Genomic DNA, 72,089 nt, shown 5'->3' with positions numbered 1-72,089 from the left:
ATGTCCTTGCGTGACTGCTCGGCTTTAAAAGCTTTGGCAACGACAGTAGTATAGTCAGTAGGATTGCTGAGCATCATATCACGACGGATAGTCAGCTTCAAACCATCTAAGAAGTGTCGTAATTTTTCAGCAGCATCATTGGAAATTAAGGGCACAAACTGATAGCCCCTATCAAACTTCTGCACAAATTCAGCAACATACAAATCCCCCTGACGGAGACTCATAAACTCCATTTTAAGCCTAGAACGAACATCAGATGTGAAAGACTTGTCATAGAACACCCTCTTAAACTCCTCCCAATTCAAAGTTGCTTTATTCACTCCTCGCTCCGCTCCCTCCCACTATAAGGAAAAGTTGCCCTTCAATAGATAGATAGTACAACGAACTCGATCAGCGTCCGCCATCTCCATGTAGCGAAAGATCACCTCTAAAGATTTAATTCATCCCTCGACAACGAATGGATCAGTAGTGCCATGGAAATCCTCGAGGTGCATCCTCCTAAATCGCTCATAAGTTGCCTCTGGTCTAACCCTTGCAACATCTCCTACGTGCTGCTAAAAAAATCACGAGCCATATCGGCTAATACACGGGCACTAGCATCCTGAACGGGTGGAGGCTGTGGAATACTCTCCTCCTGCCTAACCTCATTAGTCCTACGCAAAATCCTTCTAAGAGACATTTATGTACACGTCGTCCAACCACGTAACCAACATGCATTTAATCATTTTTCATGCAACATTCAATCTAACATTTATATCATGTATCATATAAGCGTTTAAAAGAAATTTTAAACATATAAAATATAAAACAGTAAAAACTCACATATTTGAGGCGTGACTTCTTGAGATTCTCGAAGTGACAGTACACAACCCTTTGGGGAAAACCTGGCTCTGATACCAACTGAAACGACCACGATTTTTTTTTTCTACTAATCATAAATCATAAACTCGAAAATACTAACTGAATAAAATAACTTAACATTTCTAACAACCATAAAAAATTAAAAATTGAAATCTCAAGTGCATAAAATAAATCCTAAATCATCAAGTAACCAAAATCCTAAATCGACCTTTAAAAGATCAACTAACAATAAATTAAAGCATAAAATATCTCTAATAAAACTCCTTAACATAAATCTTTAAATCATTTATCTATCTAGCTAGTGTGGAAAGATAAAGGCCCTCGGGTGTATACTGCTGCACTCGATCCACTCAATCGTCAGCACCTCCCATAAATCATCGAATCCTGCATCACACAAATCTAGTGAGTCTAAAGACTAAGCACGTTCTAAAGATGGATATCAAATAATACATATATAATCACATGAATTAAAATCATACTTTTATTTAAAATATCTTTTGAACATAAATGAACCATTTAAAAATCATTTAAGCATAATTAAATCATAAATAGTAAAATCATTTTAAAATAACCTTAAGCATAAATAAATCATTTAAAAAAATCATTTAAAACGAAGCTTTGAGCATAAATAAATCATTTTAAAAATAGATTTAATTATCATCATGAATCATATATTATAAAATCATTTTAATCATAAGATTTCAATCATATATCATTTTGGGTGAAGTTTGATCCTTAAAAATGACTAGCATTTATCCTTTGGTCGACTGATCAGTCTTCAGCTCCACATAGCCCATGGGGGTATGCACTAGGCTCCATCATGGAAATATTGTAATGCCCATGGGATGTTCCCGATCCAACTGGCGGGAGTCGGTTATCCCATGNCTCCTCCAGCCCAGGGACTGGAGTTTGTACCTCCCCAGACTCGAACCTAAGATCTCCTGGACATATAAATACTTAGCACAAGTCTGGTACCACTAGCTCAATTGGTACCAGACTTGTGTTAAGAAGTATCTATATGTCCAGGAGATCTTAGGTTCGAGTCTGGGGAGGTACAAACTCCAGTGCCTGGGCTGGAGGAGTCATTGAGTAATGCTGTCATGGGATAACCGACTCCCGCTAGTTGGATCGAGAACAGCCCATGGGCTTTACAAATACGATCGTCGGGGCTCCCTCGGTGGTCTCCTCCCATAGACGGGCTCCCTCTAGGGCCTTTTTCCCTCCCGACATCCCCACAAAATTGTAAGTTCACCGTTCCTTCTTAAAACGGATCCTCTACATATCATATATCATTTGTCACAGTCAATTCATATCCCTCAAAATATTTTTCCTTTTTCTTTAAAGATCATAAAATAACATAGCTTTTCAAAAATAGAATTTTAAACAATAAGAATTGCACATCTTTTCCGAAAATCATAAAATGACATATTATCATCAAAATAATCATTTTAAATCATATAATATCTTTATACAAGCAATATGATCCTTCGTGATGATGCCAAGCATTTACGTAGTTTCCTAAGTGTAAAATTACTTTTTTGCCCCTGTAATTAAAAATTCTTGAATTTATCTTTTTCTCACTTTTAATTACATGATATTACCTTAAATAATTATTTAAGCTTAAATATAATTTTTTATGATTTTATAAATCTTAAACTGTAGCGCTTATCGTTTTCTCGTACATGAATTTCAAATACATGATATTCACAAGAATATGGTAACGGAATCATTAAATTCTTCGTTCTTTGAACATGTGTTTCCATGTAAATCTAAGGTAGAACCAAGTTTATCCAAAAAAATCACATGAGACAATTGGAAAATAACAAGAGGTTAACAATGAGGTTTAATCTAGACAGAGTAAGAAAGCTAGGACAGAGAAATCCTTTGGTCCGGATTTCATCTCTTTCATGTTGGAGAGTGAACCTCAAAGATTCAAGAAAGCAACAATTTCATCTGAGGGCCTCAATGAAAATATGCTATCAATTCCGAAATATAATCCATTTTATAAAATCTTACATGAGAATTAGTGGATCTTCCTCCGGGAAGCAAACCACTAGGCTGTAAATGGATTTTCAAACGAAAAATGAAATCAGATGGAATCATAGATAAGTATGAAGGCAAATTGGTAATCAAGGGTTGCCATCAATTGAAGGTCTTAATTAATTTGACACGTATTCTCATGTAACGAGAATAACATCTATTCGTGTGATACTTGCAATTGCCGCCTTGCGGAATATTGAAATACACTAAATGGATATAAATATGGCTTTTCTAAATGGAGATTTAGAAAGAAAATTTACATGGAATAACCTGAGGGATTTTCTGCGAGTGGGAAATAAAATAAGGTCTGTAAATTTGTGAAGTCTCTATATGACTTTAAAAAAAGCGTCAAAGCAATGTCATGAAAATTTTGAGAAAGCCATGATGCAAAGTATATTACATTCAGTGAATGCGACAAATGTGTATACGTAAAGAACAAAAAAAATTATTATGTCATTTTATTATTTACGTAGATGACATAATTGTCATTGATAGCAATGATAAGATGATTCAATCCACCAAAAAGTTGTTAAACTCAAAATTCGACATAAAATATTTGGACTTAGCCGATGTGATCCTTGGAATTAAAATCCATAGAACATCAGAAGGGCTAGTTCTAAGTCAGTCACATTATATAGACAAAATACATGAGAAATTCAATAAGGATGACTATGCATCTATCAAAGAATCGAGGGGAGAGCATCTATCAATTAGAATACTCTCGAGTCATTGGAAGTCTAATGTACTTAATGAGTTGTACAAGACCAGACTTAGCTTATGTAGTAAACAAATTGAGTAGATTCACGAGTAATCCAGGAGTTGACCACTAGAAAGTAATTATCAGATTGTTTAGATACTTAAGGTACACTCGTGACCATGGATTGCACTATACCAGATATCCCACTGTTATTGAAGGATATAGTGATGTAAACTGGATATCTGATATGAAATACTCAAAATCTACAAGTGGATTTGTATTCACTTTAGGAGGTGCATCAATTGCGTGAAAATCTTCTAAACAAACTGTAATAGACAGATCCACGATGTAATCTGAGTTTATAACTCTTGACAAATGTACTCAAGAGGCTGAATGACAATGTCAATTCTTAGGATATGTTCCAAGATGAGAAAAACATGTGCTGACTATATGTATACATTGTGATAGCCAATTTGCAATTGGAAGAGCACAAAATAATATTTATAATGGTAAGTCTAGACATATATGTCGTAGTCACAATACCATTAGACAGCTACTCTCAACTGGAATTATATCTGTTGACTATATAAACTCAAAGGATAATATAGCGGATCCACTAATAAAATGATTGAACAGAGAGTTAGTTGCGAAATCGTCTAAGAGAATTTGGATTAAGCCTATAGAATAAATTGGTGCAAAGGAAAACTCAGCCTATGCTGACTGGAGATCCCCAGGAATTAGGTTCAATGGTACAACGTAATCGCTAAGATTTGGTATATCACTGTAGGGGTTATCCATATCCCATTCCTATGATGAAACAGTGAATGGAGAGGATAAACATACAGCTTTTAATTATTTTGATGATAAGCAATAAGGAATCACCTATGTGAGAGAGAAGTGGGGCCGCTTCAAAGGAATTGTTAGGCTCAATTCTAGACCCTCTCGCAGAACAAGGTGTGTGTTCATGGCCAAAACGAACACGATCATGAGAATTGAATAATATCAGGGAGAGTCTTGTGTGAAATATATCTTAATTTACATAAATAAAAAACAGTTCAAGGATATCGTGTCTACTGGTCAGCAAGTAAAGCAAATATATTTCATAAGGGAAGGTTCAAATGGTAACACCTACCTATCTTATGCAGGATTCAACTTTGGAACTTTATTACCAAGATTTGTATCAATTTTCATTCATACGGGGGATTGTTGGAAATTTGAATCAAACTATAAGTTTTAATAAAAATTTATCTCATGAATGTGGGAGTGTCTTTTGGCTCTCCATATTCTTGAGTTAGTTGTGGGTCATGATTGTATAAGTGTCTTTTGACTTTCCACATTCTTGAGTTAATTGAAAACTTTTGGCTCTTCATATTCTTGAGTTAATAGAAAGATTAATTAAGTTAATTAATCTTTGATAACTTTTGTTGTGCATTTTGAAGCTTATAAATATTGTGTTAACTTCCTCATTCCATATACATAAAATAATTTTTAAAAAACTCAAGATCTCTCTCAACCATTCTCTTGCATTTCATTTTGTTTAACTTTTCATTTGACCTCCGTTAAATTTCGGTGATAAAATGAATGGTATGTTTTCAGTTCTCCAGTGTAGTTACTTCGTGTTAAGTTGATGCAAGATTTTGCCGTTGTACCCTAGGAAACAGTTGTCCGTCCAGATTCTCAAAGCACCGTCGGAGGGGACAAATATGTTTTAAGGAAACTGTACTACGTAAAAGCCTCAGTTTGATTTACATTTTTCTTGTTGTTCTTTTATACACGATATTCATACTTTTAATAGTATGCTCATTTTCGTTTAGTTTTTTGTCTTTACGAGATTGCTTTCGTTCCCTGCTTATATATTTTGTTTATTAGCAATTTGGCTATCACTTTCCAGTGATGGGATATTCTATGAGTGACGGTGTATGGACATGAACTACGGTCCATGCTAGACCAACCTACGGCCCATGACCAGTGGTGGTGCATGAGCATGAGCTGAGTCTCAAGTTGGGCCAGCCTATGACCCATGGTCATTACACTTTTAGTGTTCAAATCATATAGTTTATATTATTTATTTGCATAAGGATAACCTTGGAAAACACGACATGGTCTAAAGTAAAATTTGGTTTTCGTTGCATTGGTATTGGTTGCAAAGCATAAACAACCTAATACTCTCAAGTTATTTTAAGAAGGAATGTATCCAAAAAGTAATTTATAAGGTGTTTTTTCTTGAAAGAAGAGGATTAAGCATTTTGTTTATTAAATATGTGGCAGTCAAGACACACTCTCTCCAAAACAAAATTGGAAAATTGGCTTGAAAACGCAAGAATCTAGCAACATTTAACAAATGACCATGTTTTCTCTCCACAACCCTATTATGTTGAGGAGTGTTGATGCAACTAGTCTCATGAATAATCTCCTTAAGTTCATAAATTCTTTCATGTCAAATTCATACCCATTATCTCAAGGAATGATTTTGATTTTTCTGTCAAATTGAGTTTCAACATAAGCATGAAATGATTGTAAAGGATGTGTGTTTCACCTTTATTTTTCATAAGAAAAGCCCAAGTGCTCCTCGTGTAATCATCCACAATGGTTAAAAAATAAAGAACCCCACTAGAAGATGGTGTATGGAATTTGCCCCAAATGTCACAATGAATCAAATCAAACAGAGCATTAGATTTTCTAGTACTTAGGGAAAAGAGAACTAGCTTGTTAAGCAAGATAACAAAATTCACACAATCTCATTTCAAAAGAACTCAAACTAGAAATGTATTTTGAAACTAATTTGATGGGACCGAAGTTAGGGTGTCCTAAGTTGATGCGACTAAAGCTAGGGTGTCAAAGACAACTATACAATCCGCAACTTGGATTATTTTTACAAATGAAATTAAGTTGTCATTGAAACTTGGCACACACAATACATTTGGTAGAATGACGTTGGAATTTATATGGACAACTCCAACATGAGTTATGGATTGTTTTGAACCATTTGGTAATAGAACACTTCTAGAGCAGTATGAAGTGATATGAGAAAAAATGAAAGGAAAGACACTATACGAGCAGTGGCCCATGAATCAAAAATCCAAGAAATTTTATTTGGAGAGGATATGACATTTAAGGCCATACTTGATAGATTACTCTCTGTAATAACGTTTCCTACAATATTTGAGCTTGGATGGGAACCAATTAAAGTCAAAATCTATTGATACTGCTCTGGAGTGAAAGGTGAAATCTGAGAGGTTGACAAGGCATCAGAAACTTGGTTGGTTGATACGTGGTTTGGAAATGACTGTTTTGATGATTTGGTCCCTTGTAAAGTTTATGTCCGGGAGGGTATACATGTAACTTGTAACATTTCTTTTGAACATGTCCTCGGCATACACAAAAACCACATATTGATTTGATCCACTCGATTCAATTTGTTTTTTGGGCTTTAATGTTGGGAATTGGTTTTCTCATGTGCAAAACACAACGAAAGTTTAAAAATTTTTAATTTGACGTTCAAATAACGTGTTGGGACATTCGTATGGTTTAAACCAAATTAAGCATTCATAATGTGTTTATGAATATACCTTTAGTGAATAAATCACTTGGCAGCAACTATCTCGGGATTGGCGGAGATAGCTCTTGTAATATTCTCTACAAACGATTGAAATATTTTTTCTTTAATCTCCAATCAAATCCATGACTAGAATGTTTACTCTTCTTCTAAATTGCACTAGAAAAATTAGAAAAGATTTAAAGTTGAGATAAAAAATTAAACGATGGCTCAAACCCAAAACTTTTTTGAGATGGCCGAAATTTTGGAGAGAGATTGGAGGAGACTTTTCGAAAATTGCAACCAATGGAGGCTAGGGTTTTGTGTCTCTTTTTTAAATCATGAGTCATTAACCTAGTTTTCTTAATTATAAATTTAGGGTTCCTTAATTAAACATTAATAGGCTTAGTTAATTAATGTGACTAGTCCAAATAGTTTAATTAATTAATATATCAAAGTCCATTAAGGACTTTAATTATTTAGCATGTTGAACTTGTACTTCTAAACGCCCATTATACACACTTCTCATTACATTTTATTTAACCTTTTATAAATTCAACATTTAAGTTTAATATTTTAAACTCTCAATTTTTCATGAATTCAATTCCTTGAATTTATTCTCTCCAAATTTTAATTATCATAAATTCAACTTCTTGAATTTACTATCTCATAATTTTATATAAATTTAACTCCTTGAATGTATTGTCTCCACAGGAACAAAATATTCAGTACTTGTGTGACCCTCAATGGTTCAGAGATATAGCTAGCCGTGAGTTCACAACTCTTTGTGATTCAGGACATCACTCTTTATTCGGACTTACCCCTTTTTGTCACATTGTATGTACCAACATTTGATCATGAAAATGTCATAAATCATTTTCCGATTAAACCCATCGAATCATGGTAAGAGCGTATAGTAATATCGCCCCATTATTCTCTAGGTATCACTGATAGTGCATACAAAAACCAATCGGTTATGATTAACATACAGTACGGTCCATTCATCTCATATATCTCAATCGAATCTGCAACTATTGGTTCATCGAGTGTTGCATAATAGATTCGATAGCTATGTCTATATTCATGAAATATTCATAGTGTCATCGCATGCACAACTAGAGGACCCTTGCCCCTAATGTACATCTTGCACTCTGGTCAGATATTTCATGCGCTACTATTTCGTTAGCTCACATAGGATATCCACATCTGTAGATGAGCGGCGAATTCTCGACTAGAATACACTGACTCCTACACATGTCGTAATTGCACCCAACCGCGCCACCTCGTGACCTTCACGGAGTCAGTAAACGAGTCAAAGCACAATCCTAGTATGTAGAGCATCGGTTATGTCCCGGGTCGTAAAGACTAATGATGTATAATCATAACCACTGACTTTTCATCTCGATGAATAATAACCCCTTAGAAAGTGCGAGGGAAGGTTGTTCGATACAATCATCATATGATTATCATCTGCATGATTGGAATCTCTATGTCCTTACAATGAAACACGGTACACAACATCACAAATGCTAGTCTCAAGCTCAAGTTGTCTTTATCCTTGTTTTCAGACAGCTGAATCGACTAGAAACGAAATTAAAATATACAGTGTTTACAAATGAATTTCAACATCAAAGTATGATTCATTTGTGTTAAAGTATAATCGAGATATTATCTATGATGATTGCATGAGTATACAGATAAAGTAAAACAAAACCATGAAATATAAATTATATTAAAATAAAGACTATTTATTATAACTGAGTCAATAAATTTCTTAGCCAATCGTTGGCTTACAGGACATCTACTCTAACACAATGATCTTATGGATTTATATTCGAGATGAGTCGATCGTTCCATATCTATAATAAAAAATAATATTTTTGACATTAACAATATTCAAATCAACATATGTGATACAATATACTTTGGTATAAAAAAAATATAATTTTTAATTCTAATCAACATATATTACACAATATTTCGTTAAAATATAATTAACAAAAAATAATATATTTAATTTACAGTAAAAAATAATATTTTAAACATAAAAAATAGTAATATTTTTCATTAATAAGTTGAAGATCCTATCAAAAAGTTAAATTGTTTATTTGTTAGAAAGCTTATTAATAATATAATACAAAATAGTTTGGATCGATCTCTCAACATTAATGAGAATTATTTGTGTTTAATGTTTACTAGTGTAGCAATCATGGAATACGAGGTGACAATGGAGTCCAAGAATGAGACACGTTAAGTAAATCCAGCCCGGAAACAGCTCCCATTCATTGCTCACGCTCTCACGTTTTTCCATTAATCAAATCCATTACACAGTCGGTAAATTCTTCCTTCTTTCTTCCCACTTGCTTGCTTTCCTTTCCACATTTGAGAGAGGAAGCCACGATTTTTCTAGGTTTTTGTGTGATTTTCTTGGCTGATGGGTTCTGAAAGCCCGTTTGCAGCTCAGAAACGGACTTCTAGCGCGCTCCCGACGACAGTCGCTGCCTCCAACGGCGGAGCTCGTGGCCGTGCTGCCGCTCTCCTCCCACGTGGTCGGCAGATCAATAAAACCTTCAACAACATCAAGATCACGATACTATGTGGATTCGTTACTATTCTCGTACTCCGCGGCACGATTGGTATCGGCAACCTTGTGTCCTATGAAGCGGAAGCTGAAAATCAGAATCTCCAGGAAGAAATCAATCGGATCCTCTCCGAGATTCGTTCGGATAAGGACCCGGATGACCAAGCCGAGGAGTTTTTCAACCCGAACATGACTTTCACTTTAGGGCCCAAAATCGATAGCTGGGATGGAGACAGAAAGGCATGGCTTGAAAAGAATCCGCTCTTTCCCAAGTATGTTAATGGAAAACCTCGGATTTTGCTTGTCACAGGATCCCCACCAAACCCTTGTGATAATGCGATCGGAGATCATTATTTATTGAAAGCTGCAAAGAACAAGATTGATTATTGCAGAATACATGGGATTGAGATTGTGTATAATATGGCTCATTTAGATAAGGAATTGGCAGGGTATTGGGCTAAGTTGCCGTTGATTCGAGGGTTGATGTTGGCTCATCCTGAGGTGGAGTGGGTTTGGTGGATGGATAGTGATGCTTTGTTTACTGATATGGCATTTGAGATACCGGTATTTAAGTACAAGGATTATAATATGGTTATCCATGGTTACCCTGATCTGTTGTTTGATCAGAAGTCGTGGATCGCGTTGAACACTGGTAGTTTCTTGTTCCGAAATTGTCAGTGGTCATTGGACTTGTTGGACGTTTGGGCTCCAATGGGTCCCAAGGGTCCTGTTCGTGTGGAGGCTGGCAAGATCTTGACAGCAAATTTGAAGGGTCGGCCAGCATTCGAGGCAGATGATCAATCTGCATTGATATACGTGCTGCTTTCACAAAAGGATAAGTGGATGAATAAGGTATTTGTTGAGAACTCATATTATTTGCATGGATATTGGGAGGGTCTGGTGGACCGATACGAGGAAATGATTGAGAAATACCACCCGGGACTGGGTGATGACAGGTGGCCATTTGTGACACATTTCGTTGGTTGCAAACCTTGCGGGAGTTACGGGGATTATCCGGTTGAGAGGTGTTTGAAGAGCATGGAGAGGGCTTTCAACTTTGCGGATAATCAAGTTTTGAACTTGTATGGCTTTAGGCATAGGGGATTGGTGAGCCCCAATATTAAGAGGATTAGGAATGAGACTGTTACTCCTTTGGTGTATGTAGATCAATTTGATTTTCGACATTCAGTTCATCAAAAGGGTGAAAATGGGAGTTAGATTCTGCACCGCCTCATTCAGCAAAGATGTTAGGTAATTTTACTTTTTCAGTTACAAGCTGCAATTAAGTTGTCTGTATTTCAGTCAGTTGTTGAACTTGTTAACCAACAAATTACTTGAACTTGCTTGTATTTAACATGTATTTACTATTTTCTTCCGCAACTGCGGCATTTCATTATTCAACTAATTTTTTCAGTTACAAGCTGCAATTAAGTTGTTTGTATTTCAGTCCGTTGTTGAACTTGTTAACCAATAAAGTACTTGAACTTGCTTGTATTTCACATGTATTTACTATTTTCCGCAACTGCGGCATTTCATTATTCAACTAATTCTAAGAAAGTGCATTCGCTAGATTCATACCTTGGTTACCCTTTCAAAACATGCTATTTCAGTATAAGCTTGTTATGTTCAGCTTTAATATGATTTCTCAATGGTTGGTAGAAAGTTGTTTTACCTGGTATGCCTTGTAACAAGTAACGTTCTTTTGCAACTAGCCAAATAATTAGTGTAGAATGTAGTTATACTATGTAGCGGATTGTTGCAAAATCATTGAAGGATAATTTGACCTTTTACTAAAGTCGAATAGGCTCTATCATTGATATTAGGTATGTTTTCTAATTCAAACTTGTGCAGTCAGAAGTTTTAGAGCTAAAGATCTAGTTATAGATGATATAATCAGCCACTAGTCTTCACCATTGTGTTTGTTTTCAACAACCAGATTGAGGGATTAGAGTTTAGACACATTATGTTTGCTAGCTACTTTATTTTTAATGAGACTTCAATATTGCAGCTCTAGATCAACATCTGATAACTATTTAATGAAGCATGTTCACCAAGTAATTCTCTTGAACTGTGAATGACAGTGACGATGCTTGGCTAGGCTGTTTAAATGATTGGTATAAGAAGATACATTTACCTCATTCCGCATCCGAATTCTGATAGGGGGTATACTTTCTTATTCAATAGTCAATACATATATTATGTATTCAAACATTTAGAAACAAAGTGAGTTATATGCATTATAAGCCTCACTGGAATCAGGAATTAAGGGCTGAGAGTTTGCACACAGTATTATGCATTGTTGTCAAAACTTCATTAGTTCATAATGGAAAATTATTAATTTCATAACTTGTTGACAAAATAATTGAAAGAATGTCGCTATTGACTGAATTTTAAGGAGTTTTGGTAGTAATTTCTTTTTCTCTGATGTTTGTAAAAAGCCTTCTTCTGAGGCATGCTTGATACTTGAATGCAAAACCATTAATATTTTAACACTGAGGTTAATATCTGATGAAAAAATTATCCACATTTGTGAAATTATACTTCCTTTATGTAAATGATGTTCCAAAGGTATATTCAGCACCCTAGTCACGCCATGCGAACAAACTTTTTTACCGTACTCTGAAGATTTCCTGGGAAAACTGTTGAGACCTTAATAACTTATACAGTAACCAAAGGGCATTTGTTTGAGGTTCTCGATCCATAAAGGCCAATTGCACTGACAGTTCTCCACACACCAATACTCCCTGAAAAGCAAGACCTTCGCATTTAAAACCATAGAAGAAAAATTACTCGCTTTTCTTGATAGGTAGCCAACTTTTGTGTTTATTTTTTTATTATAAGTTGCCTAAATTTAGGAATTCCAACAGAAACAAATGGCTGCCTATATCTACTTTATTGGAGAATCTAGGATGTCAAGCATCTTTTTTCCCAGACAATTCGACTCTGATGGGAAAAGATTCCTAAGAGTGCTAGGACAATCACATGAGATCTCGACCTGCAATGGGACAGCCTGGGCTTGGAGTCTACTTCCTTTAGTGCCAAACCTTGTCCTATAAAGTAATGGAACATAGGGCCACGAGCGTGAGTTGTATTCTAGGAATTTTCATTTCTCAAGACTTATGGAAGTTTTTTATTTTTTAAAATTTTTTTGAAGATTAAAGGATATGACCTGAGTAAAACCTTGTAATTCCCATAATTTGCTTGAGGATTTCCCTTCCTTTATATAGAGATCTCATTGACGGGGTGTGACAGACACTAACTGGTTGGAAGATAAAAACTATTGATCTATCTGGGAGAGCTACATTTATTCAAACTGTACCGCTGCCAATCCTATTCATGCCAGCAATCCTTTGCGAGGTTCATGTCTGCAATCCTTAGGCTCCCTTCAGGTGTTCACAACCATCTGGGTAGACTCAATAGAACTTACTTTCAGCCAATACCATACAAGAAAATTCACCTTGTCACAGAACAATACAAAAAATGAAGAGTGTGGGGATTGGATATCAGGGAGTCTAGAAACATAATTATCTATTTGCTAATTTTGCTTGCCAAAATTGGTTGGAAAATGATTAAGGGAGATGAGTATGTCCTATTGAGGAAAAAAATATCAAAAAACCTTTTATTTGCTAGACTACATCCCTAGGAACGGGAACTCTTACATCTAGAAAGAGTTGGTTAGAAGCACAATAGCCTTTGGCTCTCTCTCATTTAATGAAGAGTAGGTAATGGGGATAAAATTTCTCTTTGGTTTAGATGGTTATGTGAGGTAATGTCTGCGATATTCTGGGCAATGCATAGTTATTTGGGGCGCAAGGCGTACTAAAGCGCTAGGGTACCTTGGAGCCGAGGCGTGAGGCGAAGCGCACGCTTTATCGAAGTAAAGCGCGTTTGACACATTTTAAAATTCAACATATATAAAGTATTTTATACTATTTAAATTAAATACTTTTCACAAAAATAACAAATAATATAAATAAAAATCAATTAACATATAATGTAGCATTAATCATAACAAAAAACAAACTCCCTAAAATTCATAAAATAGGTCGCTAGGGAGAAAAACGCACACATGCAGGGCTTTTTTAAACATAAAATAGGGATTTTGTTTGTTATTGGGCTTTAAAACTTATTGTGCTTTAATTATATGTATAGAATCGTACCATAAATGACTTTATTGGTACAGCCTTTCAGCAGAGGCGCGCGCTTTATTAATGTCTTGCGCCTGGCTGCGCCTGTCGCCTAGGCGCAGCTAGGCGCTCGCCTTTTATAACCATGGGGCAATGATAACCTTGAGGAGGATACATCTGCAACATTTCCAGATCTTGAATTTTAAAGTTCACTGGAATTTAGATTCCATCCAAACCACCATTTCCACGGGAATCCTTGTACTTGTTACACCCAACTGAAATAGAGAGGATAAAGAATTTTGACTATTTCCATTGATTGATCGGTATGATAATAGTCATGTTACTATGACCTTGCTTGGTGAAACATATTTTTTTTATCAAGTTTGCTCTTTTATGCAGCTTCACCGCATACGAATTTCATCTCATTGCACTGTTTTGAGTGCCGGAGAACACGAAAGAAAGTTGTCCTTTTAATGTTTCATATTTATTCCGAATACCAAAGTTCTTTCATTGGGAATGTTGTAAAACTCTCACTATCCTTGTCCAGAAGGATATTGTGCTTTTGGGAGAATGCAGAATGATAAGTTCTTCATACGTTTATTACTCTTTATGACTTGTATTTGGCACAGAAGTAGATTTTGTTAGTGAACTTTACAATTATAATTTTCATAATATTATTGTAACAGTTCGGGCAAGCACAGTGTATATGTGCACTAAGTTTTTAATACGCGACGATTCTCGAGATATATTATAATTTTGTGTATAATATAGTTTTAAAAAAATTAAGGCCCTTCAATTATTGAAGTGGGCAAATATTTCATGGATTTGATTCTATTTGCCTTTGTGAACATCTTTTGCAAATGACAAATTTCAAACATTTAAACAAGAGTATGTATGTGAATGATAAAATGATGCTCGATATATATCGCAGGACATTGCCATAATTTGCATTATTGCTCTCATGAAAAAGTTTATACTATGATAGAGCACAAAAATGGCATGCTTGTAGTGCAACTTTATTGTTCCTCACAATGCTTGTACTTAACATTTCTACATCACTGGTTTGATTATGTTTGGCTTTTTGAACTAAATTCCGAAACAATCACTGGTTAAATTATACTTGGCTTTTTTAATTAAATTCCGAAACACCTGAACCAAGTTTAATTCAATCATTATGTAGATGACAATACATATGATATATCAAAGTAGTTTGCTCGATGGTACTTACCGTATATTTCAGCATAAACAGTATATATTTTACTATAAATCTTAGTAAGCACAGCCGTCGCAAAACTCGTAAGACGAAATGATAAAAGATGAGATAATATATTGAGAAATGATAAAAGATGAGATAATATATTGAGAAATAATGACGTTGTAAAGTAAAATTTTATGGTAAAAAGTAAAAATCTCAAACTCATAAAATATATCAAGCTACACATTTTATAAAATTTTCTCTCTGCTCAATTGTAATTTTCTTCACAAATTGAAAGACCTATTTATAGAATTTTTTTGAAAATAATCCAAAAATAAATACATCATTACATACATCATCACAAACTAATTTTCAATATTTACAACTCTTATTTTCAACATTCAAATATTTCAACTCTTATTTTTCGACATTCAATAAATCTTTATTTTCAACATTCTCCCTTGTGATGATGATCATGATACAATGATTGTCTTCATTACATGTTTTATAATGCCTCGTTAAAAACCTTACTAGGAAAAACTCTTTGGGATAAAAATCGTAGTAAAAAAAAAAGAGTGCAGTCACGTAAACTCCCCCTCATGTTAACACGAACGATTCTTCACAAATTTCGTAGATTGCGCATCCCAATGTTATATATATGATTTCTGAATATTGTCGTAGGAAATGACTTTGTGAAGAGATCTGATGAGTTTTTACTTGATTGAATGTAACGAATATCAACATCTTTATTCTTCTCAAGCTCTTGGTTGAATGCGAAAAACTTAGGGGGAATATGTTTAGTTCTGTCGTTTTTTATTTATCCCTCTTTCATTTGAGCAACACATGCAGCATTATCTTCGTATAGTATCATAGGCTTCTTGTCAAATGATCATCCACATGAGATTTGGATATGTTCGGTCATTGATTTTAGTCACACACATTCACGACTTCCTTCATGTAGTGCAATAATCTCGGCGTGATTTGATGAAATTGTTACAAGTGTTTGTTTATGTGATCGCCAAGAAATTGCAGTGCCTCCACGAGTAAATACATATCCGGTTTGGGAACGTGCCTTATGTGGATCAGATAATACCCAGCATCAGCATAACCAATTATGCTTTGATTGGTATCCTTTGAATACAAAAGTCCCAAATCTGTCGTTCTTCGTAGATAACGGAATATATGTTTAATTCCGCTCCAGTGTCTCTTTGTTTGATATGAGCTAAATCTTGCCAATAAATTTACAGCAAAAGATATATCAGGGCTTGTACAATTTGCAATATACATAAGGGCACCAATAGCACTTAGATATGATACTTCTGGACCAAGAATAACTCCATCATCTTCACATGGAGGGAATGGATCCTTTTCTATGTTTAATGATATAACAACTATTGGTGTACTTAAAAGATTTGATTTATCCATATTAAAACGTTTAAGGACCATTTCTGTATAATTTGACTGGTGAACAAATATTCCATATTATTTTTGTTCAATTTGCAAACACAGGCAATACTTTGTTTTTCTAAGGTCTTTCATTTCAAATTATTCCTTCAAGTACGACACAACTTCTTGAATTTTCTTATTCATTTCAATGATGTTTAAATCATCAACATATACAACAATAAGTACGCATATGGATGTTTTTTTCTTAATGAAAACTCAAGGGCATATTGAATTGTTTACATATCCCTTTTTTATTAAGTGTTCACTTAGCTGATTATACCACATTCGGTCGGATTGCTTTAACCCATATAATGATCTTTGTAATTTCACAGAATAACATTCTTTGGGTTTTGAACTTTGTGTTTCAGGCATCTTAAATCCTTCAGAGATTTTCATATATATATTACTATCAAGTGATCCATATAAGTAAGCTGTAACAACATCCATAAGACGCANTTTTATATATTACTATTTCATTTTTCTCATTTCGCTTTCGAATAGACCCATTTGTACCCAACAGGTTTTACACCTTCAGGTGTAAGGATTATAGGCCCAAAAACTTTACGTTTATTTAGCGAATCAAATTCAACCTGGATGACATCTTTCTATTTTATCCAGTCATGTCAATTTTTACATTCACCAAAAGATTTTGGTTCATCATCTTCATTGTCATTTATGATGTCAAATGCCACATTGTAAGAAAATATCTCATCAATTTCTTTTATATCTTTTCGGTTCCATACTTTTCCAGTATTAATATAATGGATAAAGATTTCACGATTTTCATCAGTTTGTGGTTCTAACAGAACCTTTTTATCATCATGTATTTTTGCAGGAATATCATTCTCTATTTTGTGATCATCGTGTTTCTCTATTTTTTTGTTTTTCGAGGATTTTTTTATCCTTGGAACCGATTGGCTTTCCACGCTTCAAGCGTTTAATGACATCATGAGTGTCTTCAATTTGTTTCTTTGGAATTTCAATTCGAGCAGGGGCATTTACAGTATGTATATATGATTTAGTTACCATTTTTGTGTCTATAAATGCATCTGGTATTTGATTTGTTATTCTTTACAAATGCACAATTTGTTGTACATCTTTTTCACATTGTTTAATTATTGGATCCAGATGTAATAATGATGATGTATACCACGTAATTTTCTTTTCGATATGTTTCTTTTCTCCCCTAACATTGGGAAAATTTTCTCATTAAAATGACAATCAACAAAACGTGCTGTAAACACGTCGCTTGTCTGAGGCTCAAGATATCGAATGATTGATGGGCTATCATAACCGATATAAATTCCGATATTTCTTTGTGGTCTCATTTTTGTTCGTTGAGGCGGTGCAATAGGCACATATACCATACATCCAAAAATTCTCAGATGAGAAATATCTGGTTCTTTACCAAAAGCAAACTGCAATGGGGAGTATTTATGATATGCACTTGGTCTGATGCGAATTAATGCAGCAGCATGTAAAATTGCATGTCCCCATATAGAAACAGGGAGTTTTTTTCATAATCATTGGTCTAGTAATCAGTTGTAGACATCTAATCAATGATTCAACTAATCCATTTTGTATATGTACATGAGCAACAGGATGCTCAACAGTGATTTTCATTGACATACAATAATCATTGAAAGTCTGCGAAGTAAATTCACCAGCATTATCAAGTCTAATTTTCTTGATTGTATGATGAGAAAATTGATTCCGCAATTTTATTATTTGAGCAAGTAATCTTGCAATTGCCACATTTCGGGTTGATAATAAACATACATGTGACCATCTGCTGGAGGCATCGATCAATACCATAAAATATCTTAATGGTCTACATGGTGGATGAATTGGTTCAGAAATATTACCCTGAATACGTTAAAAAACATAGGTGATTCAGTTTGGATTTTAGCTGGTGATGGTCTTATAACAAGTTTTCCAAGAGAACAAGTTTTGCATTGAAACTTATTATTTTGAAACATCTTCAGGTCTTTCAGCAGATGACCATGTGTATTTTCTATAATTCTTCCCATCATTGTTGAACCAAGATGTCTTAATCGATCATGTCAATTAATCAGTATTAAAGAATTATCAACTATCATATTTGATTCAATTGGACTTATATATATATATATACATATATATACATATATATATACATATATTGCAATCCAGTAGGGAGCATTGGTAATTTTTCAACTACATATTTCTTTCCTGATTTATATGTGGTAAGACACATATATTTCTCATTTCCTTCATTTATTGTCTGAGTATCATACCCATGGGAATATATGTCATTAAAACTCAACAAATTTTTTTTCGATTGTGGTGAATACAAAGTATCATTTATCAGAAATTTTGTACCATTAGGTGACAAAAAATGTACTTTACCACAACCTTTTATAAAGTCTACAGGACCTGATATTGTATTCACCATTGTTTTTGTTGGTTTTAGTTCCAAGAAATATCTTTTATCACGGAGAATAGTGTGCGTTGTACCACTATCAGGTATGCAAACTTCCATGGGATTAGTTCCTTGTTTAGATTTGTTCATAGCAATTTCCATATTTGAATTTCAAAAAAATATGTAATGAAAAAAAAATTACTGATAATACATATGTAATTTATTGAAAAATATAAGACATAACATAATTATACAATAAACATTAGCATTTAAGAACATGAAAAATAAAATATTTTACATTTCAATTCCACCAATATATTGATCATTTTCAGATAAATCATTCAGAAAATATGCATCATCAAAATGAGTTGCATAACTCAAACGACACCACTCTGTTCAATGAAGTTGGTATCTTTTTCTTTTCCCTTTATCGATTCTTTATAGAGCTTACAAAGGTGTTCGGGGGCTCGACAAATAAGATATCAATGTCCTGGAGTGCCGCATCTAAAACAAGAACTTTCAAATCGTTTTGAGTGATTTTTATTAACACTAATGTTCTCATGATGCCCTTTTAATCGGTGGTTCATGACGTCCTTTTGAGATGAGTTATAGAAGTAACTATCTCGATTGTTTTCAAAACCACGGCCGTGACCACGACCTCGACCAAAACCTTGTCTCTAAATTTGATTTTGGTTTTCAGGTTTAAATTCATTTTTACTTACAACATTTACTTCTGAAAATGTTGTTGATCCAGTGGGTCGGGACTGATGATTTCTCATTCGCAGCTCGTTGTTCTTTTCCGCCACAAGAAGACAGGCGATAAGTTCATAATATGTCGCAAATCCACGCACTCTATATTGTTGTTGTAGAGTTATATTTGATGCGTGGAACGTGAAAAATGTTTTTTCAAGCATTACCGATTCCGTAACCTCATGTCCACAATTTTAATTGCGAGATTATTCGATACATCGCCGAATTGCAATCACTGAATTTCTTAAAATCTTGGAATCTTAACATATTCCATTCATCACGGGCGGTCGGAAGTATAACTTGCCTTATATGTTCAAATCTTTATTTTAATCCTTTCCACAGAGCCATGGGATCTTTTTCGATGAGATATTCATATTTTAAATATTCATGAAGATGCCAACACAAAAATATTATAGCTTTGTTTTTTCTTGTGATGAAGAGATATCGTTTTCTTTAATGGTCTCGTTTAGACCCAATGATTCAAGATGCATTTCTACATCAAGAGTCAATGGCATATAATTTTTTCCTATAATGTCGAGCGCAACAAATTCGAGCTTTGCCAAATTTGACATGGTGATACTAGAAAAATAACAATGCACTTTATTAGTTAAGTTCTATTAATATGACCATAAAAAGTAACAGATAAATTATAAGTACAAGCATTCTTAAAAATAAAGAAAAAAACGCGAGGCGGATATTCTCCGATAAATACAAGACTGGTGAGTATAATAACGAAAATAATTATATAAAATAACCTTGAAATAATCATCTTCTTCTTATTCGAAAATTTTGATGAAAATTTTTAGGGAGGAAGAGTAAGTTTGGTGTGATTGAATGTATTTGTGAGATCATATTTATAGGATAAAAACTAGCTGTTTATGATCGTTTATAACCGTTACAAAATAAAAAAAATAAATGTATGTATATGTAAATTTTATAGTAATAATATTATGTATATAATGTTAATCATGTTTAAATAATTATGTATATCACATCATAATATTATAATGAGGTGTCATAGACTCCTTTTATATAATAACATGATGTTATATATTAAATATATACACAATAAAAATAATAAACAGTAAAATAAATATTCTTACTTTTGAATATTGTTACCTTTTTTCTTGTGTTTTGGAGTTTGGAAAAATATGAAGAACCGAACTTTCGAGTATCGTGCTGATAGCGTGTTAAAAGTAAAAATTTACGTTAAAAATAAAAATCTCAAACTCACAAAATATATCAAACTACACACTTTATAAAATTTTCTCTCTACTCAATTGTGATTTTCTTAACAAATTGATAGACCTATTTATAAATTTTTTTTTAAAATAATCCAAAAATAAATATATCATTACATATATCATCACACACTAATTTTCAATATTTACAACTCTAATTTTCAACACTCAAATATTTCAACTCTTAGTTTTCGACATTCAATGATTCTTTATTTTCAACATTCCCCCAACATTCTTTAGAAAACTCCAGCCGATGAAATGATGCACACGAATCGTGCTAAATTTGTCAACTTTTGTAAATTGAATAAATTTCGCTTTCCATATATCTCAGTCGCCGCAATCAAATTTCTCAATGAGTCTCTGAGAAGCAAAGAGGCTGACATATGAATGAAGGACCAGAAAGACAGATGATAGATATATCTAAAGACTAATTTTATCGATTCAACACAACAATATAATGTTGATACACGCTCACTCTATAGATGGATTCGAGCCATTTTAGTCTCTAAAAAATAAAATAAAAGGATATCCTATGGCAGACCCAAAACAATGTGTTTATTCATCAATATATTGAAGAGCTTACATAAATTGAATCAAAATTTATTAAGCCTAAACACTGTAACCTGACCATATGACTGAACTAGCACAGCCTATTCGTACAACTTCTCTATAGTTGCTTCTATACACAGCAAAGTTTTATGGAAACTTGAGTATATACTAATAGCCAAACCAATTTATATGATACAACAAAGGAATTAGTGCTAATATACCTACAGGGTTAGTGTTCTCTGTACAAACGTCGTGGTACATTTTGTTGAGATCTGCTTTTACAATTTGAGTCGCCTATCCTTTCGCAAGCAGATGTCCCAAAGGGTCAAGGCACCTAAATTGAGCCAAATTCGTTGAAACAATCCAACCAACTCGAAACATTTCTCTCGACAAAGGTGAAAGTGCCAAAATCATTCCCCCGACAACTCATTTGGCCAGAGGCTTGTGATAAATTAGACATTTGCACCATCTAAGCTGCAAAGTACCATGGTTCACTTCTCGATTTCCTTATCAGCAAAACTCGGGTTTCGTAAAGCCTCGACAGCTCCCTCCAACTCCATGTTCTTTGAACCCATAAAGCAAATAAGTTCAGTAGAGTTAAAAGCTCATGGCCGATCAACAATCTCAACTCATCATATACTGACCAATGCCAAAGAAATCATCAAAACATTAAGCAATTCTCAATCTTTTACGCCTTTCTTGGTTAGATTTATTCCCTTCGCATTCTCCATTTCAGCCTCCTTTTGAGCTTTCTTCTTTTCTAGTTCAGCCTGTTTACAGTTTTCTTCACAAGCTTTCTGAAACAACCTCACAAAGTTTAAGAGGGTTGCAGTAACTGCATACATGTTAAGACATCGACTCAGTGATCTGCAATCCCAAAAGTCAATCGAGAACAGGAAAAAGATCATGCTACCTTGCTCAAATGGGCATCGGGCTGGATCCTCACCAAAATATAGAGCTAGTGCATCTGCATTTCTTCCCTGGTAAACAATAGCATTGATGAAAGCCATTATGACCATTGACCATGGTCACATGTGAGGTTATCTAATAATTTTTACAAAATAATCCAGGTGGATAGGTACCGCAGAGGAATACAGATTTGTTACAGAGGACACTTCTATCTCAGCAGCACCAACAAATTCTGTCAAATTCTGTCAAAGAAAATAAAAGTGAATTTTCTGGTGACATTGTAGCTTTCAAATCTTTGGAATGAACGAACAAGGAAAATATAATCCACAAAACAAACTTCAAAATAAATTCAAGTTTTATGGTGGAATAGCAACTTAAAGCAGAAAATAATACCCTGCGAAAAGTTTCAGATACAGGACCATCATTCTCTGAAGTAGCCAACTCCTGCTTTACCTTTTCTAAACCCTTGATAATGGCTTGCATTTCCTCAGCCAAAGATTTCAATTGTATCTACAATGAAACTTCTAATTACGCAAGCTTTTGTACAGTGATTTAAAATCTATGGTGAACTCAGAGAACAAATACCAACCTTTGAGGCCGTTTCCAGGCTAATAAGATCTTTGTGAAAGTCTAAAAGAGATGGTGATTTAGATGCAAGTACCTAATATAAAAGATGATAAAAACACAAATGAGTTACTGAGTAGTGACCTTTCTCAAGATGCCTAAGCACTCTAATGTAAATGGCTACATCACAGAAAGCAGGGTAGTCAGCAACAATGTGAAGTTGTTCCAAGGTTTAATTTTTTTTCATGCTACAGATTCTAAGCTCAAATTTTCTATGTGGTACACCATGGCTTTCAAAACCTGCTAATCAGATATACCTGTAACTATATTTTACAGAGACTGGACAAATGTAAGTAGTCATTACTTTGTTGTTGTACATAGGTAATTACTTATTTAAGCCCTTTTCCTATCTTATAAAGGTTTATTGTAGGTAGTCGCACAAAGCAACACTAGGCAAATAAATTTATGCACTCTAAATTGGCATCATATGCGAATGGAAGGAGAAAAAAAATAATGCATTGACAGCTGCATTCTATCTCATAGATGTGGTGTAAGTGTAAAAGCTGCAGTAGAGAGAGAGAGAAGAAAGAAAGAAGGAAATGGAAGAAAGGTCTGGAACAATTAGTGAGGAAAAAAGAGAATAAGTAGCAGGTTGACAGATGACAACAAAGTTTCCAGCTGTACTTTCAGTTCTTAAAAAAAGGAGTGTACATCCAGATTCAACAAGAAACAAATGTTCTCCCTGGTCCATTGTAAAACATGACAACATTGGGACAATTATCCCAGTAAGATGGAATGGAACAGGAACGAACCGGCAGGTAGAAGAACTGGTTTCATAGAATTTTTGCCTTTCTGAACACCGAACACGTGATACATTGAAATACCTTGCAAGGACCAACAGAAAAGTCATAAAAAATGCAAAGCTTCATCCATATATCCTAATCTTTTCTCATCCCGCCATCTCCCTTCCATCAGCCATGCACTGTATCATACTCAACCAGTGTCCAGTACTAATTAAGATATTATTAAAGAGTTGTTAATTAAACATCATTAAAAAATTGATAATTCGGCAACCTGTTGGGATCCACGAAATCAATCTACTTCATATTACATTATCCCGATAAATCCAACTAAACGAATGAGGTTATTTAACACGTGGCAGATAAGATTGATTTCGGATCTTCTGAACTAGTCCGGATGCAATCTATAAATAAAAGTTGAATTCTTACACCGCTTTCCCACAGCTAACTCTCTCTCGAGTTCTAGCCATATACCTTAAGTTTTCTAACTAGTTTCTAGAGCAGTTTAATGTCGGGAAGCTTTGGAGCTAGTGTCAACTCGAGAAATGGTCGGTGAACCGGGACATGCAGATCGAGACGGGCACGCAGATTGAGACATCATCAGCGGGCTGACGACGGACACATGTATAATCCTGAAGCCTTAAATAGTAATTTAAAGATCATTAGGAAGAACTTTAAAGTATGTTTGGTAATTCAGGATATGGTTTGATAATGATTTCATTATGTTGGTATTGTCTAGATTCAGACGAGTAAACTTTCTATCAGATTGTTTTAGTGAGGTACGTGGTGTACTGATTGAGATGTCCAAGCGTAGTATAGACCCTGATATGTTGCATATTTATCGGATGCATAATACATGTTTTATTGTTTTGGCATTATATGCATGACATATCATGTTGGGTCCGATATCTTTTGTGATGTAGCGCGTTTGTCAGGGCCGCTCAGCCCTATTTTATATTGTGGACGGTTGGGATCGAGAGCTACAGTGTCCGACGGGACATGCCAGCTCTGATGACCCTGGACTTGTAGGTTCACGTATTAATGATGAGTGTAGGAGCCAAAACGTGCTTAAGGCAGAGCAGAGACTACACACTCAGGCACCTCTAGACTAAATATGAGCTTCTTGACTTGATCCTTGATATTCGAGCATATTGAATTTCACATGCATCATATTAGTTTGTATACTCGTACATTCTCGTATTAGGCGATTGTCGTTCACGTCCTTGTTTTCATCTTGGGCACCCCATTCCACGAGCAGATCTTAGGTTGGACGGTTCAGACGGCCATAGCAGTTTGGCTTTCGATGGTGATCCAGTGGAGGTTTTATTTGATTTCTCGTATTCTCGTGCAGGATTATGTCTTTGATATGATTGTATTAACGTTTAAGACTGAAATTATTATTTTGTTTTCGTTTGGATTGTAAGATGATTCAGTTATTTGGTTTTCGTTATTTGATTGTTGTTATCAAGTTTTAAATTTTGAATGCTTATTAATCTGTTTAGTAGTGGTTCGGGTAAGAACGCTACAACCAGCCCTTTTGACATAATCCATAAAATTAAGTCGAGTTTATGGTACGACTTTGTCAGTTATCACTGAAATCCAATTTTCCAATTTCTCTCATGGACACACCTTTGCCATTTTTCTTCCTACATTGATTCTCAAGCAAACCACCAAATATTGTTTAGCACATATGGGAGGGGAAGCACCTCAGAAAATCTGGCATATTTGGAAGATAAATGTAGACATGAAACAAAAAATCATTGTTTTGGAGAAGTCGAGGATACACTAAGTCGTACATATTCTCGAATTTGTACTTGTAGAAGTAAATATTGTCAATGAATTACAGCACACATTTCTTAAATTATATAGAAATTGAAGATATATATCCCACCCACTGGTCGAGTCGGATTCACTCTGAGACTGGGAAGGAAGAAGATGTTCAATCATAATTTGAATTGATTAATGCAGGACAAAAAAAATAGCATGTTATCATATTGAACTCAATATTATGTATATCCTAGGAAGCAGTGGAGGTATTTGGAAGACCGGCTACAGCAAATTAAGAAAAAAGGAAGGACCAAAAGCAACAGGTCAATACCTTACACAGATAATGCATGAGTGTCATCTTGCTATTGGAGGCACGTGTGTCAGTGAGTTTCAAAAGACTGTCCAACTTGAATCCAATCGCTGCACCTGAATGTGGAAACAATGATGTCAAAGTAAGATTCTTCCCAAATTTTTTCTGTCACGTGATATAGCAACTACAACATATTAATCCAGTTGGGCCTTTGGATTGAGTTTCTTCACACAACTACAAAAAGACGGGGAGGGAAAGAGAACACACGGAGGGAAAGAGATGATAGAAATTAGAAAAGGTAGGCAGACTTGGTCAAGGGTATGAATCGTATGACCCAGCTTTGGATTTACTAGTGCTTGTTTTTTTCTCTTTTTCTCTTCTTTTGTTTCCTTGTTTTTTATTTTTTTATTTTTTTATTTTTTATTTTTTATTTTTTGTGTTTGTCAATGGACATGGTTTGGTGGGTGATCAGATGTGGAAATCATATAGCCTTTCATGTTCATTTTTGTAGTTGGAGCTTCATTTATGCTTGAGAATCGCTGAGGTTGATTGAAAAATAAAAAACTTCACTTATACAGTAAGGTAAGACATTTATCAGCATATGCAACAAGGCCACACAGTCCAAAAACCAAACATGACATGACACCTTTGATGAAAAGGTTAGTACCTCTGGCAGTTCCCTGATTCAAAGTATTTCCAAGATATAAAATTTTCTTCAAGATTTCTTTCAGTTTGAGGGATTGTCGAACCTAATGCGAGTAAAAGGTAAAGTTATCATATCCAGAATGTAAAAACAACAAACACACAATCAGTGGCATTTTTAATGTACCTCTTCACAAGAAGAATTTACAATGGTCAAGCTTTTTTTGAAATCAGAAACCTGAGATGAAACACAAATTTAGGCATGCACAGTATGAAATTCTCAGGAAGTTCATAAATGTCCCACAACAAACCTGAGAATAGAACAGAATCTTGAATAAGAAAACCCTAAGTTTAGACTCCACTCGTGGCACCTTCATCAGCTCTAGGAAAAACTGAAAGATTGAAGTAAATCATCGAACAATGCATCCCTTTAGAGTTTAAAAAATGTAAAAAATTGTCATTTAAATTTAAAAGAAAGGTAAACAAATAGCACACATTAAAAGAAAGGTAAACATAAAAATAACACACACACACACACACACACACACACACACATAAACAAGTTACAACCAAAGTAAGATCATTGCCAATGCCTCATATCCACTTTTTCCCAAATTACAGAGGATATTAACCAATCTTATCTCAGAAATGCATTTCTATGTAGAACTGGAAAAAGAATTTTTACAACTGATCAAAACGTTACAAATCAATTCTCTATCACAGCTATTTGAAATTTGATTTGCTAAATGGAAAATATTTACTATTTAAAAGGTCTGTCAATTTTTTGTGAATAATTAGCTGTTCTGATGCCTCAAAAGTTTAACCAGGCTCTGACTTAAGAAACAATCAAAGTTACTGCTTGGAAACAGTGTAATAGGCATTTTTGAGGACTGTGATGTTGAGATGATTTACCATGGATAGAAAGTGGTGGTCCAGTAGTAAAAAATCAGGTCTCCAGAGATATCTTGTAGTGATTTCTATCAAGCATTACAGAGCACAAAAAATAGTTCTGTGACTACACAAAGATACCAGCAATAGATTTACGAGGAGTCAGGAATCCAATTTCTATGTTACAAGCTTCTCCAACAATATGCAGGCATTAAAATCTGGTTGCACACTGAAGTTTCAATCAGTTCAATATCAAACCCAGTTCAACTAGCATAAACAGACATTATATATTTACATGAAGAAAGAAATCCAAAAAAGTCGAAAAACAAAAAAAGTCAAGCTCTTATGCCGTGGAAACTGTCCATTATAGGCTGATCTCAATATCAGTTATTTGGAGTACGCTTAAAATTCTACCTCTTTGCATGACAGACCATTATTAACTAGTACTTGATCAAAACCATATGCTACTAGGAAAAAATGAAGCGGACTAAATCCATACACCACAGGCACAAACATGGCAAGTAAAATAAAGAACAAAATCAACAGAAAATAGCACAAGTCATGATCCAGTGTGCACACCTGTTCACATTTGCCCAAATTATCAAGGTCTCCCGTGTATCCCTAAAAAGTGGAATTTAAAAATCAATGAAAAGAAAATAATCGGATCCCCAGATGAGTGAAATACCATGAACTTGTGTAAAAATACATGAGGAAATAAGCTTCACCTTGAGAAGTTCCATCTCTTCCTTTGTTGGACAAAATTTAATAAGATTTTCAACTTGATCCGCATCTAAAATTGATTCATCCAAAGCAAGTACTGCAGCCTGTCAAAGTGAACCATCCATGCTGTTGTAAGAATATCGAAAAGCCGCAATTTAGTAGGCATAACCACAAACAGTTGGAGGTAGGATCACCTCCACCCATAGAGTGTATTTGAACATGAAAGAAATAGACAAAAAGGGTTGAAAAGGACATTTTTCTGAAAGCTGGTGAGTGGCCTGGTCTTAAAATATTTAACTTCAAATTACTATCTAACTTTCTCTAAATTGTTTCTCTTTTTTTTGCAATTATGTTAACCACTGTTCTAATGGGGAATGACATGTCACGCAAACAATTTTTATAATCTGCGATACGTTTTTTCTCCATTCAGCACAAAAAAAGCTTTTGAACTCCATAAAAACTCGACATCGGATTATGACAGTCAGTAGTTGGTTCTAACACCACCATATCCTCTTAAATAACTTTATTAGGTACAATTTCTCCAGAACATGTAATCTCAAGTCAACTTTTGTTGCCTCATCACCATTGTTGCTTTTTTATTGTTATCCTCGAGTCATTCTGTTGGAAATTTCAAACGATTCAACACAACAAATTTATCTCCTTATGCACACGTGACAATTTTAAACAAAAAATGTATTCAAAGTACTAAAACGGTTTCCAAATAATAAATTAAATTACCGAAAGAGATAAGACATCAGTTTAGGTCAAACATGTGGTTGTTGTCAACTGAAAGAACTGACATATTGAGAACAAAAATAATAAATAGGAAACTTATAGCATATTTAGCTTACCATCATGTCTGGAAGTGGCATTTTCACTTTGGTGAGCATAATTTCGGTATTATTTGCCCTCCTAAGGTCAACCTACCAAAGAGAATGTGTTGAATTGAGAAACTAAAAGCAAGAAAAAATTAGTCAAAGTGTGAAATAGGTCCCCCAACCCACGTATTCAAATTGGTAATCAGACAACTTCATGATCCAAAAGATATACACCGCTAAAAACAGAGGGGGGAAATATTAATAAAACGAGATAGAAATTTTTAACTATTTATATATTGAAATAGTAAAATCTAATTTATCAATATAATGAACGCCAACTCTGAAATTATGCTGATATCTGGACAGAGAATAGTATAATTGTGCAGTTCACTAAAAGATTCTATCTTCATGAGTGTAACACAAATGAATATACCATTTGTTACCAGACAGTTTACTTTTAGGTGTTCTCAAGCTATTTGGGCTGTCGCCTATACATAACTTTAATCAACTGAACTTATATGTACATCACAATTTCACTAATACAACCTCATTAATCATGGTCGCCTAGAATCTATTACCCTTATATTTTCCCAGAAACAAATTTCTTGTGAGAGAAAACGATTATAAGATTCATACAACATTACCATATGGACTTTTTCAGGCTTAGATCCAGCAGACTTCCGGCGACCACCAGATTTGCCTCCTGCACTATCAGACTTTGGCACTGTCGCAGAGAATAGAGTCTCAAGTTCCAACACATCAAATTCTGGTGCACTAGATTACAGTGCAGAGTCAGCAGAGAAAGGAAATCGAGAAGCAATAAAGAAAGAAAATATAAAAAAATTGTTACATAGTGCTATGTTAGGTAATTCTTTCTGGGGATTGGGGAAGGAGTGTTAGAATTTTCAAAAAATTAGTAAAACTAATGAAGAAAGACAAAAGTTAAATCAGCAGAGATAGAGAAATACACTTGAGGTTCTCCGTATCTCTGCAATTCTTCCCACAAGCTTCCTTGTAATGCCCTAGTAACCTTGCTCCAATGAAGTGGTTTTAAGGTAGATCTTCGAGGTGCTGGAGCACCTAACATACCAGGAGGACGTGAAGGCACACGCCCACCACTTGCAGATAACCCTCTCCCATCTACTGCTGGTCCTTTTGCACCAAATGGTGGTGGTGGGGGTGGTCCAACACCTGGAGGTCTAGGAGGTCCTGGAGATGCCGGTGGACTGGGTGCCCGACTTCCGGGCGGAGGAGGTGGAGGTGGGCCTCGTCCTGTGGGAGGAGGTGGAGGTGGGCCTCGTCCTGTGGGCGGAGGTGGTGGAGGTGGGCCTCTTCCTATGGGCGGAGGTGGAGGAGGTGGGCCACCAAACATGGGTGGAGGAGGTGGAGGTGGGCCTCTTCCTATGGGCGGAGGTGGTGGGGTTGGACCACCAAACATGGATAGAGGAGGTGGAGGAGGAGGTGGAGGTGGGGCTCCACGTGTAAGAGGAGGTGTTGGGCCTCCAGAAGGAGGAAGAGGTGGCGGAGGCGGGCCACCAAACATGGGCGAATAAGGTGGTGGAGGTGGGCCTCCGGGAGGAGGTGGTGGAGGTGGGCCTCTACCTATGGGTGGAGGTGGTGGAGGCGGGCCACGAAACATGGGTGGAGGAGGTGGCATTGGGGCTCTACGTGTAGGAGGAGGTGTAGGTGGAGGTGGACCACCAGGGGGTGGCGGAGGTGGTATTGGGGCACCTGGCAAAGGAGTTGGTGGTGGTGGTGGTGGCACTGAGGCCCGGAGCATAGGAAGAGGCAGATGTGGTTCAGGGACTCTATTGATTGGTATTGGTGGAGGTAGAGGTGGAGGTGGCACCCTCATAGATGGAGGGAGTGGTGCCCTATGAACAGGGGGTGGCGGTGCAGAAGGCAAGGATGGCGTAGTGCCAAGCAATGGAGGTGGAGGTGGAGGTGGTGGAGGTGGAGCTCCACGTAAGGGAAAATTTGGGACCCCGTGGATTGAAGGTGTTGGTTGGTGGTTAACTTGGACGCCAAGTAAAGCCGGAGATGGAGGTAGAGGTATCTCTATATTGGAAGATCTTTGCGAGAAGGATACATGAGTAAACGGTGGTGGCGGTGGTGGAGGTGGGGAACTTGGCGTAAGTGCTAGAACATAACTACTAGATGACTGAGGAGGAGGAGGAGGCGGAGGTACAGATGGTAAGATTTGACTAACATTCTGAAAATTAGAAAGGTTGGAAGGTGGAGCAGGTGGCGGAGGCGGAGGCGGAGGTATTGATGGAAAATTGTGACTAATGTTCTGAAAATTAGAAAAGTTGAAAGATGGTGGTGGTGGTGGTGGTGGTGGTGGTGGAGGTGGAGGTGGAGGTGGAGGTGGAGGTGGGAGAAAAGTCACCCCCGAATTGGTACTTAAGTTTGCATTTTTAGAAGGCGGGGATGGTGATACAGTAGAACACAGCAACTGAGTAAAATCTGTACTTTGAGAATATGGCAGCGGCAGGGAAGGAGGTGGGGGAGGGCGTGGTGAGCTTTTAGGAAAAGCAATGGCAGCACTTGCAGATGAAAATAGTGGAGGTGGAGGAGGTGGTGGTGGTGGTGGTGGAGGAGGAAATGATGGAGCTGGAATAAATTCATGGGCCTCATTCTCTACATTTGGTGATGAGGGTAGACTTGTGGAAGAGAACTCTCGTACGGGCGACAAATCTAATGATGATGGACAAGATGAATGCTTCCCATGGCCTGATGCAATTGGCCTGTCAGTTGTAGCTGTAAATTCTGAAGATGCAGTTACAGATGGGGATTTAGATTTCTCCCCCGAGGAATCCTTGACAAGAGATAGTGCTGCGGGAGCACTGTTATGTCTTGACGGAGGATAATATACATGCATTGAATTAGTGTAAGAACCTTTATTAGTAGGTATCCACCTGGATACAGCAGTTGGCTTTGCTTGTCTTGCTAGGGAACCCAGCGACTCTTGCTGCTTAGTTTTCTTATTGGAACTAGCAGCATCTGAAGCAGGTTTTAAATTGGTGACTGGCTGTTTGATTGTGACCGTTGAGAACCCCTTAACCAACTTCTGATTATCATTATCAGCAAAAGAATTCTGTTGTGAACCTTGATTTTCAATCTTCCCCATTACAGAGAGCGCTTCCAGACTTTCCTTGTTCTCTTCTTCAAAATTTCTATGCATACCGGCATTTACAGATATGGTTACTGCGTTAGTAGACACATCAGATATCCCCAACACCGATTCTAATTTTCCATTACGTACGAATTTATTACTTGAATCCACCTTGATGTCTTGTATGTGAATTGCCTCATCTGCGGCACAATCTTGAAATGCATGATGATCCAACTCATCCTTCAAGATTTCTTTGTGATGATTTTCATCAACTCGAGTGCTAGCTTGGGCTGTAAGGTCATCAGTCTCCCCTCCCTTGCCCTCCTGACCATCGATTACACTGCTGAAGATCTCTTCTGCCTCAAAAAATTCCTCGGGCGAAGCACCTTCGGTTTCATTGCCATCATCACTTTCTGCTTCTACGGTGGTAATGAATGGAAGAGAATTTACGTCTGAAAAGAGCACCTGATCCAGAAAAAAAAAGGTCAAAATCTGAATCCTCATAAACAGAGAGACATAGCACAAGCAACACAAAATTTCTACCTCTGCTCTGAATTCCTTTGAAAATTGGTCTTTGGCATCCCAGAGAACATCGACTTCATCACGGGCCAGTATCAAAACATTTGACCTGACAAATGCTGTATGCAACATAACTCTTAATATTATTTCCTCCCTCGCTAGATCATCTTCAAAATGGATACATTCAAGAACGACATCTCCTTGAACGCGGCAATGAATACCAATTTTCACTAGTTCACATTCTTCCTGCATCAAAATATCATAAGAACACCTCATAAATTTTTTGTTTACAGCTTACCCTAATCAATATGAAATAGATGAATTGTGGTTTACCTGACTATACAGACGAATATGCTTTTTCAATTTAGAAGATGAAAACAAAAGCTTTGAACTTCTAGTGGATTCTTTCAAAGAAGGATCCTGACCATATACACGAACTACAGGTCGGCATCCTCTCCCACCATCATATAGCGGAAGGTTTCTAAATATTATACAGTCCAAAGCCAGAGGTGTATCTGATGGGGGCCAATCAGACCCAAAATTTCTCCTAGAAATGTACTGAAGATATCTAAGTTGAGATGGCTGTGGATTCAAAGGAGACAAAAGATGAAGAAGTTCCCTCGGTGCCTGCTTGTACACCATTTCCAAAGTCTTCTGCTCGCCAGTGTACTGTTTTCTGTAAAGAAGAAGACCAGCGAGCATAAATGCAAGGACAGGCCATCCTCCCCTTTCACAATGCATCAAAAGAACATTTTGCTGGCCCTCGAGGGATAACCAGCTCTCACTGGATCTTAAGAAATGGTGGATCATCTCCAATGGTAAAAGTGGACACCCTTCATATTGCCGAGGGTAATCCATGACTGTCATATCATACTGAGATAATACATCAGAGAGTTGGCTCCGCCGTTCCCCTTCTTTGAAATTAAAAACCATAAAAGCAGCGTCGGGGTAGTGATCTTGTAACTGAGCCACAATCCCATTCATGTATGATCGGTATTCATCTTCATCCAGCACATCAGTGGAGAAGCAGCAATCGAACACTGCATCGAGAACAAATCAGATAGAATCACCATATCATGCAAATCACAAACTCGGTAAGAGTCCTAAAGCTGTTTCCCGCGGAACCACGTTACATTGTAAAACACAGCCATAAAAGGCAGTTTTTAGCAAATTCAATACATAAAGTATTTCATAATTTATTACTTAAATTTGCAAAATAACAAATTAAAAATAGGACGAACCATAAAATAATAACTGATGTGGAAATTCAAGATACAGTTTTAATCTTATAATATGTAGTCAATGCCTTCGAAAACAATATGGCTCTCATTATAATCATAGAAATTTTACACCGCCTTTAACGAAACAAAAATGAAGTAAAATGATGTCACGGACTAATGATCTGAAACCCCTTTCACCCCACCTCAAATCTTAATGTCTGACGAGTTTAAGATTTTGTTTTCTGTATAAACTCAAGACGAACTAAAATACCTAACTCTGAAATATCAACACTCAGCAGCTCTTAATTCTTTCAAAACAAACTACAATATATCATTTTCACACTTAATCCGAGGATAACCAGACTTAAAAACTTCAAGTTCTAGTAAATAGTTGTTAAGAGCCTAACCAAGTTAAACAGCAACAAAAATTCTTGCAAAGTAGAGCAAGAAATTCAACTCTTGAAGCAATCAACCCCAAAAACTGGCCCCTGACTACATTTCGGAGACCTTGATTCAAACATTGTTGAGCTAAAAAAACCACACAAAAAAAACAGTAAGAAAGGTGGCCACGACATACCATATACCCTTTCAGAAATCTCAAGAAGCCGATCAGGCGGCTTCCTATAGAAGAAGCGTCTGAACAGCGCCATCTAATGGCGCTGTTTTACCCCCGATCGGATCCAAAACCCCTTCTTTCCAGTTCAATTTCCCAAATATCCCCGTTCAAGTATACCCAGCTGACCCCCAGATCTCCACAATCCGCCAATCACTGCCACAATGCAATCAAAATCCAAGAATCAAATAAACCCACATCGAATTCCACAATTCCAGCCGAGGGTTTTGACCTCGAAGCAATCCAACAGTAAATCACCAGAAACAAACTGAAAAATCAGATGAAACAGGTCGAATAAATTCAAGAATGAGAAACCTCAGGCAGTGTCAGTAGTAAAAATCAATGCACATTGAAATCTTAGGGTTTGGGGTAGGGGAAGAAATGCGACGGGGCAATTAAAGTCGGATTGTGATTGAAAAATAGATGAAAATAATGTTCCGACAAACGATTAGACACAAGTTTTTTGGGCAATATGATGAAATAATGTGATCTTTCGCCATTTGCAAAAGAAAAGGGGGGAAATTGGATCACAGGGGAAATGAAATGATAGAGATAGACCCGACCCGGACAAAAGGGACCCGACTTTATATTTTTGTATTTTCTCTTTTAGTTGTCTTTTTTTACTCTTTTAGTTGTCTTTTTTTACTCTTTTATTCATTATATTATAATATAATTAATTTTGTTTTATAATGTCACGTGGGCTGTGATTCAAAACACGGTTGTCAAAGATTGGACATTTATGAGTTGTCTAAAAAAAATTTTGGAAATATAAAATAATATTGTATAATGTAATTGTAATTTTTTTATAAAAAAATATTTTAAAAAAACATTGAGTAATTTGAGTCCTTGCCCTTTGATAATTATGAAACTCAATTTTCTTTAAAATCATATATCAGATAGAGATGAAATTAAGCTAAATTATCGTGAGTAATTCAGTTAAAACTGAATTATCTGATCGAGCTCGATTGGAGTTCGAGTAGCTCGATTATATTTTGGAGTCCAGTTCAGTTTTCAATTATTTGTACTCGTCAAATACTCGAGTATTAACTGCACATATATTTTTTGTTAGAATTATAAAAAATATTGGATAATTTTGTCAATATATATATCTAAACTCGAGCTCGAACACAAATATATATTAGAACTCAAACTTTCAAGCTGAAGTAACTCAATATATATGAGTCGAGCTTGACCATTAAATGAGTTACTCGTTTTATAACAGCCCAAAGATGGGCCTTGGTTGCTCCCGCGGTGAGGATAATTATTAGTACGATTAGTAAACTAATTGGGTGGGGTATTTTCATTAATGCATTACAAATCTTGCGACAATTGATATTAATATTTTATTATAGGTAGGTAAAAATATACATTTAATGTGACTAATTACTTAAATTTTCACATTTTTTAATAAATGAATAATTTTTGTAGTATATAATCTTACATGCAAATGTATTTTGGCTGATATATNGCGAGAATATAACGGACAATGAGTTAGATTACATTCGATTAGTTAAATATTGTCTTTTAGTTATTATCAATCTTTTTTTTTTTGGAAACGTTTGAAATATGCTGAGATTATATTTATTATTTTTTAATAGAGTGGGTCTCATGTGAGACCGTCTCACGGATCTTAATCTGTGAGACAGGTCAACCCTACCCATATTCACAATAAAAAGTAATACTTTTAGCATAAAAAGTAATACTTTTTCATGGATGACCCAAATAAGAGATCCGTCTCACAAATACGATCCGTGAGACCGTCTCACACAAGTTTTTGCCTTTTTAATAATGGCAAACCAACATTTCAATCTCATCTATTTTTTGCATGTACCGATTACGAAAATAAAATAATTTATATACTAATTTAATATGATGAATTCTACTTATATATATATATACACACACACACATCGAAGTCGAGTTTTTGCACTTTGGATATGAAGATTTGAATTTTAGTTAAATATTTGGAAAAAAAAAGATTTGAAATTACTAGGAGTGGCAAAATGCAACATGACATGCCAACCCAACACGATCCAACAAGAAAAAAATCAGGTTCGAGTTGGGATTTCTCGGGTTCGGATCGGGTGGGTTCGGGTTAGTGCCAAGTTAGACGAGTTTCGGGTTGGGTCGCGGGTTGACTCGAAAACTTTTTTTTAAAATATTACCTATATTTTTATATATTGTATATTAGAACAAAATTTATTGTATATTTATATGACAAATTTTCATCATTTAATATTTATTTTGTATATATTTTTTTTTAACAATTATTTATTTGATTTATTAAATATACTTTTAATTTTTTACGATTAAACTTTCAAATTTAAATCGAAAATTTTGTTATTATTTGTTTAAATTAAAAAATTATTATTATTTTTTATTTTTTCGAATTTTTTTCACTAATTTTTTTAAAAAATAAATAAAATTCAAGTTAAACTGGTTAGACGGATTGAGTCAGGTTAGACGGGTTCGTGTTCAGGTTGGTTCGGGTTCGGGTTGAAAAGAAATCACGGGTTGACCCGAAACCCGACCTACCCGACCCGATTGACACCCCTANTAGTTATTTAATTTAATGATGAATTTAAAATCTGCTACATTAATATAAGAAATATCTAGTTAAAAATTTAAAAAAATTCTAAACAAATCAATGGATGCATTCTTTAAGATAAACCAGCAGACTGAATTTCTTGGCACTAGTACATTGGTATGGGGGAAATGCATAAGAATCTAGCTGAGAAATCTGATGGAAGAGTTGGAAAAGGCTTTTTTTAAACAAATGAAAAAAAAAGAGGCTATTTAGATAGAATGCTATATTAAAATGTTCGAATATGTATGTATCAAAAAGAATAGAATGAACAAACATAATCCCTTCCTAGATCTTGATTGATGAATAAGCTCAGATAGGAGGGATCCATTTTGGTCGGGTTTTTTTTCACAGCACTGTTGTAGCGGAGAAAACGAATTCGACTACGGTTCCAAAAGCCTCGCCGGTCATGCTTGCTAGTCAACACACAACTCAATCCTTCTATAAGAAAGAAGCTTTTCATGTCACAGCGATCAATCGGCTGGGTTTCGTTATCATGAATGGATGGCTATTTGTTTCCATCAGCAGCTATAAACTAGTATACAGGCAGTTGCTTTCCATTTCTCTTGACTGCATTCAGGAAACAAGAATTTGTTACTAAAACTCTTAACGAGTACTTTCATTCCAAACATTATTGAGATAGGATATGTGAATATTGTAATAAAGCAGTGGAAGAAAAAAGGTAGTCTGTGATGTGAGTATTGAAATAGGATCGGTATATTTTTCAAGAGTGTGCACCAAACACAAGAAATATAGGCTTTGGAGTTCTTTTGGGGTCTTCTGTGTTATAGAAACTTAACGATTTTGGAGTCTAATTCGCTTCGAAGACCAATATCCTACCTCTCTGGAACCATGATCTTCGAACTGCCTGGCGGATTTGGCGTTCGTGCTTTTCCAAGAGTTCGTCGATTCTTTGTGATTGAGATAGCAAGGGTCCTGAAAATTCAACCTTCTCCCACTGTTCTTGATGCACCTGCTTCAAGTCCCATTTATATTAGCTAGAGTAGATAGAATGGAAGAGATTTATAAAAGAGGAAACGGCAAACCAAAAAGACAGTATTTTTCTGATTACACACAAGATTCGACTCTTTTTCCGGATAACAAGATTCAATTTTCTGATGCCCGTAATGTCACAACAAAACAAAAATACTTCAGACAGAAAATCAATCTTCAAAAGCCAGAAGTTTAATAGGGCATGACTTGGAGTCTTTTTCTAACTAAATACTGAATCAAAGAAAATGTTCTGCTGTATTATACCGAACTCTTTTGGTCATTGAAAGATAGAATTCTTAGCATGTATTTTTAATCTTCATAATGGTTGTACTTCATATGAGTTGTAATAATATCACATTTTGAAGAGAAAAAACTGATGATTGTGATAATATACATATAATGTATAATAGACAGAAGTTCTAGAGTTACCGAATTGAGTCTTCTGGCAGCACCCTCCCCCTTATTATAAAGTGCTTTGGTCAATTCCTGAGAGTGGTACTCGTCCGAGGTATCGAACGAGTCTGGACGTTCTAAATGGCTCCATTGTTTAAACATTGAGCGCTTGATGGTTTCACATGGGTCATGATGTTTTGTATCAGGAAACTTCCGATCACCGTTCACTACTTCAGAATTGTTCTCCGCTATCAAATCAAAGCTATTCTTCAAATGCAAGGCACCAGAAGATTCAAGAATTAGACTTCTAGAGCTAGATCTACTTCGTGATCTTAATGATGAATCGTTCATTCTCCCTTTTGCCCAGGCAAAACCACTAGATCCCGAAACTTGTAAAGGGCCAGGACAAGTATCATCGCCTTGTGATGCATTTTTTACATGGGACGTTTCTTTAGTCCACGTAATTGATGGCTTAGGTGGCTCCCAAACTAAGAATCTATTTCCTTTGTCATTGTTTACGCCATTTCCATTCAACTTCAATTCATCATGCTTTTGAGGAGGCAGATTCTGTACATGACAATGAAATTTAAAGGATCATAAAAATTTGTGTCTATAAGCCTCTATTGCACGGATACTGATACAAGGACACGGCGCGATACAGATCTGAATATCGAAGATGAGAATACGACAAGAAGGATACGGATGTGTTGTGTACATATACACATACACGTATATAATTACATAAAATAAATATGATATTATGTAATTAATAACTATCTAAAACTTTAAAGTAGCTCTTATGGTACTTGGTACAGTCAAACGATATTTGCCTACAAGTATCCACGTTCCATATCTCGACTTACACTTCTATTTAAACCTGTGTATTATAGATATTTGTAGAAGTGCAAAGAGGGGGAGAGAGTGACCTCTTCCGGTGCAAGTTTGCTCATTCCATTGGGTCTTCTAGTTGGCTTCCTGGTTGTTTCAGGTCCACCACGAGATCGCACATCAGACCTTTTCCTGAAAACAAGGAGCAAATCTTTTACGGTTCGAATTTAAGGAACAATCATTTTCAATCCAAATGGAAGTAAGAAATTACCGGCTGGCCTCTTCACGAATTTTAATGTCAATCTCTTTACTGGGAGGATACTTGGGTAAGTTTGACGGGTCACAAGCATATGGCTTTGTCTTGAAATACTAATCATTGTGAACAACAAGCAAAGAATTAGAATCATTCTGCTTGACATGAAACTAAACCCAAGCGCAACTTGAGAAAGCAAATGTCCTATCAGTTTCTCTTCTTTTTTTTTTTCTTTTGTTCGGTGAAACTCTATCAGTCTATCGGTTCTCATATCAGAGAAACGTGAAGTATTAAAAACAATAGTGTATTGAAATCCAGAAATTTGTCTGTGGCTATCAAGGTCCAACAAGAATACCTCGGACGTGAGGGCTGAAGCAGCCGTTCCCCGCTTGTGCGGTTCCACAGACAAGAGAGTTTCTATGAGAGTCACTGCACCTTCAGGTAGATCTTTGAAGGTTTGCCAAAGAGAGGTATTGTAAGGATGCTGTGGTTTAAATAACGTTGCATGAGGAAGTTTTGATTTTTTCCAGTAATCTTCAGGTGGGGATCCACAAAGTTTGAAAATTTTGTGCAACTGCTCAACCTGTTGAGGAAGACACATAAAATTTCATAATTATGCCACATGGTTGAGCATACATCCATGCTGCAAACTTAGCTAGGAGCATCGGCTCAATTCTACTCTCATTAAGAATCAGTCAACAGACTCACCCTAATACCCATTTGATACCTCATAAATTTAATTTTAATCAAAATATAAGTTTTAACAAATGGTAGATATTGTTTTTGTATGCCATATAAATATTTTCTTTAATCCGTGTCTGTCATACAAATATTGCTCAATCACAAAGTTATGGAACAAGAAAACTATGGCTCTGTTGATTACCTCAGTCCTCCCTTGAAGGATAGGCTTCCCGATGAGAAGTTCAGCAAATAAGCAGCCAACACTCCAAAGATCCACAGAAGTCCCGTATTCAGTAGAGCCCAACAAAAGTTCAGGAGGGCGGTACCACAATGTCACTACTCGACTAGTTAGAGGTTGCCTCTGCCCATAACTGCAGTAATTTGCCAATCCAAAATCACCCACCTTCAGGATTCCATTGTTATCTACCAAAAGATTTGCACCTTTTATGTCTCGATGCATTACACCCTGAGAATGGCAATGCTCAAGTCCTAATAACAACTGCTTCATGTAGCATTTAACCTACAAAATATGACAGGACAATGTTCAAAGTAGGCATATATTACTGATTAATGTCATTTTTTCATAGCTTATGTTTAAAGAGAAGATCTAGAAGGCCGGTGCAGAAAACTCAACACAATACATATCTAGTGCAGAATAATCAGAACCTGTGCTTCGGTGAATGTGATGTCTGGGCAAGATAACAATCCAGAAATATCATGTTCCATATACTCGAACACAAGATATATGTTACATGAAGAACAAGATGTGATTAGCCCTTCCAACTTTATAATGTTTGGATGGTTAAGCCGACGAAGAATTGTTATCTCTCGAGCCATGAACCGAACACTATCGGGCTCAAAATTGTCAAACCGCACCTTCTTTAAGGCAACTATCTTCCCTGTTTCTAATTCACGTGCTCGAAAAACAGTGCTGTATGTACCCTGACCAATCTGTTAAGAAAAGAAAGTTGAGATTTTGCATTAGTTGAAGGGCTAACAATAAAAAAGAATGTGGCTGAACTATGTGAATGGATTTTTATCTTATAGAATACAGATTGCAGGTAAGATGCTGTTCGAAAAACAGTAACTATTATTGCCTATCACAGTGGCAACATCATGAGAGGATTTAGCACCTAAAATTTGGTTCCAGAAAGAATCACATAAAAGTTAAACTTTCAGCATAAAGGGAAAAAATCTTGATTTTACAAGTTAGTAACTTTGTTCCCATAAATTCGAGCTTTTGAAGAAAAAATAGAGTTAATACTTTCTTCATGCCAACCAAAAGTTCAGCATTGCTGCCTGATCTATTCAATCCTTCAAAAGGCAAGGACATGATTAAAGGCATTATAAAATCTAAGGGCTTCTACATTGCAAAATCATTTTATTGATCACAAACCACAAGTTCTCACAGGATTAGGAACCAAAATTTTGCTCAAACTTTTGGTACAGGAGGCAAAAAAGAACATAGAAGTAATCTCTCCACCACTTATCATAAATCATAGCTCCGTTAAACCCTCACTTCCACTTTATCTTACACTAAAACATGTAATCCGACTCAGAATCAAAACAAACCTTTTCAAGTTTCTCGTAAGAATCAGATTTGAGTGGAAACCAACCCTGAATGGCTTCACCCGCCACCGCACTGAGCCAAGCCGGCCATCCTGCCGCCACCTGCTCTCCCTCCACACACTTATGCAGATTCCCAAGCCGAAAACTCACAGATTCACTCGTCCGACCAGACTCACTCAACTCGCTTCCCGACTCACCTGCTCCTCTTTTCTTTACCTTCTTCAAGTTCATCTCCAGCTCTGCCACCAAACCCCCTCCGCCGCCGCTGCTCCCCACCCGGCTACGGCCCGACCCCCCATAGAGTCCCCCCGATTGATCCAATACAGCAGGAGTCACGGAAACCGTCTGTTTCGACGTCACGCAACCCATTAGCACGTGCAAACCACGCGTCACCAACACACGACCACCTACTCCACCATAGCGACAAAATGGAAAACTAACGCCCACCCAGATCAAAACATGCTAAATCTTGACCTGGGTCAAGCTCGGTTTCGAGAAATCAATGCTAGTTCTCAATGCCATTGAAAATTAGGCTTTTATACACAACAGTCGAGAAGAAAACAAAAAACAAAAACCTTTTCACGACCCACTTCCTCTCTCTAGCCCAAACCTCTTCATATGCGGCAATTGCGGAAGCGTTTTATCAAAATGGGGTTCACAATCCAAGCAAGAATATGAGCGGAATCAACGGAATGATAGGCCTAAAGTAGACCCTTTTCTTTTCCCGTAGACTGCTGTTGTAATCTTTGTCTGTGTATTATTTTGTATTGGACAAAAGCAGCGCGAATCTACACAGTGTGAAAAGAAAGGGGCAGACTAATTGACAACTAGAGGACTATATTGACTTTAGCCAGCATTTGTCCACTTGTGGACTTTGCAATTCAAATTTTCATTCCGGGCTTCCTATTTCCTGTATTTCTTTGGTCCCTGAAACATTTTGTACTACAGAGAATGAGAATTGGGACGGGCTGTTCAAATATTGAAGCGCGTGTGAAAGCTAGTAAATGTGGATTTTGATTTCTTGGTGAAGAACATGATGTCGGTTGGGTAGGCGCTGATTAATAATGTAATATGATTTGCATCGTTTGTTTATAAAATATATTTTTGTTTTAAATGTACATAAACAATCATTTTTTTATAATTATAATTAAATACACATTGACCATGAAGTTAAGATGTTTGTTTTTCTTGTTGCAAGACGTGTGTGTCAAATCTCATTCAAAATTTGAAATTTTGTGCCTAGCATTGTCTAGACGAGTCTTTGGTCAGGAGAATAGGCCCATATTTTAACGGATTTGAATATTGTCAATTCAATTCGTCTATTTGATGTGACGAAAAGTATGACAAACCTGATATATTTTGACAGTTTATCGTTTTCTCATACTCAAATAGTAGCAGGAGTTTAAAAAAATTTATTTTGACATTCAAAACGTTTTTTGGGTGTCGTATGATTCAAATAGTTGATATACTGTTTTAGAATAGTTTACTTTTGTGTATATAACGACAGCTCCAACTACTCTGGATTTTAAGCGGAGAAACTCTTCTTATAAATCCCTACGAATGTATATTTCTCCTTCTTCTATCGTCTAATCAGACACACGATCAGAAACTGAATTTCTCGTATAGGTCTCACTAAATATCTAAACAAAATTTGCATCGAAATTTGATCGCCGAAATTTCAAAATCTGTGGTCGTGGTGCTATGGAAGAGCGGTCGAGTGTTTCCAAAAGAGAGATTGCCTATTTTCTTGTGTGAGGAGAGAGAGAGAATTTTAGTGGACAAAAACTTATATGTAAAAGTTATGTGTATCATTCAACTATTGAATACATATATATTAAACTTTCTAGACTCTTCTAGAATGTTTTATGCGAATTTTGCACATAATTGTAACTACTACTAATTTATTATTTAATTATTATATTCTAAATTTACTGAATAAATAATTGTGAACTCATTATAACCCCGATCGATAATCAGACTGCGCTGATGTATCAATGGTACAAATATCATTCACATAATGAAAAATTGAAATTTCGAAGACCAATTTTCCACTGATCCATTTTTTGCATTTGTCAATTTTGTGAACTCATTTACTAAAACAGACAGTTTCACGAACAATTTCATTAGCTGTTAAACTAAATTTCACAATTTTCATTACAAGAAATCATGTAATAAACTCTTTTATAAGCGATATATTTTATCTTTATCAAACTAGAGTCGTCAAGTTGTCAAATTCAACTTCTTGAACTTGACTCTTTCTCAACGAGGATACAGAATCTAATCGTTGTGTGACCCTCAATGGTTCGGAGATACAGCTAGCCGTGGATTTACAACTTCATGTGATTCAGAACAATATTTGTTCATATTCAGGCTTACCCTAATTATCCTCATTCTTTTCATCAACCTTTTGATCAAGAACGTCATAACTGAAGTCTTGTACTCATTGAATCATGATAAGAGCATCTATAAGCATCACCTCATGATCTCCTGGGTATCACCGATAGTGCCTGCGAGAATCTTAAGTTATTGTTGACTTACAGTACAGTCTCTTTAACTCAAATATCTTGATCGAAACTGCAATCATTGGTATATCGAGAGTTGCAAATGAATTCGATAAAAACATATTGGAACTTTTCAAGTTCGCAATCTTAATTTTGATGTTAACAAAACTTGTTAATTTGTGTTACTAATAATCTACCTTAGTGTACAGAAGCTATGATCAGTCACGAGCTGTTTACATCGCAAATTGAAGACCTAACTGATCGCACAAACTGAATCAGTCTAACTGTTACGTCAATTGAGCAGTCCAGCTGATTGTCCATTTTGATAGGTGGTTAAGTAGGAGAACCTCAGAAGCCTGGCTAGCCGAAGGAGTGTTCAACTGATGAAGAAACCCAGCTGATCAATTCAACTGAACGAGAGTGAAATCAGTTCAACTGACGAGTCAACTGATTTCACCAACCCAAATGAAGATTAGTTCAACTGACCAGTCCGAAGCATCAGTCAGAATCTTTCAGTTGTAAATGAAGACAAACTCTTTCAATGAATTCCAGCTGTGCGTGAAGGTACAAAGCCTTTGTCCAGTCAAAGGACAATAATGGACGTTGCATCAGAGCATTAAAGACAAAAAGTTTCAGAAGAGCATTCGAAAAGTCGAAACACAAAGTTCAAGAAACGAATTCAAGATGCAACGGATTCAATAAATGATTCTCACTGTACGATCAGTTTTTCCTGCCTATATAAAGAGAATATCAGTGAGTACTCAACAACAAGAACTCAAGAACACAACTCAAACACAAAATAAGAGAGAAAAGAAAGGGCACGCATATTGCAAATCAGCTTTCAAAAGCAATCAGCCCAGAGGGACACTTCAACGTGTTATCAGCTTAGTATAGAAGCTTATATCCCTCAGTGTGTAAGAACATCCCTGTTCAGTTATCACACAGACAAATACTCTAAACCACCCAAATACCGTCTTGCACAAAAATGTTAAACTTGTGTATGTAGTCTTTGATACATAGACGTTAAAGAAGTGTTGGCTGGAAGGTGCTGCCTTCAGTAATAGCTAGGAGTTCAGTTTAGACAGTAGTGTAAGTCGTAACTGAGTGGGTTTGTACAAAGTATTGTATAAATCAAAGTCTTCTAGTAGATCCTACCCGTGGTGGTAGAAGGGGTGAAGTAGGAGCAGTTGAAGTCGCCGAACATTCATAAACATATCTTGTGTATTTAACTGATTAACTGTTGTTTTCAAATTGTTTTGATCAGTTATAGTATTCGTCAGTTCAGTTGTCACCATAACTGAACTGAAGAATGCAAAATCTAATCTAGTCTTTTTCAGTTATTCAGTTTACATAAGTTAAAATGTTTTCTAATAACAGTCTTCTTCACGAAGGATTACTTAAAGTTTCTTCCGCTTGGTTTTAAACCAAACTCGATTTAATTCATCGGTGTTAACATTCTTAGAACACGAGCTATTGCAGCTCATTGGAGAATACAGTGTTCGAAATGCCTTTGAAGGCACTAGCACATTCGATCCTTCAAAATATGATGTATCTTTGAGTAGTAATAGTTACATGGTATGTGCAACTTAGGAAACGCCTTCCAAAATACACTTGTCTTACTCTTGCCAGATATTCCCTATGTTGTTAACTTATCAGATCACATAAGATAATTTCACTCGTAGTTGAGCAGTAAATTCACGACTACAATGCATTGACTTCTCGTATTTCAAAACTACACCCAACTTCGCCACCTGATGTCCCTCAATAGAGTCGATAAACGGATCAAAGTGCATGCTAGTCCGTAGAACAACCACGTTTTCTCAGGTCAAAGGACTAATTGTATACAACCATCACCGCAAATATTCCACTAGATAAGTGATATCTACTTGAAAAGTTTGAGGAAGGGTTGTTTGGTGCATCATTAAATGATCACCCATTTGTATGAATGGACATCTACATACTCTTACCAATGAACCATGGTGTTTACATCACATATGTTAGTATCAAGCTCGAGCGACTTTTATCCTTATTTTAGGTGGCTGAATCGACTAGGAACCAGTTTAGAATATACAATATGCTTCCTAATGAGTTTCATGATCTTACGTTGAGTGGCATACCTCATGGTACCTAATGTATATTCAAATACTTTATATACGCAGATTGCATATGCATACAGATAAATTAATGTCATGATTGGATAAAACCTTAATATATTAATTAAATAATATTTTTTTACATAAGAGTCAATAAAACTCAAGCTAAAAGTTAGCTCGCTGGACACATACTCTAACAATCTCCAACTTTCCCTATAGCCAATTATCCATAGATCTCAAACTCAATGTTTCACGATGCTTCTCAAACAATGACCTTGACAGGGGTTTTGTCAGTGAATCATCAACATCATATGTAGAGGCGACTCTCTCTATTAATATGTCTAATCTTCCCAGAATCTCTTGGATTATATGGAACTTCCTCATTATATGTTTGGATCGTTGATGAGACCTCAATTCATTTGCTTGTGCAACGGTACATGTGTTATCTGATCGAGCAAAACTTGCAATGTGAAATCCTCGGTAAAAAGTCAATAAAATTCAAGCTCGGTATAATCACAAGTGCACGATGTCAAGTAATAATATAATGTACAACACGAGTACGAGTATCGTTCCTTCAGAGACTATATTTCACAATTATTATTTCCAACTATTAAAATTTTAACAACGATGATTTGAATGATTATTGACTACTAATATGACTAAATAAACATTTAATAAATTCTTCAAGGATTCGATGACGAAATTAGCAAATTAATACAATTAATTAAGGATTCAATGACAAATGAATTTGTTGAAAATCTCAGTTCACCTACCCTTCATTAATTTAATTATTTCAATTCGACAATGATCCACGCTTTTGACAGGATTTTCTAACCAATTGAACACGCCCTCTCGAGTTATGCCAAACTAATTCAACACAATGAAGTTATAAAATCTCTTTAATTATTTATCAAAAGTTAATTGCATGTCGCTCTATGAAATCCCATAGCTTTCGTCCAGTTGGACTATGAATATCAACGTGTATCCGATTTCATATTTCTATGCAAATTGTAAATCCACGGACTATGCTACTCGTTCTTATCACAACCTATTCTATCGAACTCAATCACAATATGAGATTATTATTAAAGTTAGTTACTCTTTAATAATGCAATGAAAAACAATAGCATAATCAAGAATAAATCAAAAGTCAAGAGTTAAATTAACTAAACACGGTTTCGGGGTAGGTTCCCCTTAAATCCCAACAAATATGAAAAGTTAACTCCTAGAATTCATGATAAAAATATGCAAAACAATGTTTAAACTAGAAGTTATATAATAGAAATACTATACTTGGCAAAAAAACGCGAAGAACGGTGCCCAGAAAATCTTGAAATTATTCAACTCCAAGCTTTTCCTCTCTCCCAAGCTTCAATGGCTGCTGAAAAGTCCTTTTTTCCTTGCTATATTCTTGCCCATATGCCCCAATCCAGCCTAACTTGGTAAGCCTCGTCCGGATGGAAAGAAATCACGTGCACAAAAATTTTCCAAATATGAACCCCCCTCGAGTGGTAAAATCCTCTCGAGCAGTAAGATTTTACCTCCCGAGCGCTAACCCCTCTTTCTCTTTTCTCTCAAAGAACACAAATCGCGCACGAGAGGTAACATTACACCACCCGAGCGCCAACCTTTCTATCTCCATGCTAGGAAAGCACTCCTCGCGCTCGAGCGGTAAGATCCTACAGTCGAGCGTCAACTTTTCTGTCAAATTCTCATCCTTTTCTTCTTGCTTTTACACTTTTCCCCCTATTTTAGTTTCCCGGCCATTTTGCCTTCAAATTCATCAAATACGAGTGAGCCATGATCATACGCATATGATATTTCTAAAATGAACAAAATGTGGATGAAATGCACACACACACAATGCAAACACATGCAAAACTAATGCGATAAACATGTAAAAATGACATATATCAACTCTCTCATACTGACCTTTTGCTTGCCCTCAAGTAAAATAGGTTATAGACCATGACAACGACACGAAACAAGACACCAAATGAAGTAAAAATATTGAAACAACCAACTCGATGGTGAAACAACAAGCTTGTGTCTTATGTCTCTGTGGGTCTTTGATACACATCTCATTAGTCACATCACAACATTCATTCACACCCCTTTAAATCATCATATCACAGTTTTACTGGAATATAAATGTGCTCATGTATGCGGTATGTGGGTTCTAATACCTTGTACTTCAAAAAAATTCATTCTCAAATAATGTGAGTTACCAAATCAATAATTCAATGTCAGTTTTCACTCTCCTGAGTTCCATTTCTATTCGTGACCAACCAGTAAACATGATGCAATAGAATTTCATGGTTGCACAATGATGTTTAGAGAGGTATTGTCAAAATGTGTTCAAGTGGTCCAAAAAGATTGAGAGTACACCGATCATTTTCATTATGCACTTGTCAGAATTTTTATCCGACATTCCTCAACTTTGTACATCTCCACCTTTCGAGCCTAGGGATGGAATTTCATTCCCCTTTTTGGCTCACCTCACCTTACATCTCCTTTTGTTTTTCTATTTTGTTTTTTTTTTTGAATAAGTGCATAAATTTCTTATGTGTACTCCCTAGGCTCTGAATATATGACATGTAAATTCATTTGGCCCAGGGAATAATTTTCAGGCTCTATGCACAATTGAGAAAAAAGTTATTTCAAGTTCACAGAGGCTTTCTACTCGAGTTCATGCTACTGGTTAGTCACTCATTTCCACAGACATTCATTAAAGTTCTACTCACATCTGTCTCTCAAGTTCTCGACAAATTTTTAAATTCAACTATCATTCATACAACTACCGAAACTCACTGTATGTGCATAAGAAAATTCAATATTCAAGCCAAAATTCACGCTTTTACCAAATGGGGTATCAATAACGAGTGACAAGACCAATAAGCATGTAAGTCATCAATCCAAATCATCATCAGCCAACAATATTATTGCTTCACCATCAATTGACTACATGCACTGAACACAACTGACTGACACCAGACCCCCTCATATTAAGTGTGTGCAATGACCCCATTGGAACAAATGATTTAAAAAAACACAAACCAAACACATATGCATAACACAGAAACTAATGCAGTGCATATGACATAATGAAACAAGAATGACAAAAACATAATGAAACAGAAAAGAAAAAAAATAAGGGAAACAGTAAACTCCCCTGATCAAGGCTCATCTTCCTCATGTTCAGGCGGTGGTACCCCAGATTCATCCTCGTATTGTTGATATTCATATTGGAACTGTAACGGGCAAATGAACGACAGTGGTGGTGGTATGGCCGCTAGGTCAGCACCCCCTTGGATGAGTATGGTGCACATCAGAGACTCCACGTAGGAAAAATGGTCATTGAAGTTCGCATTGACGCGGTCCTGATGTGCCATGAAAGCAAGAGACTCACCCATCTTATCATTTTGAGACCGCCTTCAGGGTTGTGGCTGCAGTCGTCGCGATGCATCTGTGCTCGCTCCACCCTCATCCCCCTCACGAGTGGGGAAATCAAAATGCTAGGTCCTCAACACAAATGGCTTTAATTTGCTGTATCCATTCCTCATCATCACGGAAAACAACTCCCGCTCTTGCACACAACTTAGAGATAATAGTGAGGAAATAAAAACCAATGTGGCTGTTGTGAATACTCACTTGAATTTGAGAGTTGATGAGTTTCCCCACATTTACGTCGTAACCCTCGGTTAAAGCAAAAAGTATAACCGCCCTCTCTTTTTTGCACATCGCTCTTATGCGACACTGGCATCATATATCTTGACAAAAATTGATACTAGAGGGCATTGTTGGCCTTCAAATATTTTTCATCGAAGAAACTCGGCGACCCACCCAATGGTTTCCAAATTGCTCCCGGATGGCACAGTGTCTCTAGAATAATGTTAAAATCGAGAGCAGCTACCAATGCCTCAAATGGAAAATCATCTACCTCAACAGCGTGTAAATAGTGACAGAATCAAATGATACGAGTTTACCCCGAACGAAACTTTTCCATCTGTCTTTTCTGTCGCATTTGCGTAAAATTCCCTCACAACAAACAAAACAGCCGCATTGGGTTGCTTTCCAAAATTCTCCCATCTCTTCCGAATCAAACCCACAACAGGTCCTAGATGTTTATCCTCTATCTGACTATGAAAACCCCTTTCAGCTATCGGGTTTTGATGGAGTTTAGCATGATCACACCGTAATCTTGCATCCTCATCTTGCATCCTCTATCTTGAATATTGCGACTAGAGAAAATATTTCCTCATAGTCAATACCTTGCCTTTGAGTATACCATTTTGCTATCAATCTTGTTTTGAAGGTCATTTACCTTCTCATCAGTCCCAAGTTTCATTTTGTTAATCCATTTTATTTCTTCAAAAACAATTTTCTCAGTTGTATCTACTAAGGACCATACTTAGTTGGAATATATGGACTCTATCTCGGACTGCATGCCTTCAAGTCATTTGGATGAATCGACATCTGATAATGCTTCTTTGAGTTTCTTGAATCAAATCAAGGAATGAGATCATCTTGGCCCTCTTCAAAAAGCAGGCTCATCCTATTAGGTAGTCTTGAGATACTTTCGGATCTCCTTGGAGCTTGTATATATTCAACTGACTGTTGGGGTGTTGGTTCTATTATTTCAAGAGTGATTGTTTCTCGTATCTCTTCAAGTTCTATCATCCAACCTTTTATATCTAATAAAAACTTCATCTACAAGAATTTAACATTCTTTGAAACAAATACATTTGTTTCATTGGGATCATAGAAATAATATCCAAAAAAATTCTTTGGATATTCCAAAAAGTAGCACAAATTGACTATGATATCCAATTTTTCTTCCACTATTTGCTTTACATAAGCAAGACATCTCCATATTCTTAAAAAAAATATTTGAGAGGCTTTGTCGTCCATATCTCATATGGATTTTTATCAACACACTTTGTATGGACTTGGTTCAACAGTATTGTCACAGTTTTAAGCACAATTCACCAAAAAAACGGTGGCAATTCACTGAATCTCATCATAGATCGAACTATGTTCATCAATGTCTGATTACGTCGTTTTGATACACCATTCAACTGGAGTGTGGTAGATGAGGTCCACTCTGAGAAAATCTCATTTTCCTTAATGTAGTCTTGAAATTAAATACTTAAGTATTCTCCACCTCGAATAGATCGACGTTTTTTTAATACTTTTTATTAGTTGTTTCTCTACTTCAACTCTGAATTTTTTAAACTTTTCAAATGCTTCAGACTTGTATTTCATTAAATACACATATATATACCTCTAGAAGTCATCAGTAAAGTTAATGAAGTAGAATTGGTCATCCCGTGCTAACACTTAGCACTCCGCGCACAATATCGTAAATATACTGAAATGGAAACGTAATAAACATTTTTAACTATTTTAAAATATTTTATAAGACATAAAATATGGTCTTTTGTTTTTATGAATTTTCTCCCATTATTTTGACATTTTCATCATCCTATGATGAAAACAGGAAATCTAATTTCCTTAGTGAGTACGCAAGGCTCAATTGCTAATTTATGGTATCGAATAAGATCAATCAATCATAATTTCCAAAAGGTAGAGCCTAATTGTAATCCCTTGCAATCCTCACATATTTTGTTTCACGTTTGATGAGAGTCCAATAATATGATGTCATTTCTCTTCACATGTCGATCCCAACCTATCAATGTTAAACTTTAGTGGATGGTCACCATGATCTCTAATAATATGAGTCGAAGTATGAGAGTTTCACATAGTTTACATCAAGTAATTTTGAATGAAAGATTTTAATTTTGAAAATTTGTCTCGTCATTAATTTTAAATCGCGTGTCATGTTTGTTTGTATGTTTGCCGGATTCATACAATTCTTGTTATTATATTAATAATGACACATATGTGCATAGTAAATAATAAATGATGATCGATAACCGTGATTTAATTGATCCATATGAGCTAAATATGGATCCAAGTCCAAAACATAGGTAAACAAAGGGATGCAACTCCAATATTACAGTAGCTTCCATTATTTTACATGTATTCGCTCTTCAAAACTCTTGAGGATCTGGACTCAACATCTTCAAATCTTGATCTCCTAGTAAATCTAATATTTACATTAAATTTTAATGGCAACATTTGGATACAAATTTATAGGGTGTGAACGGATGATAAACCAGACCAACTTTAAATAATTATCAAATAATTAAAATAAACAATTTAAAATATCTTAACATACACATAGCACTTTGGTCATGGCTCTCGATAATTATTATACGATATGATATCATATATCATCTAAAAACATAATATCAAATATTAACACTTAAATTATGTATCTTGTAATTTTATCAATAAACGTCATAATTAAAAATAAATTAATAAATTGAATGAACATATTTACACAATTCTTCAATTAATTTATTAATAATTAAAATTTCTTGTAGAACACATTTTACCATAAATAATTAAAATCTAATCACTACCTATTTATTTTGTAAGAAAACTCCATAATTTAATCAAAATTTATTTTAAAGTGTAAATTTAAATTTTCACAAAACATCAATTTGACACAAAAATTTCAATTTTTTTTTTTAAAGAAAATCACCCCTAGACCCATAAAAAAGAGATTCTGTGGCGGGCTGCCCCTGCCTTTTTTTACTACGCAAACAGTACGAGTAGTTTTTGTTATCCCGCTACCTGAACTATCCGGGCATCACAGCATTTTCCATCCCAATTTTTTCTGATTAAAAGTTTATCGGGCAATCGTGGCTGCATACGTGCGCTGCCAGAACTATTCCGAGCAATCGTAACTTTTTTTTTGTGTTTCGAAAATCAAATTTTCAAGGGCTGCAACTTTCTATAATTTCAAATGCGGTAAGAATCAAACTACTCAACACAATTTAAAAATAAACAAACAATATAGAGAAACCTAGTATGTGATACCACTGTTGGTGTATCGTTTCTCACATCCAAAAAGCAACGAAAGTTTAAAAAAATGACGTTTAAATATTCTTTTGGTGTCGAATGATTTAAACCATTGATATTGTGTTTTAAAATAGTTTACCTTTTTTATATAATGTCGGCTCCAACTATTCCTGATTTTAATTGGAGATATCCATCCTCGTAAATTTCTACAAACGAATCTTCCTCCTTCTTCAATCGTCTAATCAAGCCCAAGATCAGAAACTGAATTTCTCGTATATATCGCACTAGATATCTAAACGAAATTTGCACCGAAATTTGATCGTCTAGAGAGAAAGAAAGAGATTGAATTTTTGTAGACAAAATTTACTAAATAAATAATTTTGAACTCATTATAACCCCTACCGATAATCAGACAGTGCTGACGTATCGAAGATATAAATCTCATTCACATAATGTAAAATGAAAATTTCGAAGGAAAAAATTTTCATCGATTAATTTTTGACAGCTGACAGTTTTGTGAACTCCTTTACTAAAAGAGACAGTTATACTCTCCTTACTTAATTAGCACTTAAGCTAAATTTCAGTACTTACATTACATGAAATCAAATTATACACTCATTTATAAGTAACATGTTTGATCTCCATCAAACTACAGTCGTCAAATTCAACTCCTTGAACTTGACTATCTCAACAGGAACATAGAATCTAATACTTATGTGGGTGTCAATGATTCAGAGATACAGCTAGTCATAGGTTCACAAATTCATATGATTCAGAACAATTATTTGTTCCTATTCGGGCTTACCTAATTAGACTCATTTTTTTTTATCAATCCCATGATCAAGAACGTAAGAACTGAAGTCTGATGACTCATCGGATCACGGTAAGAGTGTCTATTAGCATCGTTCCATGATCCCCTAGGTATAACTGATAGTGCTTGCAAAAACCTTAAGTTGTAGTTGACATACATTACAGTCCCTTCAACTCATATATCCTGATTTAATCTGCAATTATTGATATATCGAGAGTTACAAATGAATTCGATAATGAAGAAATGTATCTTTGAATAATAATATTGACATGATATGTGCAATTGAGGAAACACATTTCCAAAATGCACATTCTTACTCTAGCGAGAGATTGCTAGCACTATTAACTCATTATATCACATATGATATCTCCACTCGTAGGTGATAGGTGAAACTTTGACTACAATATATTGACTCATATGTTTTCGAGACTACACACAACCTCGTCACCTGATGACTCTCAATGGAGTTGGTAAACGAATCAAAGCGCATGCTAGTACGTAGAGTTTCCAAGTTGTTCTCGGTCAAAGGAATAATGTTGTAAAACCATAACCACTGACTATTATTGTAAGGTCTAGAAAATTCGAACTACGTAACTTGACTGCATAAAATCTAGGGTTTTTACTAAAATATGTGTCATTTATTTTTATGCATTTAATGCATGATAATTGCATGGTTTATTAAAGTTTCATACATAAGGACTTTTAGTAGTTTTTCACGCTGGAACGAGGAACGGAGATCGGGGATACTTAAGGAAAAATATTTTTATTAAATAATTATTAATTATTTAATATATGGTGTAAATGAATGGAATTTTTGAAAATGGGCCTATGCGGAGTATTTTTACTCATCGGGTCATATTTTAAACTGGTACGCAAATTTTAGCAAGTCGGAGGACTTTTTGAAGGTTCGGGCAATATTTTAAAAAATGTATCTAAACGAAATATTTTTTGGGAGTGTTTTTGGGCTCGATGAGACTGTTTTATTGCATAATGGGCCTAAAATGCTTTTTAGACCTCATTATTTTAAATTAAGGGCCATTAGCACTTACTATTATAACTTAAATACTACCTTTAAACCCTAAACCTACTTCCTAAGCACTCGGCCGCCCCCTACATCACTCTCCAGCAGCTTTCTCAAAATTATACCAACAGTCACCTTCGAATTCTCCCAACCTTTTGCAAATAAATCCTTCCCCGTCTCTCCGGTGCACGTTCTACGCAATCGTATCGAGGTTTTCGAGCGTAAATACGCAAAGGCACACCCTATACCTCGTTTTTCTCATCATTCACATCATTATAGTTTTATTTGTGTGTTTATACATGAAGAATATCAGAGCTAACGTTTTATGTACATAGGGACCGAAATTTTCATGGTAAATACTCCATTTTTCTCCATGTAATCTCACGATTTTGATATGGTTGAAAGCTGCCGGATCTTTGAAATTTAAGGATCATTTTACAGAAATTTTCGATGAACTCTAGAGGGTATATCAGGTCTGGATCGAGGAAGGTAGGGCCGAAATTGTATGCTTGGTTCTAGGGTTCGAATGCTTGGAATCGGGTGAAAGGGAGAGGACAGACGTGCATGGCTCATTCCAGGCGCTGATCCAAGCCATGAGGGGTCTGTGTCATGGCTGGGAATGGTCCATGGTCAGCTGGTAGAAGGGCTAGGCTTGGTCGAAGCTTGAGGACAAGTTAGATCACATTTTGGGCAAGTTTGAGTGATCCCGGTCGCAAGGACTGTAGGCGTGGGTTAGGTTGGTTCAGACAGGTACACGTGGGTCTGTTCATGGTCCTAGAAGGGTTATCTAAGGTCTGGAAGCGTCGGTTTTGGGTCTAAGGTCGATTATTTGAAGGATAGGTGCACTAGGTTTTGGTGGGTGTAAGTGCAGAATTTTTCCAGCAGTTGTATGGTAATTTTCGAGGGTCTTAGGTTGTCTGAAACAAGGGTTTTAAGGGCTGGTCGTGTAGATTCAAGTCATGGTTTAAGTTGGGAAAAGTTTGGTTGAGTTTCGGGTTGATTCGGGTTAAAACCAAGACTCCGATCCAAGTTTTAGAACGAATCATATAAGCTATTGAATGGGCTCTACTTTACATCTAGAAAATGATTATAAGTATGCTTTGAGGTGTTTTAAGGATTTTAGTTGGCTTCGGGTTGAAATTTTGAGGTCCAGGGGTAAAATGGTCAATTAGGGTTTCCAGGGGCAAAATGGTCATTTTGCACCCAAGTCGAGTTAGCAGTCCTAGCAGCGCCCTGATCACAAATTGACATGTTTTAAATGTATATGTTATCAGAACATTACTTTTTATGAAAATACAAAAAAATAAGTTGCATGCTTGGTTTGAAGAAATTTAACGTATATGCATGTTTTTTATAAGTGATGAATACGATGACATGTTTTTGAAGGAAGGGAGTTGGTTGTGACTAATACGAACACGAACATGTAAATCCAAGGCTCAGTGGATGGGTAATACTGTCGCTGATATCGCCGTCGCCGGGTACCGTAGTTATAAGTAGATGGATCCATCGATTAGAGCTGATACGAAAGTCACAACTAATGAACAGAATTCAAATAAAGAAAATTGAACATGTATATGTTGATATGATGCGTTAGGAACACGTTTATGCTTTGACATGTCATGTTTATGCTTATGCTTTTGAGATCATGAAATGTATTTTAATTACAGCATTTTTTCACGATTGCATTTTGTATATACACTTGCTATCACGGTTCAAGTGTGTTGAGTCTTTAGACTCACTAGGTGTGAATGATGCAGGTGAACATATTGATATGGAGACTGGAGGCGCCGAAGACTGAGTAGGAGGGGCTGGATGTGCGCATGCTAACTCGAGGACCATATTTTTCGCATATTATGTTTATGAGTTATGAGTAAACATGGATATTTTTATACACTTTCACTTTTATATGTTGTTGGAGGACAGGGCTTTGCATGTCGCATATTCGAATTATTTTAAATAACAGTCTAGGTTTGATGATGATATATTCTTTTTAAACTGCATTGTTTTTACCAGTAGTTGAATATTTTTTTAAAAAAATATGTTATTGGTAGCTTTTATTGCATGCATGTGTTTGAGTATATTTTCGAAATGACCTTTAAAAAAATATTTCTAGTAATATTTTGGTAGTAGACGTTTCAATTATACTCGATAATTGATAACCGCTTGGAAAGTCAATGGAAGGGATGTTCAGTGCATCATCAAATTATTATTCATCTTTATGAATGGACATCTTCATGCTCTTACCTATGAAACATGGCTTTTATTTCACAAATTTATTAGTCTCAAACTCGAGCTACTTTTATCTTTATTTTAGGCGGCTGGATCAATTAAAAACCAGTTTAGAATATATAATACGCTTCCTAATGAATTTCATGATTTTACGTTGAGAGACATACCACATGGTACTTATCATATATTCAATGAATTTATTTATGCAGCTTGCATTAGTATATAGATAAAGTAAATGTCATAATTGGGTAAAACATAAAATATTATTAAAATAAATATTATTTTTAAATAAGAGTCAATAAAATCTGGGGCACAAGTTGGCTCGCTGTACACCTACTTCAACAGTTGGTTGGGTAGGTGTTGATTAATAGTGTAATAAGATTTGCATAGTTTGTTTATAAACTATATTTTCCGTTTTAAATGTAAATCATTTTTTATCATTCACATAATTATAATTAAATACATGTTTTGACCATTAAGTTAAGATGTTTGTTTTTGTAGTTGAGAGAAGTGTTTTTCAAACCCGAAATCTCATTCAAAATTTGAAATTTTTGTGCCTAGCATTGTCTAGAGGAGTCATCAGGTAGGGTGAATCGGCCCATATTTTAACGGATTTGAATATTGTCAATTTAACTCATCTATTTCATGTGACAAATAACATGACAAACCTAATATGTTTTGACACTTTACTTGTGCAAGATGAATAAGTCATTAGTTTGAGATAATTGTTTTGAACTGCTCATCCGTTATAATATAATATAAAATAATATAATAAACTTGAAGTATTTAAATTTAAATAGCTAGTACACTTCACAGCTTTGAATCATTCTCGATAATTACGTGACTATATAATTATAAGTGCTTTATGAGATTGATTTCAAAAAGTCATATCTCACAGAAACAGAAGGAGAGGAAAAAACTTAATAATGGCTGTTCCCCACGACTTGTTTTCTTGTAATTATTCTCTAATATCACTCACTTGGTCACATGAATTTCTTCCCAAAATCCCCTTTCCAAATAATTATCTAATGCATTTTTTTAAAGATAAATCTTGTTTTCTCTCATATATTTTTTAATTAAAGATTTTATATAATATGAAAAAGAGATCATGAAATGATATATCGTTAAATTTTTATAATTACATGGTTAAAAAAAGTTGTTCATGACATTCACGTATTTTTAACTATATAATTATAAAATTTAAAAATGATATTAATAATTTAATTATATAATTTTATATAAACAAAAAATATGTAATATAAAAAACTTTGAAAATTTTTTAAGTCTCAATCCCAACTGTGGAAGTAGGTTTAGTGGAGTGGGTAAAATTCATCAGTGTCCAACAACTTCAGTGTATTCGCTAAAAAAAACATTTAATTTAGTCGATAAGATTTATTTTTGTTGGTTACATTATTAAAAATCTTGATAGGGAGCATTTAATGGAATTAATTTTTTATTTAAAATGCACGAGGAGTTGCTCCAAGTGTATTTAAATAAGTTAAAACTAATATATGCACGAGGAGTTGCTCCAAGGGAGAGTAATTAACACGATTTGTGCGAGAGAAGCGTTTCACAACCTTCCTTTATTATTATTTTTTAAAAAATTTGATGTCGCATGTCAGCCATATCAGCAGACGCTTATAGTCGAACACGAATTTTACGACAGCATAACAAAATTATATATATAAATATATATCTCGAGCGCTATATTTTATGCGTAATATGAATTATCTAATAAATGAAATTATTATCGTTCGATTTGGATAAGATAATTTTTTAATAATGGAGAGCATTGTCGAATTAAAAAATCAAAATTAATTTCTTAAAACATATTAAACTATGCTAAATAAATATTTTATGTTAGATCAAACGTTTATCGGTAGACTAAAATTTATAGTTGCCAGTCAACACGCAATACTCGATAATTTTCTTAGGTATTTCGATTTAACCCCACTGCTTTAATGTTTTTGTATATATTCTGAGATTATTTGGTTAGTTCTATTATTTATATCGAAATAAAAGTATGATTCATATTAGAATTCCCAAATCCAAATAAAATACAGGGCAAAAACTTGTGTGAGACGGTCTCGCGGGTCGTATTTGTGAGACGGGTCTCTTATTTGGGTCATCCATGAAAAAGTATTACTTTTTATTATGAATATGGGTAGAGTTAACCCGTCTCACAGATTAAGATCCGTGAGACGGTCTCACATGAGACTCACTCAAAATACAGTTAGGCAGGCTACTGCACACACATTGTGCGTGCTTCCCGGATTACAAACCGGAAAAATCGATTTTTTGATTTGATTTTGTAAATGTTGTAATAATTTAGATTAGGTTGGTGATTACCTCTAGCATTATTTCATTACTTTGTGGAAATAAACAAAATAACTAATCTCTCATTTTATCTATGATTCTACTTTATTAAATAACAATAGATAATCAATTTATTTTTGTTTGCATATGTTTTCATGTTGATTTTGTTGGAGTAGGTATCCAGGGAACTACTTATAGATTGATATTTATTGACTTTTATGTAAAATTAATATTTATTTTAATAATATTTTACGGTTTTATTCAATTATTCATGTAAGGTTTGTATAGATAAAACTATTGAATATACTATAAGTACCATAAGGTCCACAAATCACGCAGATCATGATGTTCATTATGAAGTTTATTGTATATTATAAACTTGTTTCTAGTCGATTCAACTGCCTGAAAAAAAGATAAATGTCACTCCATCTCGAGACTAGCATATGTGGTATTCACGTCATGTTTCATTGATATGGACATGGAGATTTATAATTATATAGATGATGATCATTTGATGATTGTTCTGAACAACTATTACTCGGACTTTTCTAAGTGGTCATCACTTATTGAATGAATTAGTCTGTCGTTATGGTGGTACAAATTAGTCATTTGACTCTAGACAACATGAAGGCTTTATGTACTAGCACTACACTTTGACTCGTTTATAAAATTCAGGAGGTCATCAGGTGGCGAGATTGAGTGTAGTCCCGACATACGTAGGAGTTGATATATTATAATCGGAGATTCACCGCGCACATATAAGTGTGGATATCCTATGTGATCTGATTAGTTTATAGTGCAAGAAATCTATAGCCAGAATAAGACATGTACATTGTTGAAAGTTGTTTTCTTAGTTGCACTTACGATGCCACTATAGTTACTCAAAAATACATCACATTGGTATCGAATTCATTTGTAACTCTCAATATACTAATGGTTGCATATTCAATCAGAATATATGTGTTAAAATGACCATATTGTAAATTAACCATAACTTACTGGTTCTTGCAGACACTATCAATAATACATAGGGATCATGAGACGATACTACTAAACGCTCTTACCATGATTTGATGGGTACAATCAGATTTGAGTTCTGACTTTTTTTTATCAAAAAGTTGATGAAAAATGAAGCTAATTAGAGTAAGCCCGAATAAAGACAAATGTTGTACTGAATCACATGAATTTGTGAACTCACAGCTAACTGTATCTCGAACCATTGAAGGTCAAACAAGTATTTAATTTTGTTTTTCTGTTGAGATAGTCAAATTCGAAGAGTTGAATTTAGTGACTAGTTTAATAGAGATAAAAAAGATTGATTATAAAGGAGTTTATAAATACATTTCATATTTGGAAGTTGTGAAAGTTGGCTGCTAATTTATTGAGAAGAGTACAATTTCTTGATTTAGTGAAGGAGTTCCAAAGTAGAGAGATGCAAAAAATGAAAAGTGATTTAGTCTTCGAAATTTTTACTTTTCACTATAATAATGAGTTTCGTACCCTCGTCACCTCGACGCTTTCGAATCGTCGATCAGATTATAAGAAATCCAAAATCTTAAAATGTTTAATTTTTAAACATGAGAAATCTAGTCAAAGATTGATTAGTAGATTTTACTAAGTCAAATACCAAATGAATATTCTAGAAGAATCTAAAATTGATGAACTAGCTAATTAATTAAATAATAGTTATTTAACTTAATTATGTATTGTAAAAAGTTTAAAAAATATTACATTATTAATTAATTATTATATCACATGTATATGAGAGACTTGACAAGGAAAAACATATGGGCTGGAGTTTTGACCAATTGAGTTAGAGTAACTCAATGAAACACCTAATATTCTAGTAGGATTGGGATTCAAGAATTGGGAGATAATAAATAAGAGTTATCAAAGATTGATAACAAACAATACAAGAAAATTAAACTCTTGATTTTCCCTCTATCTCTCTTCTCTCTGTCACAAGCAAAAATCAGCCACCTCTTGTTCTTGACAGAAACAGGTCGAGCACCATCGTGCTCCGCCATCTTCTTGCAATCTCTTCTCAACACAAAATTCTTCTATATTCTCTAATATGAATTAAAAGATAAATTCAGTATTTGAACGTGTCTAATTAAGAGATTGAAGGCCAACGTTACTTTCAGTTGATCGTTCGTAGTGATTTACAAGAAAGACCACCTCCGCTTAAAGTCCAAAATAATTCGGTGTCCAGCATTTTTAAAAAAAAAAAAAACTCTAAACATCCTATTGTTGATGTTTGAACCATACGATGCCTAACAAATACTTGATTCTCAAATTAAATTTCTTTGAAATTTTTAAACTTTTATTGTGCCTTAGATACGTGAAAAATACAGTTTGGAAGTATGTTTTGCTGATAATAAACATTACATTCATAAGAAGAATAAACTTAAAAAATTAATCAAAATTTTAAAAGTTTTCACGAGCTTTGTTCTTTTTATTTGGATCATTATATTTTTATCTTTTAAAAAGGACATTAATTATGAAAGCTATTGCAATGAAATGATTTGAAAAGTGTAAGTGCACTCTATTTTAACCACTTCACTATAAATTTTAAAATGGTCATTTTAAAAGAGACAAAAGAAACACAGCCTAAACAATTTCTTAGAATGTCGGCAACCCTATGCTCGAGGGTTGCAAACCAAATGGCTTACGAGCTTGCCCGACGGAGCTTACATAATGGAACCAATTTGGTTTCTTGAACGCGATTCTCACGTTTTTGAAACACTTTGTAATGTAGGCAAAAACTTGTGTGAGACGGTCTCACGGGTAGTATTTGTGAGACGGATTTTTTATTTGTGTCATCCATGAAAAAGTATTACTTTTAATTGTGAATTGGGTAGGGTTGACCCGTCTCACAGATTAAGATCCGTGAGACGGTCTCACATGAGACTCAATCTGTAATGTATGCCTTGGGACCTTGTTAAAGGAATATGTCGAAATTTTTGTTTAACATAAACAGTAAAACGTGACCGGTTCTTTTGATAAAAATAATATGAAATCTTTTTTTAAAATAATTATGAATTGATTTTGTAAACCAATAAAAACCAACCACACTCCGATAATTTAATTTTTTTAATAAAAGTACGTGAACTTCATATTTCTATTTTATTATACTCAAATTATTATTATTTTTATATTTTTTGCGTACTACATTTATTTATTTGTTATGTCACAAGTAAAAAGTATATTTTGTTCGATTGTAACTGTGTAACACAACGTGACACTATACTTTATTAATCATCTTCCTGTGGAGTTTTCTGCGCCCACTACGAATGGAGCATAAAGAAAATAATTATTGGTCATTATAATTTGGTAAATGGTGAAAAAATTAATATTAATAATAAAGAATGAACAAATAATGTGATTTGTTACAGTACTACAATTTACATGATAATTATTCTTAATTAGTGTGTACACACACTGATATATGCAACCTAAATTTAGCACTAAGTAGTAAAAGGGGGGTGTGTGTGTGTGTGTGTGTGTGTGTGTGTGTGTGTGTATATCTTATAAGTATGAACTTGAGAATCATTGCTTAAAATATAGGGTCGGAATATCTGGAGAAAAATGAGAAGGAAAGATTTATGTTTGCATATGAAATTTGAGGTCCTTCTTTATGCATTTTGAGAAGGGACACATTCCTTTGCTCATATTGTCTCATTGACGTTAAGGTCAACTTCAACCAGACGCTATTTTAATTTGGAACTGCACACAATATTTTTTATAATTCATTTGATTTATATTTAAATGAAGATCAAAATATAATTATAAGAAATAGTGATGGACTATACTGTAATTTTGATATATAAATTAAAAAATAAATTGAAAAATAAAAGAATAAAAAAATGATCTAAATAAGAATTGAACTTATAATCTAAACCCAAAGAAACAAGGACTCCATCCGCTGAACTACACATAACTTGGATTAAAATTTTAACATTTTTTTAATATATATATATTTATTAAAACAGACCATGACACTAAAGTTAGTTACTCTAAGTGTCTCAACCTTAATAGAATAGTATAGAATGCAATGTTGGAACACTGATAGAGTGCTGCACCAAATTAAAATGCTGCCATTTCAACGAGTAACTAACTATTGACATTAGTTTCTCAATCACTCGATATTGATTTTGAGAAAATTAGTTGGTGGTCGACTCAAATACATGTTATGTTAAGATCATTTAACTCATGTAAAGTTTTTATAAATGAGGGTTGAATAAACACTTTGAAATTTTGAATTCTTTTTCCAATGTGAGTCAGTTCTTTGAGGAACTGATATTGTAATCATGTATGTCAATATCAATCAGTTAATTAAAAACAGTGCGAAAATAAACTGGGAGATAGATTTGAATATTTTTGGCTTGGATACTGTAAAAACTGAATGTTTGAAAAATAGTTACGAAATAGTAAATAAGAAAAGTGAACACGAGGATTTTTCTGGATGGTCGAATACTTCAAATGCTCCTACGTCACCCTTTATATCTCATGGATATGTTTTTATTAAAAGACTTTGATTAATACAACAAGATGTAATAATCCACTTCAATTTGGGCTTAAACACTGTCAAATTGAAACTCTTAGCTTCTCTTAAGCTTATAAGTGAATAACTGAGTAAGTAATTTAAATACACTAGCAGAATTGATCTCAAAATATCGAATACAATATAGTGTAGTGTACTAACTGAATTGCTCAAATAAAAGCCTGATTGCTACGAATAAATCAATGAAATATGAGCTTGAATTTGCGATTTGTAAATGGATGTAAGCTTTAAAATAAATCGCAACTGACTTGATCTTGAGTAGTTGTGTAACTGATATTCTTGCAAAATCATCAATGTTTCACAACCGAACTCCTTAGCTATTTATATGCTCCAATTCCAACAGTAATATCGAATGCATTTAAGATTAGTATCTGTTGAATCGTCCTTTTATCCACGTAGACATTCCTCTGACAATAGTATGAGATATCATACTCTTGTTCGTCGACTGATTTGCTCAGGTACGGAATGTCAGTTTGTCTGCTGGAATTCAAACTGCAACTGATGACGTGACCAACCGATCAGGAGTAAAACTAGTCGACTGATCAGTTAAGCTGATCTATATTTGGTAATCAGTTCTAACTGATATCCTTTCAGTTTGAAAACTCTGTTATTTCAGTTTGAGCATTTCAATTTTGATATACCAGTTCTGCGAATATCACGTTCAATTTTAATCTTTAGTTCTAGTATCGATCAGTTTGTCAACCTCGGAATCTTTTTTATTCATCAGTTTTGAGACTTATTAATGGTTTTGAGAACTTTAGTTTATTAATTTCAATTCTACTTAAGTAGTTTCAGTTCGATAAATCTTCTTCAGTTCTATGATTAGTTTTGTGCTTTCAGTTCGGTCACTGTTCTGTTTTGGTCTTCAGTTCGTTTACTGATTGGTTTATTAAATTCCAAAACTTATAATTTTCCAATAGGTTACATGTATCAACGAGACACGGTCTTTCCGTGAGAACTCCACTCGTACGTATCATAAACATACAGTGATCAAGAACAACACATTTAGTACTTTTGCGAATATTAATACATTTTCCTAATAGCAGATGCTACACATATAGGTAGTGTTGTGTCATGTGCTGAGTGATAAATCATCGTCACTCGATGATTCATCAGTCAACATATATGTCATGTGTTGAGTGAATAAAAACAATATCCATTTAAATAAGATGAACAAAAAATCATATGTATAATAATCTTCATCGTCCATATAAATTCTTCATTGAATGTGGGTAAAATGCCACCAAATACTATTTTCTACATGACTTCGGGGCCCAACAATAAAATAAGCATTAAAAGAAGTGCATTGTCCAAAAAAGACAGCTACTAACTAGCTTCAAGGGACCATCAACGTTATTGCAGTCACCACAGACAGGTGTAATCGGCAGTTGTTGAAATAAAATTATAATATATTTATTAAAATTTATTAAACATCATAAAACTATTTAAAAAATATATATATATACCAAGATCAACAATATCTCAATATTTCAATGTAATAAATATTATTCATCACATAAAACAGTAACATCGGAATCGATCACGTATCTTGAGTTATAATTGATTTTGGTCCTCTAATTGGTCGAAAGTGGGTTGTAATGTAATAACTTGAATTTTTTTTTTCATATTTTCAGTATTTTTTCGTCGAAATAATGTCATGAGACTGAACGTATTTTGATTCCAACTAATATTTTGTCCTATAATAATTAATTTTTAATAAATTCTCCACTTCTAAAACTGTATTACCATATATTTTAAGAAAATTTTATATAATAATTGTGACGTGATTTTTCACTTACAATAATAATTTTATTTTCTAAATTAAGCTGAAACATATATTTTATGTATATGTATATATATAAATCAGGTGACAAACCCAAACAAGACAGGGGGATGAAGCTCTCTTGAACAATGCTAGTTTGTACAGGCCTCTTAGTTGAATACTTGAAGCCCAGCCCAGATTCTTGCCTCCTTTTGTTCTATGAGCGAACTCGGCTCCTAATTTATTATAAGATTTCATTTTTTTTTATTTTTTATTTTTGATAACTATAATTTTATATTGTTCAAATTAAAAACTTAATGATAATAATATTGATAAAAAGAAACAATAAACTATATAAAATAATAATAATAGTAGTGGTAATAATGTAATTTTTTAAAAAAATAAAAAATTTAAAAATAAATAATAATATTATCAAAATTAGGATGAAACGTTTAATTCAAATTTTTGGTTAGATTTGAATAAAAAGAGGTTTGAACTGAGAATTTGAAAGTAATATCATTCATTATTTTTCTTCTACAATTATACACAAATGACTACTGAGTATATGATATGATCGATTAACGTATTAAGAGTGTTCAGAAGGGGGGTTGAATAAACACTTACAATTAAAATGAATCTTTTCGAATTTTGAATTCAGTTTGGTGACAAACTGATTCTCAGAATCTTGTTGGTCAATGACAATCAGTTAAACTAAGAGTAGTTGCGGAAAATAACTGACTGAAAGATAGAATACAAAACTGAAATAAAGTGCGCAAGGATTGTTTCTGGATGTTCGGAGATTTCAATCACTCATACGTCACCCCTTCTATCTCAAGGATAGGATTTCCACTAAAAGACTTTGATCGAATACAAGACTTGTACTGACCCACTTCAGTTTGGACTTAACACTGCCAAAACTGAAATCTTAGCATACAACAGCTTTTATCAGTTCGTGACTGATCTTAGCACAACTGATATTTTCTTGAATGAATTACAAAGTGCTAACACGCTCAAAGTGTAGCTTTAGATGCTACTGATATGTCTGATATACGTGAGCTGTGAATTGTGATTTTGGCAGCGTAACAGCAAGCTTCAATACTGCGTTGATTGTTCTAGTTCTCAGTTGCTTTGTTCACTTATTTATATGCTTCTTTTCCAACGGTAACTTGAGATGAATTTGAATCTTTGTATCCGTTGATTTTTTACTTGATTATTCCTTGGATATTGTTTCCTTCATTTATTGTGATGCGACGTCTTAACTGCTTTCGCCGAAATACGTTGTTATAAGCTGTATTGATTTAAGTGCGGCGTTGCAATCTTCTATGTCTCTTTGTCGGTTGATCGTTCTTTCCCGAGACATGTTCAGTTGAAGGAAGCATACGGCTGAATATATCAACTGATCGGTTTTCAACAGATCAGTCAGCTGTCTTCGAGAATTCAATTAAGTTCAACTGATCAGTTTCCAACTGATCAGTTAGTTTTCTTCGAAAGTTCAGTTCAGCTGGGTTCGGTTGCCTTAGATAATATGCGCGATACTCTTCAGTTAGGCAAGCTGTATAGATCGAATATTTGATCAGTTAGTTCCAATAAATAATCGGTTTGTCAAACATCCGAAATTAAGTTTACAACAATTTCCCCCTTTTTGGTGTTTGACAAAACTAAGCAACTAATAACTGATCAATGAAGCTTATATGATCTTCAAGTTCGTTGTAGATAAAATAATCAACTGTTGTGTACATATTCGTACAATGAAAGAATGAAATAATCTGAATGAAATAATATGTAGCTTCATTGTATCAAATCTATTGAGCTGATCTCCATTGAACTGCTGATCTGATGATCTATTCCCCCTTTTTGTCAAACGCCTCCATGCTGACAGATAATCTCTTAACATCGGTTGAAAGAATTTTGACAGAAGTGGCTACGTCCGCGACTGCATTGAGCACAGTGGTTTGCATGAAGTCTATCTTTCTTGATACGAGTGTCTCCACCGCATCAACTCTTTTGCTGATAGTGTCTTGAGTCGCTGAGAGACTTTCTGCTATACCTCTATTCTTTTTGATTTCAGAAATTGCAAAGGAAAGAGAGGTCACGGTAGCTTGAACTGCCTTCAGTTTCTCTGAGTCAAATACTTTTGCATGTTCCAGTTTCAGAGAATGGGCGAGTTGAGTATGCTGAATGTTAGAGATGACAGAGAGAATTTTATGCATATTATTCTAAATATCTTGAATTTCTTCAAGAACTAATTCAAGATCATTAGATGAATGAGGTGGTGAATGTCCAGAAGTTCCAGGTGCTTGTCCTTCGGAGACTGGATCAAAGACCACTAAGGTCCTGTCAGTTATAACTGTCTCTGCAATGGTATGTTCTGGAACAATTATTTCAGCAAATCCAATTTGATCTGGGGGAGGAGAAGATAGATCTTGAGTAGCAACTGAATTGTCCGGCTGAATAGGCAAATTTGTGGTATCTTCAGTCGGAGAATCAAGAACTGGTGGTTCTGCTGGAGATTCAGCTGAAACGAGGGCTGGCTCGTCAGTTGGAATATTTTCAGAATGTAGCAAGTGAGCCTCCACATTTTCAGTAGTTTCTTGACCAGGTGACTGAGCTGGCACATCAGTAGGCTGAACAAGCTCTTCAGGTAAGACGGGATCCTCTAGAACTACTCGATCAGTTGAGTGATCAACAGAAACAAGTTCCTCTGTTTGAGATTCTTGAATCACTGACTGAATAATTTCATCAATATTGGCGAGTGTCAAGTCAGCTTCTGAGTACATTTGAGGATCAGCAACAGAGGATCGAGGCATATCCTGAGTTTGTTTTTTATTCGGTGATGTGGATTCTTCTTCTTCTTCTTCGGAAGGCCTTCCATGAATGACCAATTCCTGATCTCTTTCCCAGAATTTTATCTGTAAGTGCAAAGAGGTAAGATTTGAATCCAATTGAGTAAGCCCTGCTCGATCATTGTAGGCAGTTGGATTCGTAGGAATGTAGTTGGTCTTCAGCTCTTCAACCAGTTGTGCCAACTTTTTGGCTCTCATTAGATCAAAGAAATAATTTTTTCTTTGCAAGGCCTGCACGATAGTGACAGCTTTGACTATTCTCAAGACAATTTTTTCCAGCCTGATAAACTTCTTCAGCTGGGACTTTCTCTTTAATTGTTTTGCAAAAATATGAGTTCTGTACATAGTCCAGGCGTCATAAGTTTTCAGTTTGGTTGTGGCAAATGCATTTTTATGTTCCCAAATTAGGTCGATATGGGTTTGAACTGCATTTGTTGGCCTGGGCTCTTCAATCAACTTGCCCTTCCCTTTCTTGTCGGTGAGAATGTGTGGAATGTTCAATCCTGAACGAGTAGTTTCCATCATCTCTTGAATAGAGATTCCCTTTGGTCGAGCAGGAGCAAAGAAAATAGGGCGATTAACTGTTTTCAGAGAGGACATGATCATAATTGACTCCTTCTTTGATGAGTCAGTTGTTCGAGGCAACTGATCTTTTGGTGGGGCTTCAGCTGAAACGGTTTTTAATGGAATAGCCTGTATAGGTTGTTGAGCGTCCGATGATTTCAACCTTTCAGTAGGAATAGATTCCAGGGAAGCTATTGGTTTTGTCTTCTTAGTTCTAGGCTTCTTGACAACCTGGGGAGACAGAGTTTTCTCCGATTCTGATTCACTTATAATCAACTTTCTCTTTGTAATCTTCAGTTGAGTCGGCGCTTTTGCCCTTTTTACAGACTTGGGAGCAGCCTGTTGAGCACCAATTTCCTTTTTGATCTTAATGAACTGATCAGGATTGAGATCCAGTTTGGCCTTGGGTGGCAACACATTTTTGGCATTGAAAATTTTGATTTTGGATGATCTCTCCGAATCATCAGCCACCAATCCTTTAACTTTCATCAGGTAGCTTAACTGAACAGCTAATCCCTTGGACTGCTTGTTGGATTGAAACATGTTCTTCAAAGTGTTGAAGATGAGGTGCTTCCAGTTGAGTCGTCGGTCGGCCATAATAACAGCAAGGGCCTGAAATTTTTCTAAGGTTAAAGCATCAAAGGATCCTGCCTTTGCCAATAGCCCTTTGACTACAATATCAGCCAGTAACTGAACTTCATGTTTCAGTTCTTTCTTTGGATCAGAGACCTTGATTTTCCGTCCATCAGCAGAAAGAAGAGTTTGCATACCTTCAACATCTGATGCTTTGACTTCAGCAAGGTGTGCCAATCCATCAGACGGCAACAAAAATGTTTCTCCGAAAAAGTCTTCAGATAAGGTCAACAATTGACCATTAATAGTAGAGGTGATGATACCATCGGGATTGACAGAACCATTAGAGTAGAAATCAAGAAGTTCCTTAGTATAGATCTCCTGGGAAGATTCTCCCAAAAACATTCTGAGACCAGCTGATTCAATCTTCAGAAAAACGTTCTTAACATCAGCTTCCTGAACTGATAAAACTGTGTCAAAATCAATGGCCATAGCATTCAACATATGAGCTGGGATCTGGTTTGCCATTTGAACTGAATGATTTCCTGCGAAAGAGAATGCTTGAATTTGTTTTTGCTCTGAGAAATTTGGATAAGCGTAAAGAAGAAGAACTGAAATGGGGCTGGTAAAGTACTTATGTTCGTGACTGTTCGAATTATAGGACACGTGTCAGTCCAAAAAAATTTGAATAAAAATATGTGTACGTGTGCTATAAGCGTGTGTGCAAAAAGTGAGTGGTTTTAAAATAGGCCACGTTATGAAACTGCAGCCACGTCAGTTGATTTGGAATATAATAAGTTTTTAATTTGTTAAATTATGTAAGAAGATTTGTAAAACAACCAACTGAACGATCAATTGTGAAACTGATCCGTTTCAGTTGAGAATTTACAAACAATTGTCTTCTCAGTTAACCTCTTAAAACTAATATTCCCCCCTTAATGGGTGCGCAAAATAATTAAAAATGACGATATAAAAATAAATTTAAAGCTTAAGGAATTTATTGTTTGCTGGAACGTGCACGGTCATTCAGCTTCCATAACTCTCGGCTATAAATAGAAGTAACACAGTTAGTTTCAGTCATATTAGTGAAATATTTAAGATAAAAGAAATGGCTGGTGCGAGTAGCTCGAGTGCTTCGCCGTTTTCTCTGGAGGCCAGGAAGGCTGAGATAGAAGATGAAGTCTTCTATGAGAATCTTCAGTACTGGGAGAAGTTACAAGAACTTGAGTTCTTGTATAACACTGGAGAGGCTACCACTCCTGAATGGGTGGCAGAGCTGAGGAAGGTGCGGGAGCACTTGCACATAGCTGAGTGGATTGACGTCTTTAAGGATGGTCATATTCATCAGCTGATGCTCCGGAAGGAATTGAAGATCCTGAGGCGCATAGCTTATTCACACAGCTTTGCCAAGACGTCCACTCCACCTTTATCCACTTGGTTGAAGATGTGGATAATTGATGTAGAGGAAAAATATTATGCTGTAATGCGAGCTAATGTTTATGCTTGAATAAAATATTTATCTGAGTTAATTTTGTCTTTTTCTTTCCTGCAAATTGGCAGTTTCATTAGTTGTTGTAAATGAATTACTAACTGAACAAATGAACTGTTAAAGAACTAATATTAGTTGACTGTAAACTGAAATCAGTTAAGATTTAAAAACCAAACTGATATCAGTTGAAAAAATGAATCAACTGGTAATTAATAAACTGATATCAAATAAGCAACTGATAGATAAGAAGCCTGGGTAATTGAGAAAACGCTTTGTTGGCTTGAGACTCTTCAACTTCTTTGACATTAAATGTCACCTGTCTATAAAAATGACGATGGAGATAAAATGTGATATCATAACAGTTCAATATGTCGGATTCAAGTAATTCTGATGCATGCAGCAGTACGCATATTTAAGTTACCGAACAATTAAGTCCTTATTTGGAAGGGTTGAAGAACACGATGGAGGAATATGTCTTGACGAAAGTGATGTCAACATGGTTCAAAATTCATGATTTGCAGACGATAAGTAATAGTGGTGCTGCTCCTTCTCGTGCTCAAGCAGCAACAGCAAAAAAATACATTGATCGTTTTGAAGTCAGGCATGTTACAGACCTGGTTGATGACAATGTTCTGTTATATGCAATGTTATGGAAGGAATGACATGTAATTGAGAAGATTTTTACAACTGAATCATTTTCTAGAATCTGAATTTATGAGTTGAATAATTGGATTACAGAATGGCAAGATTCAGTTGGTTCTAAGTTATCTTCTGTAATGTGGAA

At 35.1% G+C, this 72,089-nt stretch overlaps 3 protein-coding genes across 10 annotated transcripts; 1 reads left to right on the top strand and 2 right to left on the bottom strand.

Moving 5' to 3' along the window:
* The first annotated feature begins 9,323 nt into the window (after positions 1-9,323).
* Positions 9,324-14,587, top strand: LOC140991395 (probable xyloglucan 6-xylosyltransferase 5). The gene is made up of 2 exons (XM_073461318.1): positions 9,324-10,965; positions 14,241-14,587. The coding sequence occupies exon 1, from the start codon at positions 9,568-9,570 to the stop codon at positions 10,930-10,932; it is 1,365 nt and encodes a 454-aa protein (XP_073317419.1). The 5' UTR covers positions 9,324-9,567; the 3' UTR covers positions 10,933-10,965; positions 14,241-14,587.
* Positions 14,588-21,411: 6,824 nt separating this feature from the next.
* Positions 21,412-34,862, bottom strand: LOC140990896 (formin-like protein 20). Of its 6 annotated transcripts, XM_073460737.1 has the most exons (18): positions 34,273-34,858; positions 32,809-33,515; positions 32,500-32,721; positions 31,740-32,421; positions 29,810-31,610; positions 29,486-29,615; positions 28,875-28,946; positions 28,029-28,127; positions 27,883-27,924; positions 26,727-26,807; positions 26,603-26,653; positions 26,441-26,522; positions 25,795-25,889; positions 22,922-22,993; positions 22,726-22,842; positions 22,506-22,574; positions 22,337-22,403; positions 21,412-22,258 (listed from the first exon to the last, which is right to left on the bottom strand). In XM_073460737.1, exons 1-18 carry the CDS (start codon positions 34,343-34,345, stop codon positions 22,104-22,106), a joined length of 4,617 nt encoding a protein of 1,538 aa, XP_073316838.1. In that variant the 5' UTR covers positions 34,346-34,858; the 3' UTR covers positions 21,412-22,103. The 6 variants fall into 6 exon arrangements, 3 of the variants coding, with proteins under 3 accessions (XP_073316838.1, XP_073316837.1, XP_073316839.1); XM_073460736.1 differs by having other exon boundaries at positions 29,810-32,421; XM_073460738.1 differs by lacking the exons at positions 22,726-22,842; positions 22,922-22,993 and having other exon boundaries at positions 29,810-32,421; positions 34,273-34,859.
* Positions 34,863-36,967: 2,105 nt separating this feature from the next.
* LOC140990897 (protein IMPAIRED IN BABA-INDUCED STERILITY 1-like) lies at positions 36,968-42,600 on the bottom strand. 3 transcript variants are annotated; one of them, XM_073460742.1, is made up of 10 exons: positions 41,613-42,600; positions 40,707-40,991; positions 40,243-40,560; positions 39,715-39,942; positions 39,378-39,475; positions 39,205-39,298; positions 38,602-38,845; positions 38,315-38,526; positions 37,733-37,868; positions 36,968-37,462 (listed from the first exon to the last, which is right to left on the bottom strand). In XM_073460742.1, exons 1-10 carry the CDS (start codon positions 41,976-41,978, stop codon positions 37,428-37,430), a joined length of 2,016 nt encoding a protein of 671 aa, XP_073316843.1. In that variant the 5' UTR covers positions 41,979-42,600; the 3' UTR covers positions 36,968-37,427. The 3 variants fall into 3 exon arrangements, with proteins under 3 accessions (XP_073316843.1, XP_073316841.1, XP_073316842.1); XM_073460740.1 differs by having other exon boundaries at positions 38,315-38,845; XM_073460741.1 differs by having other exon boundaries at positions 36,969-37,462; positions 37,733-37,865; positions 38,315-38,845; positions 41,613-42,598.
* Positions 42,601-72,089: the final 29,489 nt, after the last annotated feature.

This window comes from Primulina huaijiensis, chromosome 13 (genome assembly GCF_012295235.1).
Source record: "Primulina huaijiensis isolate GDHJ02 chromosome 13, ASM1229523v2, whole genome shotgun sequence".
Lineage (NCBI taxonomy): Eukaryota > Viridiplantae > Streptophyta > Magnoliopsida > Lamiales > Gesneriaceae > Primulina > Primulina huaijiensis.
The sequence above is the reverse complement of the archived record's forward strand: the minus strand, read 5'-3'. Positions and strand labels throughout refer to the sequence as shown.

What these genes read in the sequence shown, in the direction of transcription:
- LOC140991395 (XM_073461318.1), top strand. Translation starts at nt 9,568, where the DNA reads ATGGGTTCTGAAAGCCCGTTTGCAGCTCAGAAACGGACTTCTAGCGCG.
- LOC140990896 (XM_073460736.1), bottom strand. Translation starts at nt 34,345, where the DNA reads ATGGCGCTGTTCAGACGCTTCTTCTATAGGAAGCCGCCTGATCGGCTT. An exon ending in TAAATTCTTCTTGTGAAGAG is followed by an intron (nt 26,523 to 26,602) that starts GTACATTAAAAA and finishes TACTCGCATTAG; the next exon opens with GTTCGACAATCCCTCAAACT. An exon ending in GAATCAGGGAACTGCCAGAG is followed by an intron (nt 25,890 to 26,440) that starts GTACTAACCTTT and finishes TTCCACATTCAG; the next exon opens with GTGCAGCGATTGGATTCAAG.
- LOC140990897 (XM_073460740.1), bottom strand. Translation starts at nt 41,978, where the DNA reads ATGGGTTGCGTGACGTCGAAACAGACGGTTTCCGTGACTCCTGCTGTA. An exon ending in CTTACGAGAAACTTGAAAAG is followed by an intron (nt 40,992 to 41,612) that starts GTTTGTTTTGAT and finishes TTTTCTTAACAG; the next exon opens with ATTGGTCAGGGTACATACAG. An exon ending in GCAAACTTGCACCGGAAGAG is followed by an intron (nt 38,846 to 39,204) that starts GTCACTCTCTCC and finishes TGTCATGTACAG; the next exon opens with AATCTGCCTCCTCAAAAGCA.